Source organism: Mixophyes fleayi, chromosome 1, assembly GCF_038048845.1.
Source record: "Mixophyes fleayi isolate aMixFle1 chromosome 1, aMixFle1.hap1, whole genome shotgun sequence".
NCBI lineage: Eukaryota > Metazoa > Chordata > Amphibia > Anura > Limnodynastidae > Mixophyes > Mixophyes fleayi.
This window is the reverse complement of record NC_134402.1, coordinates 133,653,569-133,725,657: the sequence shown is the minus strand read 5'-3', so window position 1 is coordinate 133,725,657 and position 72,089 is coordinate 133,653,569. Positions and strand designations below refer to the sequence as shown.

The following is a 72,089-nucleotide window of genomic DNA, read 5'->3' as shown; positions in this document are numbered from 1 at the left end:
AGCCAGACAGGTGCAATACACATCTATACAAAACACAAGCCTGTGATGTGCGGATACCGCACCACGTGGGACTGGGATTGACATAAAAAATTTACATACACACGCCCCCCAGGTCGAGGAAGTATCGGAGGATTGTCGTGGATCGGTCAGAAGTTTATACACACTACACAGCGGAAACGAGATTGGAACGAAAATATTAAACGGTACGACCAACCAAATGAGGTGACAATCGTCCATTTGGGCAGACTTTCGACCATTGTGTCACTGCACACACTGACCCGACTTTTGAATGAGCGGTCGTATGTTGGCTGTTTGAGCCGATTATAGGACGAAAACAGTGTAGTGTGTACCCAGCTAAAGACTGATGATTTTACTGACCGTCCACATGGAGCTGAAGTGTGAGCTTCTGCTGCTGTTTAGTGCATCGCAGACCTGCTCCACTGGACACCACGGCATAGTTAACGCTGGTGGAGGAGGGGAGACTCTGTTTCAGATACCTCCCTGTCCACCCCACATACTATTTTATTCCCCTGCTGGTATGTTAGGGTTGATTTGTGGAAACGCTGCCTTATCGAGAAATAAGTACAACACCATGGGGCCTATTTATCAAACAGTGTACTCTTATTAAAGGACACTTACTGTGATTCTGGCACACTTTGGAGTACCCTTGAAAATTATGATTGCTGCATTGCAGCAGATATATCGTGGGCAGAGCCGTAACGAGGCAGGTGCGGGCAGTGCCGCCGCCCCGGGCGCAGTCCCAAGGGGGCGCAATGGCCGCCCGCACCGGCCTCTGTGTGAGGAGTGTAAAAAAAATAAATTAAACAGACCTCAGATTCAGACTGCCGGCCGCCCGGCGCATCCAAAATGGCGGCCGGCACCCGGCTCCACCCCCTTCTGAACTCTGCCCTCTGCCTCAGTGTCTGATGTTGCTAGGCAGCAGAGGAGCAGAGAAGCAGAGAGGAGCCAGGCAGCGACGGCTGGTAAGGAATAAAGAAGGTAAGCTTCAAAGCAGGAGAAGGGGGGTTTGTGTTGTTATTATGGAGGGAGGGAGGATGTAAGCTGCCATTATGGAAGGAGGGAGGTGGGGGATGTAAGTTGCCATTATGGAGGGAGGGGGGGGATGTAAGCTGCCATTATGGAAGGAGGGAGGAGGAGGGGGGGGGATGTAAGCTGCCATTATGGAAGGAGGGAGGAGGGAGGAGGGGGGGGATGTATGCTGCCATTATGGAAGGAGGGAGGAGGGGGGGGGATGTAAGCTGCCATTATGGAAGGAGGGAGGGGGGTGGGATGTAAGCTGCCATTATGGAAGGAGGGAGGGGGGGATGTAAGCTGCCATTATGGGAGTAGGGAGGGGGGGGATGTAAGCTGCCATTATGGAAGGAGGGAGGAGGGGGGGGGATGTAAGCTGCCATTATGGAAGGAGGGAGGAGGGGGGGCGGGAATGTAAGCTGCCACTATGGAAAGAGGGGGGGGGATGTAAGCTGCCATTATGGAAGGAGGGAGGGGGGTGGGATGTAAGCTGCCATTATGGAAGGAGGGAGGGGGGGATGTAAGCTGCCATTATGGAAGTAGGGAGGGGGGGATGTAAGCTGCCATTATGGAAGGAGGGAGGGAGGGATGTAAGCTGCCATTATGGAAGGAGGGAGGGAGGGGGGATGTAAGCTGCCATTATGGAAGGCGGGAGGGGATGTAAGCTGCCATTATGGAAGGAGGGAGGGAGGGGGGGGTGTAAGCTGCCATTATGGAAGGAGGGAGGGAGGGGGGTGTAAGCTGCCATTATGGAAGGAGGGAGGGAGGGGGGGGATGTAAGCTGCCATTATGGAAGGAGGGAGGGGGGGGGATGTAAGCTGCCATTATGGAGGGAGGGGGGGGGATGTAAGCTGCTATTATGGAGGGGGGGATGCTGCTATGCTTTATGAGGGAAGGGGGGGTATGCTGCCATAATGTGTGAGGGAAGGGGGGATGTATTAATATAATGTGTGATATGAGGGTAGCGAGGTTGGGTGTCTTAGTACATGGGTGGGAGGTAGGCTATTAATTTAATGGTGACGTTAAGGTGGGGGCTAATTATTTAATGGGTACTTTTTTATTTGTGGGGTGCTGGTGGGTCAATTTAATTTATTGATGGGGCTTTTTAATTTAATAGTGGGGTCTATTAATTTCAGGTGAGGTATTTATCTGTATCCAAGTCACAAGAATGCTCTCTGTATTGTGTGGCGGTCATAGGAATGCTCTCTGTATAGTCTGGAGGTCACAGGAATGCTCTCTGTATAGTATGGAGTTCACAGGAATTCTCTCTGTATAGTATGGCGGTCACAGGAATGCTCTCTGTATAGTATGGAGGTCACAGGAATGCTCTCTGTATTGTATGGCAGTCACAGGAATGCTCTCTGTATAGTATGGAGGTCACAGGAATGCTCTCTGTATAGTATGGAGGTCACAGGAATGCTCTCTGTATTGTATGGAGGTCACAGGAATGCTCTCTGTATAATATGGCGGTCACAGGAATGCTCTCTGTATAGTCTGGAGGTCACAGGAATGCTCTCTGTATAGTCTGGAGGTCACAGGAATGCTCTCTGTATAGTATGGAGTTCACAGGAATGCTCTCTGTATAGTATGGCGGTCACAGGAATGCTCTCTCTATAGTATGGAGGTCACAGGAATGCTCTCTGTATAGTATGGCGGTCACAGGAATGCTCTCTGTATAGTATGGCGGTCACAGGAATGCTCTCTGTATAGTATGGCGGTCACAGGAATGCTCTCTGTATAGTATGGCGGTCACAGGAATGCTCTCTGTATAGTATGGTGGTCACAGGAATGCTCTCTGTATAGTATAGCGGTCACAGGAATGCTCTCTGTATTGTATGGCAGACACTAGGAGGCTCTTTATATTGTGTGTGTGTGTGTGTGTGTGTGTGTGTATATATATATATATATATATATATATATTATATAACTATTAATTTTGTGTGATGGTGATAAGGGTGCACAATGTGATAAAGATGGCTCCATGGCACGGTGTGATAAAGGAGAAACTGTGATGGAGGGCACAGTGGGATGAAGGGGCAGTGTGATACAGATGGTACCGTTACATTTATGTTTTAATTTGTTTCAGTGAGTTTTATTTCAATAACCAATTCATTTTTTTTATACAGCTAGCATGTGATAGCTGCATTTAAAGTACTTTGATTCTATGGAGGCTTATTACATAAAGATCCTTACAAAGCCAGACCGAGAAGAATGGGGAGGGAGGGGGTTTCAGTGCGGTCTAGAACTTGTAAAGCGCTAGCCACGCCCCCACAGTAGGTTGACCACGCCCACTTGCCGATTGACACTCCCACTTAGATGGGGGCGCCAGTTCCCTGTCTCGCCCAGGGCACTAAAATGGCTAGTTACGGCACTGATCGTGGGTATCTGCTGCATCTGTATCATTTTTCTAAGCCGTCACCATCAAATAGTATGGTGACTACTCCCTACCGCAATCTAACAAGTTCCAAAAAACAGATTTTTTCGGAAACTGGCGCACATCATCCGAAATGAAGTCTCCACTTCACTTTTCATTTCTACTCCGAAGAGCAGAGGTGGACAGCATGTGTGATCCCTCCCTGTCACATGATATCATTTCTACTGGAGGGATCCTGTGCGCAGGCTCCAGATTTTCGTTCTGCACATGCGCACATCCATTGTGAAGAGGAACAACGAAGACATGTGGAAATCCGGAGACAAGCGCATTACGAAGAAGACGTGGTAAGTATTTTTTTTTTAGCACAGAAACAGCAATTTATTGGAACTGCTGTTCCTGTGTTGGTTTTTTAATAAATTTGAGAAATAGTTCAATCCTTATCAATGCGATAAGGACTGAAAACTATTTTTCCTTTTTAGCGGATATTAATAAATGTGCTCCCATGTATCTAACGCAGAAACACAAACACGAGTATGTAAAGTTAATGTGCCAAGAGTATTTCACAGCTTAGCTCCCTACTCAGAGAATGGAAACAATATTGAAACTTATTTAAAGTGTTTATAAAGTATTCTAAGGGGCATATTCAATTGTCGGCGGAAACACAGAAAATCTCGCGGTCCGCGCTTTATTACTGTTATTACGGTAATAATGCGCGTAAAAACCGTTATTACGGTATTTTGCTCGCTGGATTTCATCTCGCAGCTCCCTGAGCCGCGAGCTGAAATCCAGCTAACTACTACCATAATAACGGTAGTAGTTTTAACGCGCCGCGGAACCGGCACAATTGAATATGTCCCTCTAAGCATTTTCTTTTACACTGTGGCTTTTTACTAATACTTGAATACATATAATCATAAAACAAACAGATAAGTTTGAATAATTTAATAATGAGAATATGAATATTAATTCGGCAAATTTTAAATATTAACGAGCTGAAGTCTATATCTTTATAAAAAATATAGTTCTGGAGCTATTACATAAATCATTTGAATCATTACAGATTCCTAACCTGCTGTAAACATTTAAAGATTTTTAACATTTTAATTTACTATTGAAACGATTCTCAAAACGTGCAGCAATGGTCCAGGAATCATTCAGGGGATGTTTAGGTGTATTACTGTGACATTCATTTGGCACAATACACTGCAAGAAGCTAATGGAACAAAAGCTTAAGTTGTTACTTTGCATGCACTTAACATAAGCCAATCGAAGTGCATCCATTAACACTCATTTAAAGTGCATAAAAACAGACCTGAAATGGTTTAAATTACAGGAAATGTGGTTTGTTCAACATATTATTTTTACTATAACTTATAACCAACATTCCAACTCCCTAGCATGGCACTTTGTCAGGATAGGTTCCTCTGTTTGAACTCTCTACTTGCCAAATTCCTAATATGATTCATGAATTGCTTCCTCATATAGAGCAACACTGTTATCCTCCAGGTCTGAGTTCTGGTCCAGCATTTTATTTATTTCCTTCACTGGAAACAGTTTGGCAATGGCGTCACATGCATCTTTGGGTATGACAGTGGGAACCTGGGCTGGTGAACTAAACATGTCAGACTAGACGCACTTTCCTCAGAAATACATGGAGATAGTCTGTTAGAAGCAATGCTTAATGAAGAGATGTATGAGAGAGGCCATTAAGCCGAAGGATTTTAAAAGCATGTGTTGTGAGCTGAATATGTTACTTACCAACAAGGGGTTAAGCCTGGGACGGAATCAGCCAATTGGAACGAGGTGGGAGTGGTTGTTGAAAGAATATATCCAGCAGTAGAAGAGGGAGAGCTTCCTGTTTCCTGGATCCGGATACCCACTCACCCGCCCTGTATTAAGTATATCAGGTTTACTTCTTGTCACGAGGAACGAAGGTGAGCGGTGGGAGAGCATGGCAGTCAGATGGTTGTTAAACATACGGTACGTAAGTGTGGGCGATATAGCCTTGGTTCCCTCGTCGTTATCAGACTCGTTGATGCTCTAGTAAGGAGTATCAGGTTTTGCCTTGAAAGGGTTTGACCAGTTTGAGTCCAGAGGGTATTGAGTTAATTTATAGTCGATAGTACCGGCCAATAGATAAGGTGTTAAACCAGGTTGGTGGAAAAGAGACGATCTTCCACAATATTGGTTTATGTTGGTTTAGCTGGCTGCCCTGCTCTTCGCCACCTATATAAAAAAGGTCCAAATTGTTGATAGAAATTTTGATAGATTTTGATAGAAATAAAATAAATAAAAGAAAATAAAAATAAATAAAATAGTTTATAGAAAATAAAATAAAAATAAAATAAAAATAAAAATAAAAATTAATAGCAAAAATAAAAGGACCTTTTTATTTCCAAACTTAAGTCGGTGTCCGTGTCTTTATTTCATGGTTTCTAAGTATGGTGTAAGGTTAACACAAAGGTGGTTTTACATATGGGGGGGGAATCAACACTATGCATTTTAAACTAACTGCAACTTGGAATTGTACAATTTAACACTGGGGCTATACAAGAAAAGAGGCTTAAGAATTAGGAACAAAAGGTGTGCAATATGTTTTTGATACAAAACATTTTTTAATTTTTGTTTCCATGGAGACTAGAAAACTCTTTCTCCCTGGGCAAATTGATTGAAGAGGAACTAAAGCTAAACTTATGGTAGAGTTGGATGTACATCTGTTCTATTTGAGTACAATGTGCATTTCTATATTGTGCATGTGCACCAAAAATGTGTATACAAACGTCCATATGCAGATTTTGTTGCACCTTACTCTTGTGACTTTTTACAATTGGAGAGGCAGAAGGTGGGAGGGAAGGGGCAGGTGAGTGTAGGCTGACGTCAGTAAGGGGCGCATTCATGAAATTGCAACTGAGCTAGACTTGGAAGCAGCTGCATATACACCTGTGAGGAGCTGTATGTCTTGCTGACTGCTGATTGACATCTCCAGCTCATAGTACTCATTAGTGTGGCTGCCATGTTATATGAAGGTGTGGACACCTATTTGCATTGCTTAATTGATATTTTAATTTGAACTGCGGGAGGAAAGAAAATTTCCACTGGATTTTTAAAGGGGAAAGTAACAGATGTTTGATTTTAATTTCATTGTATTTGTATTAGTATACTGCCTTCATATTCTCATGACCGAGGAAGAGAAGGTAATATATTGGGTTTAGATACTGCTTCCAGAGGTGCTAGTGGTAATATAAATGCTCAGTGGGCTATGGGATGTGACCATGTACAATTAGCATTAGTCCTGTGCCAAAGGCATCTTATCTAGAGTGGCATTGTGGGTTCTCGATCACTCACTTTGTCAGTTCTGATTCCTTCCACTTTGGACATATCTGAATGCAGAAGGTTTATCTGGCCATTAACAAAGTTTATGACATATTCTACATTGGAGTGTTGGTGAGTTTGGTGAGAATGACTGTAAAACACGTTTCAACCATTAGTTAATGGCTTAGGAGTTACTTAGTATGTAGATTAAGAAATGATCCATTGCCCAAATGATAGATCACCATTATATAACAGTGGACACACAAGTAGTCCTGCTGACATTCAGGTACTATCCAAGTATTCAGAATTTGTGTCTTGTTGCAGCCTTTTTCTATGACCATTTTTCCGTGCCCAGCCCCAGATGTGGATTTCCAACCTGGACTGTATTAGTGCTTCACCTGAGTGTCCTCACTGTATATGATCTGGTCTGTTGTGACACCATTGACCTCCTGAAATGCACATGCTATGTGGCTGCACTACAAGTAGTTCACAGGCTTGTTGCATGCAAGCAGTTTTGTTCTATGTGCATGTAACTGTAGACACACCAAAATGACATGTAATGGTTCCTCCTGTGTTTTATAAATATTAATTAAGTTTATTCCATCCCAGGAGCAAACGTAGGATTTTTAAGGTGGGGTTTCCTCCCCCCCCAAAAAAATACATAGAGAGAGAGCGGCTGCGCATGCGCAGCAGCTCCATTTAGGCGATGATGTACTGTACAGCAGCCGTGGCGATGTCAAAGAAGCGTTTGCGGCAGTGCTGTATCAATACAGCACTGCTGTGGACGCTTCTATGACACCGCCGCGGCTGCTGTACAGTACAGGGCAATTTTTAGTGCCTGTTCGTTCGCGGAGGGGAGGGGTTTCTGGAGAACCAGAACCCCCCCCCCCCCTGCGTGCGCCCCTGCATCCCTAGGCAACTTCTGCTTCCCTCCCCTTACTTGTCTTCTTCATACAAATTCATGTTCCTAACCTGCCCATAGTTTGTTCTGTATAATAATAAATAAGTGTCATTATACCAGTAATATTAAATTGCAGGCATACATAAGAGCAAACGTGGTTAGATGATGACACAAGGGGGCCAAGTGCCACCCCTGCAATTCTGCAACTTCAATGAAATTATGTGTCATTTATAGATAAAATATTTAAACTAGTCTTTTATTTATTAAATCTATGTTTGGTATAACATAATATATAATATCTGGTGATAATGCACAGTTGTGTATAATGCAGAGTCACCAAACTGATAAATTTCTACAAATAAGGGCACTATCAATATTTGATAGAGTATAAAATACAGGTGAGACAATAATATTTTGTGTTTCAAATTTGTACATTTGTACATACATAATTAATTGTGTGCACAAAAAATTTCAAAGTCATATCATCACCCCCATTGTTTATCCATAAGGCGCTACACAATATGCAGCACATTGAATATTACCACAAAATACACATAATACGTGGGAGCAATACATACAGTATAACAGATCACAGTAAAAACAAGACAAGTAAAGATGGGGTGAACGATAATGTATGAACATGAGGAGGATTGTAGAGAGAGCACTTCTAGTAAGAGCTTACACTCTATGGAGAGGTGGCTGCAGAGACACGAGGAGCAGGTGGACATGTAGTGTTATGGAGAGGTGGCTGCAGAGACATGAGGAGCAGGTAGGACATGTAGTGTTATGGAGAGGTGACTACAGAGACATGAGGAGCAGGAAGGACATGTAGTGTTATGGAGAGGTGACTACAGAGACATGAGGAGCAGGTAGGACATGTAGTGTTATGGAGAGGTGACTACAGAGACATGAGGAGCAGGAAGGACATGTAGTGTTATGAAGAGGTGACTACAGAGACATGAGGAGCAGGTAGGACATGTAGTGTTATGGAGAGGTGACTACAGAGACATGAGGAGCAGGTAGGACATGTAGTGTTATGGAGAGGTGACTGCAGAGACATGAGGAGTAGGTAGGACATGTAGTGTTATGGAGAGGTGACTACAGAGACATGAGGAGCAGGTAGGACATGTAGTGTTATGGAGAGGTGACTGCAGAGACATGAGGAGCAGGTAGGACATGTAGTGTTATGGAGAGGGGGCTGCAGAGACACGAGGAGCAGGTGGACATGTAGTGTTATGAAGAGGTGACTACAGAGAAACGAGGAGCATGTGGACATGTAGTGTTATGGAGAGGTGACTACAGAGACATGAGGAGCAGGTGGACATGTAGTGTTATGGAGAGGTGACTACAGAGACATGAGGAGCAGGTAGGACATGAAGTGTTATGGAGAGGTGACTACAGAGACATGAGGAGCAGGTGGACATGTAGTGTTATGGAGAGGTGACTGCAGAGACACGAGGAGCAGGTGGACATGTAGTGTTATGGAGAGGTGGCTGCAGAGACATGAGGAGCAGGAAGGACATGTAGTGTTATAGAGAGGTGACTACAGAGACATGAGGAGCAGATAGGACATGTAGTGTTATGGAGAGGTGACTGCAGAGACATGAGGAGCAGGTAGGACATGTAGTGTTATGGAGAGGTGACTACAGAGACATGAGGAGCAGGAAGGACATGTAGTGTTATGGAGAGGTGACTGCAGAGACATGAGGAGCAGGTAGGACATGTAGTGTTATGGAGAGGTGACTGCAGAGACATGAGGAGCAGGTGGACATGTAGTGTTATGGAGAGGTGACTACAGAGACATGAGGAGCAGGAAGGACATGTAGTGTTATGAAGAGGTGACTACAGAGACATGAGGAGCAGGAAGGACATGTAGTGTTATGGAGAGGTGACTGCAGAGACATGAGGAGCAGGTAGGACATGTAGTGTTATGGAGAGGTGACTACAGAGACATGAGGAGCAGGAAGGACATGTAGTGTTATGGAGAGGTGACTGCAGAGACATGAGGAGCAGGTAGGACATGTAGTGTTATGGAGAGGTGACTGCAGAGACATGAGGAGCAGGTGGACATGTAGTGTTATGGAGAGGTGACTACAGAGACATGAGGAGCAGGAAGGACATGTAGTGTTATGAAGAGGTGACTACAGAGACATGAGGAGCAGGAAGGACATGTAGTGGTATGAAGAGGTGACTACAGAGACATGAGGAACAGGAAGGACATGATGTAGTGTTATGGAGAGGTGACTACAGAGACATGAGGAGCAGGTAGGACATGTAGTGTTATGGAGAGGTGACTGCAGAGACATGAGGAGCAGGTGGACATGTAGTGTTATGGAGAGGTGACTACAGAGACATGAGGAGCAGGTGGACATGTAGTGTTATGGAGAGGTGACTACAGAGACATGAGGAGCAGGTAGGACATGTAGTGTTATGGAGAGGTGACTACAGAGACATGAGGAGCAGGTGGACATGTAGTGTTATGGAGAGGTGGCTGCAGAGACATGAGGAGCAGGTAGGACATGTAGTGTTATGGAGAGGTGACTGCAGAGACATGAGGAGCAGGTAGGACATGTAGTGTTATGGAAAGGTGACTGCAGAGACATGAGGAGCATGTGGACATGTAGTGTTATGGAGAGGTGACTACAGAGACATGAGGAGCAGGTGGACATGTAGTGTTATGGAGAGGTGACTACAGAGACATGAGGAGCAGGAAGGACATGATGTAGTGTTATGGAGAGGTGACTACAGAGACATGAGGAGCAGGAAGGACATGTAGTGTTATGGAGAGGTGACTACAGAGACATGAGGAGCAGGTGGACATGTAGTGTTATGGAGAGGTGACTACAGAGACATGAGGAGCAGGTGGACATGTAGTGTTATGGAGAGGTGACTACAGAGACATGAGGAGCAGGTAGGACATGTAGTGTTATGGAGAGGTGACTACAGAGACATGAGGAGCAGGTGGACATGTAGTGTTATGGAGAGGTGGCTGCAGAGACATGAGGAGCAGGTGGACATGTAGTGTTATGGAGAGGTGACTGCAGAGACATGAGGAGCAGGTAGGACATGTAGTGTTATGGAGAGGTGACTGCAGAGACATGAGGAGCAGGTAGGGCATGTAGTGTTATGGAGAGGTGACTACAGAGACATGAGGAGCAGGTAGGACATGTAGTGTTATGGAGAGGTGACTACAGAGACATGAAGAGCAGGTGGACATGTAGTGTTATGGAGAGGTGGCTGCAGAGACATGAGGAGCAGGTGGACATGTAGTGTTATGGAGAGGTGACTGCAGAGACATGAGGAGCAGGTAGGACATGTAGTGTTATGGAGAGGTGACTGCAGAGACATGAGGAGCAGGTAGGGCATGTAGTGTTATGGAGAGGTGACTGCAGAGACATGAGGAGCAGGTGGACATGTAGTGTTATGGAGAGGTGGGAAGCTGGAAGGTTCTGGACAGAGTAGAGAAGTAGGACATTTGATTGTAGCGCTGGTAATGTAATGAAGATATAACGTTGGAAGGCACGGGAGCTGAGATGAACCAGAGTTGATGGCATCACTGACCAGTGTGATCTAGGACAGTACAGGTCAGGAGTAACAGGAAAATGATTTTCCTTTTATTCATATATTATCAATGTTCACATTCTTTGCCCATATCTATTTCTCATTTATTGGGACAAATATACACAGGTGTGGATTCTGGAATTGTAGATTGTACATGCCAGGGGCAAATCCTACACCCAGTGTGGCAGAAAAAAGGGTAGTGGGAGAACTGGGGGTCCAGCTGTGACTCCCTTATGCTGCATGATATCAGGGCTGTTTCTATCCCTCTGCTTGTGGCCATTAAAGCTCCAATATAATCTATTTAGTAGTTATACATCACTTTCTAATTCCAGCAGCGCCTGTGAAACATCTGTGTGTGGTGGCTGTTATTAGGGGTGTGGACATTTAAAGGGAACCTTGGCTCAAGTTTTTTTTACTAAGTTTAAAGACCAGGGGCCTTTAGCCAGATCACTGCACTGTTTCCAGACATTTAAATAATTCAATATCAATAAAATATCAATGAATGGAAACGCAAAAGAGATCACATTCAATGGCATATTATAATATTGTTTATTATTGATTGCGAGAGGTTGAATGAGAGAGCACTGTGGGTTGGATAATGATAAATGATTATGAGGTCATCATAAACAATCATATCCTTTCTGTAATAACTCGAGTACTTACTTGGCTGCAAAATGTTGACACAATAAAGTTGATTTATGGAGCTCCACAAATTACATTTTTGGCGTGATTGAGCCTATTTATATTGATTCTTGAAAGCAGGTACTGTAGGGGTGCAAAATGTATTTCCTTTTGATGGGAGGTTCATGGTTGAATGGGACTAGGTGCAGGAAAGCACCTCACTCTGCGCCCAGATAAAAAGCAAAACTTCATGCTATGAGACAAGATATTTAAATGAGCGTCAAGGGCTGGAGAATGAGCATTTAAGGGACATTCCTGCCTTGGCAGTGATGGAGATCAAGTGCTGGCCTATACCTTCAATAGAATACTTTTAGCAACAATCAACTGCACTTTGTACATAGAGAGTGCATTTTTATCATCATCATCATCATCATCATCAGTTATTTATGCACAAAAATAGCAATGTAATACAAATATTAGCCTATATCTATGGCACAGTTAGTGAGTATTCTCCAGGACATAACACCCTGGATATCCTTGAATTAATAAAACACTTAGTGCAAATGTATTAATAACTATGACTGACTAAGATCCTTGACACTATGATGCCTGTAGTTCTGTCTGATGGAAGAGCACTGTTCTGTAAAATCATCCTTAAGTTCCATACAGTAGCGTACTCTAAGATCTTCACTACTTTATAGTAAATAAATGGATCAACTGCAAAATGAACAAAGGGAAAACATTTAAATAAGTGCATACAGGATTTTTATAAACCTTTGTTATATAAGTAAGAAGTGAAAAGAATTTGCATAAACCACAGTTTATTATAAGCAGCTGTAAACACAGAACAATAATACAGTGTGTAGATAGATAATAGAGCAAATATGTAAAGAAAGACCTAATGGGGATTTGTGCTTAATGGAGGATGTTTTTCTACAAAAGAAAGTCAAGAATTGTGTATGCAACAAACATGAATTTCTATCTTCAGTACAAAATAAAAGATTGAATATAAGTTTCACATAACATTATTGTATTAATCTGAAAGAATGGTAACTACAAGAGCCCTATTTCATCACACAAGGATTATGCTTATTTAGCTTAAGGTGACACTTTTATATTCAGACTATATATTTATGCTCATATGTCTACTAACCACACTACAATGTGTGCTAAACAACTCTAAGGCCAGTCACCCTCAATGAATATATCAATTAGACAGAGGCTGTTTGGCAAGACGCTCTTCTTTACTTAGCGCCAAAGTCTGGATGAATAATGTTGTAACAGATACAAATACTTTAGCCTTGCACACAAATGGTATTTAAATTATCGTGAGCAAATCATACATTATAAAAAGGCTCTGTTTTAATTGGTATTTATTGTGTATCAAGCCGTACCATTCAGTGCAACAGTGATCTAAGTGATATAATCTAATTCACATATGAAATCTATTTTTTTTGCTGGAATGTAGATAGAGAATTAATGGTGATTCAAGCCGTAGAACTATTGTTGTATCACATTTTATAGTCATAAGACAAAACAAGGTATGCTAGTTTTAAAAGATTTTGACCAATCACATGCTCTACAATATAAGAGAAAAACATATGTTAAGAGGATTACATTTGAAGATGGACCTATGAAATTCCCACCTTTGGGAGTTGCATCATTTAGGAGATGCGTCTGTTTCCAGATGGTCCTATAGTTAGTATTAAATGTCAAATACAGTTTCATTGACCAGCATGTCTGAGCTTACTAGCTGAGGTACCGATTTAGAATAGCTTTTCTATACAGCTGGTAGAGGCTTACATGACTGTAGTCAGTCGTCTACATGCAGAACATAGAGCTATAAGAGTGTCAGACCAGGTGCTTCAATGCGCTGTGTTTTTATACCATGCATTACTATCAGGGCTTGATTAAGGGTACAGGCCGCCCAAGGCTTATACACTCATAGCTCTCCCTTGCCATCTATGACAGGCTAATACGCAGTAGGTAAAAACAAACTTGTCCTTAATTTACAATCTGGCTTTCTTTACCCCTTTCCCTTTCCCCACCACTGTGTTTCTGAAACTCGGCTCCAGTTGAAATGGTCATGGCAATCTTACCTATTTCCTTTTCTTTAATATCAGAACTGTATAGCAGGGCGGAGACATGGACAAGCGCTGCTGACGGTGAAGATGTGAAGGTGGAGGGGGTTGTCGTGCCTGCGCCTGTTGCTGTCCTTGTCTCTTCTGAGCCTGAAGATGGATCATTGACTTTAAAACCTTACTACATTTTTATTTTATGTTTTCTTTCTACTTTGGAGAACAACTAATCTCTTTTATTTTAAAATGAATTTCAGTTTATACCTCTTCTTGTCACAATTTTGCCCACTCCCCCACAAAATGTTGCCCCGCCCCCCCAAAAAAAGATCCTCGCTCTCTGGGGTGCAGCCTAGTCAACCTATTGGATAATCAGGCCCTGCTTTTTATACCACATTGTGAAATTATAATTACATTTGTACCATGACACTACTGCAAGGATTTAGGAGGAGTTACATTGTTATATTGTTTTGTATGAATTATCTAAATGTTCTAGTTGCCTTAAAGGGGAGCTAAATACACAACTTTAAAGCAGCAATCCCATTATTTTTTTCTTTTGTCTCCATAAAACACTGTGGCAGGATCAGGGGCGCACGCAGGATTCCCTTCCCCCCCCCCCAAAAAAGTGAGAGAGCTGCATGCGGCTGCTATATAGTAAAGTGCCGCTATGTAGGGGCACTTCGTTAGCGGAGGGGAGGGGTTTCTGGAGACCCAGAAACCCCCCCTGCGTGCGCCCCTGAGGATATAAGAAGAATGTAAGTATTTGTCAATTTAGCTTGGTTTGTTTCTTCAGGCGGCTATTAATGATTCATGATTCTGGACTACCATGGCAACCACATAATGTGTATCTAGGAATAGATGCAGAAATTCACTTTCTCCTAATTAAATTATAATGGTAGTATTTGCATGAATCATTCCACATGAACTAAAACACCAACAAACAAACCATACACAAAGTATACACATCCAACACACATGGCATAATACACTTTACTGTACTACTAAACAATTCAGGAAAAGTAGACACAATGATATTCTGAACCTATATTGCCACATTAAGTATTTCTTTTTGAAGTAAAATGTTAGCGGAAAGTCATCTTTTTATTACCATAATAATTACATAATTTAATTTCTGTTCATTTGAGATAACCTTCAATTTGCTATGCAAATTCGTCAGGCTGTGGTTTTGCAGAATGAAAAGGAGCGCGTGGCTGAGAACTAATTGGATGTGACCCTTCATTTTGATTAAACTGGAACATCTGAATTATTTACTGTTTATTTACTGATATCCTGTTTCACGAGGCTTGATCTGTGAACACTTGTAGCAATGTGCACCCGATCACATGATTAGTATTCTGGGTTTGGGTTTTCTGGGCAACCGTGGTTTAGATGGATCTGTGCATGGTTTAGGCAGAACAAGGTAGGGGCTTTATGTGACCCAATTTCATCTTTTAAAATATTGAGTGGTATGCTGATAATTTCTGTGTTCATTAATTGTAGGAACTACAATAGACAATATATATGTGGTAAGGGACTTGGGTGATATCACACATCTCAACTATCTGGATTTAGGCAGGACAGTCCAAGTCCTGGGGGACTGTCTCTTCGTCCCGATAGCTAGGATGTTTGTTCTGACTCCTCAGGATGTGGGATGGTATGTCCCAGTCACTGCTGAACAGAGCAGCGATGATCAGGTGCTGCATGCCCCTGGTGCATGTGGCAGTGAAAGGGCTTTTTCGTGGCATGGCATGGATTTTGGGATGGCTTAGTGCTTCAGATGTGCTAGACATGTCCCGGAGGACATGTCACGCCAGAGCCGTAACTTGGAATTCTAGCGCCCTGGGCGAGAAAGACAAATGCCGCCCCCCTAGCCCTCAATTTTAACCAAATTAACCTAAAATATTCCTAAATTGCGCCCCCCTTCAGGGTTGCGCCCTGGGCGGTCGCCCCTGTCGCACAGCCCTAGTTACGGCCCTGTGTCACGCCCACAATGTGACGCAGCTACACACCCCATAGGGTTCCCCACCTCACCACCTTGAGGTGGCCGCACACTGTTCCGATTCCACAAATTGAAAGGTTGGCAGGTATGGTATAAGATTCATAAATGAAAACCAACTTGAACATGGTCAGCTTTAAATGAATAAATTAATAACCTGACATCCAGAGAAAGCATTCTCAAAAAATTGCTACCTATGATTGTTCGCTCCCCAGGAAGATTGCTCGGCAAGTATGAAAAGTAAAAGGTTCTGTCCTCTGACTGATCCCACCAGAGTGGTTTATAAGTTTAACAAGACCAACAACTCAAAGCAGGAAGAAGCAGTTATTACATTTACTGGGTGAGAGTAATTACATTATATATACTCAATGCACGACTTATATTTATATACTGATCAGTAAATTAAAAATACACACCAAACATAAGTAATAATAACAGGCATGCCATAAGGTCAGTAAAGGTTATCACTGGCTGGTAGCCGTCACCAGGGGGCGCCTGCAAGGCTTTCTCATGATTTGCGTGGGGAAGACTATTTACCAAGTACCACCTGATGTCCTTGAATTTCTAACTTCGTCTCAGGATGACATTTGTGGGGCGCCCATAGGAAAAAAATGCAATTAATTAAAATAAAGTCATTTTTTTCTGTATTTCTTTGTATTTTGATTGCTCAACTGCCCAAATGGCATTTTCTTAATAATTTGCCTGATAAAAGATTTTCTATCGCCACAATACACAGCAATAGAAAATCTTGTTATCAGAGAGGTCTTAATAAATATACGTCCTTCAAGTAAATGACAAAGTCCTTGTGTGAAGAAACGCGCTGAGTCTGGCTTCGCGAAAGTTTTAAAGCTAGATATTGTGCAGCATGGATTAAAGTTTTAAAACTATGCTTTTCATTCTATTTATCTGGTATGAGTTTTTAATGTGTTTTATAGAAGCTTGTTAACAACAAAATACATTCACAGTTACTAGCATAACAACATTTTCTAAACTCAGGAGATCATGTTGTATTTTGTTTTAATAATTGTATACTTCATTAGCATAAACAGTGATTTTTAAAATGTTTATTAAAAGAGAATTGCTTTTATTCTCAAACTTTTGTAGCTCTTAGTAAACAAAGCCGCAAGCAAATGATTGACCACTAGAGGGCCTTTTACGCTCATTTTACACTATTTTTAGCAGCTCATCATATTTTAGCAAAAGTGTAAAGAAGAACATTCATTATAAACATACTTTATTGCAAAGTGAAAGATGAGTAAAAACAAATCGCAATGGATACATGGGATTAAACCCCTTGAACAGTAGAAGCTGGCAACCTATAATGCTCCAGGATTTCGTAGAACTACAAATCTAGACATACCCAGTCAGTGGCAGTTTTCCTAACCCCCTCTAGTGTGTACAGATGGTGTCCTCTTTATAGCTTGTATCATTGTTCTAATTTTTTTGTGTATTGGTATATTATGCTCGTTTGCTTTGTACAAATACAGATTATTGGTAACAAAGAAGTGGGACTTAGTGTTTCACATAAGGCAGTCCATTAAACTATGACCTAGTTGACTTACATACCACATGGAAAGCTAGCTAATGTTATAATAAGCTGCTGGGCCTTATTCCCAACAGCTTAAAATTTGCCAGCCAACCCCTGTCAACAGGCACATTTGAATTTAGACTGTGATTGGTGGCTCTGCAGCTGTCGGGGCCCTACAAGAAGAACATGTTGGGAATTAAAGTTCCAAGACTCATGAATATATGAATGGCAGACTTGCTGCAAAAATCCAGCAGACGCAGTATAAACGAAACAAAATAGCAACAAGGACAAACAAAGTTTCAATCAGCTTTCAGAAAAATAGACGTGTTTCAGAGTGTGTCCACAAGGTGGCAGTGCAGCTTTAAATAATTAACAACTATAGAGATCGGCTGCAGATTTCATTTTTTAACGGAATATATCAAATTACTATTCAATAAGTGTCATTTCACTTTATAGGCATTTGTGCCTCACAATGTATAATGTTTGTAAAGAAAAGCACAAAAAGAGACCCACAGTTCCAGTATTACTAAAAACAGAAGTTGAAGGACAGGGACAAATGAAGGGCATAAAACTAAGAGGCCTATTTTACAAGCTCCTAATCCCCCGAAAACTGTCATATTCAGGGGACCAGCGCAGATTTAAATACCCCTCTATTTATAACTAGGGGATCAAAGCAGATATCTGAGGAATCTGCTGCGGTCCCACTGTTATCATAAGTAATACATACTTGCCAACATGGGCAAGATGATTCCCGGGAGATCCAGGATCCAGGTGTGTGTGTGGGGATGGGGCTCAAAGAATCACGCCATTCATCCCGCCCCCAGAACAGAAATCATTACTCTGGACCAATAAAAACAGGGGACGGGGCAACTATGACACCTCCATGACGTCACTAGGCCCCACCTCCTCCATTTAGTTTACACAGCCGGCCAGGATCTAGAAGAATTGCCTGCTCTCCTGGGAGTTCGAGAGGACTGACAGAAATTTGTGAGTCTCCCGGACATTCCGGGAGAGTAGGCAACTATGAAATAATTGCTATTTTTGTGATTTAACAAGTTCTGAAAAGCAAAGATTGCGATAAGGAGTAAAAATGATTGTGTCAAAAACATGGATATTGTTAAATATGCCTCTAAACGTTGACAGGCAGCACATTACTGAACGAGTGGTAAGTACATTGAGTGTTTTATTTCAGATTTGTGTTGTGTTAACTCAAGCAAAAACCAAATGAGCTGGATACAGAGTTGGAGCTATATTTTTGTTGCACTAAATAATCCTTTAACTTAAATTCATAACCACGACCCTAATATTTTACATTTTTTAAAATTCCCCAATCCCCATCACAAGCTTTCAACTCTTAGAAAATGAACATGCCCAATATTAATTTAATATCTAGGTTAAATTATGCAAGCGCCTCCAAACATCATGTGCATTTTAAGACTGGGAAGTCAAGATGAGCAAAGCTGTGCCAAAATTTCCGCAAAACAAATCTTTCAGTGTCAGGTTGTTTCACAGAGATTTGACGTTCTGACGATACAACCTTTGAATTCCATTTTTATTTGTAAATACCACATTTCATGGAACTTACAGTCTATGGGGCATATTTAACAACAACAACTGTTATTTTTGGCATGATCATTTTCATCCTTATAACAATGATAAGGAGGAAAGATCGTGACCATTTATTAAATGTGCTCTGCCGGAACAGTAGTCATGTTAAAATGCTGTCCCTGCGAACACTACAGTTTAAATATCCCCTGTCTCCTCAATGGTCACTATCGCATATTGGCCACCTTTGTGATAGTGACCTGAGGAGTATCCGAAGATCCCCCTACCGTAATGCTCTCCCCATAGATGTCAATGGCTAACGCCATTTTCAGATGGCATTAGCCATCAGGCACAAGTTCTGAAAATTTCTGATTCTCAGAACTTGTTAAATCACGAAAAATAGCAGTCCCCAGAGAAACCTATGGGGACTGCTATTGCTTATGGTAACAATAGGATCTGCTGCAGTCCCCTAGTTATAAATTAATAAGATACTTTAAAATGTTTAAGTAAAAAATAGCATAATAAATAGACCCTTAAAATTCTAGCTGATACAACAATGGTTTGAAGTCATTCTCCTCTGTTGTAATTAGGGTATAATTAAGGAATAGTCAAACTGGAAAGAAACGAATAGCGGTATTCATGGCTGAAAAATGATAGGAGGAATTCCACATGGAACACTTGTCGCCAAATTCTACCTGGAACTCACTGCTACGACTAGAGATGGGCGGGCTCGGTTCCCCGAGATCTGAATCCATCCGTATTTAGCCTATCTGAGTACCGAGGCTCGGTACTCTCCCGCCCATTTGGAATCGAAATTGAGGCAAAACGTCATTGTGGAGTATTCGTATTTCTGCGCTCGGTTCTCGCGAGATTTGAAAAGCATAAATACCAGCCTCCCCAGCAATCCATCGCCATTTGACAGAGGGAGAAAGCAGGTTTAGGTCACAGGCTATATTAGCGCAGGGACAGAGCAATTAGTGTACACATAACTGTTTCTATACTAATCTATACAATTCTAATATTAAAACCATTTGCAATTGTTAGAGCAGTAATAGAGGAGGATAGAGGAGGTTTTCTTTTCTTTTTTTGGGCACTCCAAGTGCTTTTGGGGTGTCTCATATTGTCCAGTGTTTTAAACAAATTTTTCTGGCTGTCAAAAAAAGTCATCTTTGTCAGCAATATCTATCTAATACAATATTTTTCACCACAAGTGGTTTGGGGTGTGCAATATTCCCCAGTGTTTTACACTAATTTTTCTGGCTGTCAAAAAAGTCATCTTTGTCAGCAATATCTATCTAATACAATATTTTTCACCACAAGTGTTTTGGGGTGTGGAATATTCCCCAGTGTTTTACACTAACTTTTCTGGCTGTCAAAAAAAAGTCGTCTTTGTCAGCAATATCTATCTAATACAATATTTTTCACTACAAGTGATTTGGATGTGCAATATTCCCCAGTGTTTTACACAAATTTTTCTGGCTGTCAAAAAAAGTAATCTTTGTCAGCAATATCTATCTAATACAATATTTTTCACCACAAGTGGTTTGGGGTGTGCAATATTCCCCAGTGTTTTACACAAATTTTTCTGGCTGGCAAAAAAAGTAATCTTTGTCAGCAATATCTATTTAATAAAATATTTTTCACTACAAGTGATTTGGGGTCATTAAAATGGATTCAAAGCAGTCCAGATATGAGCAGAATCAGCAACCAGGTTCTGTCACCAGTCCTGATGGTAGTGTTCCCAGTACGTCATCTGGGAAAGGTGATGTAAAAGTTCATAGTCCTTTTAAATCTGGAAAAAAAACACACACTCAAAATTTTTTTACCGTGTTGAAGTGAAAAAGAAGTGTAACTGAGGAAAAGTGGCGATAAAATTAAAATTGCCAACATGCCATTCTACACACGCAGTGGCAAAGAAAGAATGAGGCCTTCGTCTTTCTCTATTAGTGGCAGATCCAAAAATTTTACCGAGCCTTCTTCTTGTACGATCACTCGTGACCAAGCAAGACCAAGTAATTTGGAGTCTGAAAGTGGTGCACAACTACTGTTACGCGTCAAAGCCGAGCTGCAAGAAAACAGTAAGGCATTAGAGGATAATGTATGTTCTGAATCAGAAATGACAACAATCCCTGTGGAGAGTCCATCCTCCAGTGGTATGTCTAATCGTGAGCATTCTGTTAGTGTACCCATAAAGAAGGCCCTTTCAGCAGTTCTGCTGATGTGTGCCTGAACAGCCCGAGTGTAGCCGGTGATACACTAATTGAGGATGACACTTTGGAATTAGAAGAGGATGAGGGGGAGATTTGTGTATGCAACGGGGGCGCTAATGAGGATGTTGATGAGGATGAGGTTGTTTGTGTAAGTCCTGCACCAGTGGCAGCAGTTCTGGCACAGTTCTGGCACATGACACGAAAAAGGCCATTGTCATGCCTGGCCATAAAACAAAAAAATCCACTTCTTATGTGTAGAATTATTTATACCCAAATCCAGACAACAATTGTATAGCCATTTGTAGTGTATGTCAAGCCACAGTCAGTCGAGGGAGGGACCTTAACCATCTTGGAACCTCATCTATCTTACGCCATTTAACGAGAGTTCATGGCAAAGTGTTGAGAAAAGCTGAAAGTTCTTCCAAAAAAATTACAAGCACTCCATCATCAGCTAGGACCCTCCAGTCACCGACATCCCGACGGCTACAAAATACACCAACAACACCATCCTCATCAATTTTCTCAGTAGCACTCGGAGTTAGCCCTGCATCCCACTTATTAAGGCTGAATGACTCCTGCACTATAATTGACTCCTCTGAAGAAAGCGTTAGTCCCACTGCTGGTGCTGCTGCTGGGGGTGAATCGTCAGCCCAGAGGAAGGCCAAGAAAATGAGCAGTCCTACATTTCAACAATTAACTGTGAAATAATCATTTGCTAGGGGAAGCAAATATGACAGCAGTCACCCAGTCACCAAGCGAATCACAGACGCCATGGCTGCCATGTTACTGTTAGATCTGCGTCCAATATCCACAATAAACGCAGCTGGTTTTTCACAGGTAATTGAGGTTTTGTGTCCGCGTTACAGAATTCCATCGCGACACCATTTTTCCAATAAAGCTATTCCACAACTATACCAAAAAGTGTGTAAAAATGTAGAGATTGCGCTGAAAAATGCCATTCTGCCCACTGTCCAGTTAACCACAGATATGTGGACAAGTGGAAGTGGTCAAACCAAAGACTATATGACTGTGACAGCCAACTGGGTTGGTCATTCACCTTCACCAGCAGGAACAGCAGCAGCATGTACACCACTACGTAACATTTGTCACAGGCAGGCCACTCTTTGTATCACCGGCTTCACTAACAGCAGACAATTTGTTACGCAAACTAAGAGATGTGATTGATACATGGCTTATACCACTTGGACTCTTCCCAGGATATGTCATTTCTGATAACGCCAACAATATAGTGCGAGCATTACAGCTGGGTGATTTCCAGCACATTCCCTGTTTTGCTCACACCATCAACTTGGTGGTGCAGAGCTTCCTACGAAATAACTGTGAGGTGCAGGAGATGCTTTCGGTGGCCCATAAAATTTCAGGCAATTACAGACATTCTGCCACAGCATGTAGGAGATTGCAGCAGCTCCAAGAGCAGTTTAAGTTGCCCTGACACCAACTTAAGCAAGAGGTGGTAACTAGGTGGAATTCCACCCTGTACATGCTTCAGAGGATGGAGGAACAGCGCAAAGCCATCCAAGCGTATTGCACAAGCCATGACATTGGTAAAGGAGGGGGGATGTATTTCACTCTGGCACAGTGGGGAATACTTTCAGTGCTGTGCAAGGTGCTGAAACTATTCGAAGTTGTGACGTGTGAAGTGAGTGCAGACTCTGCTAGCTTGAGCCAAGTCATTCCTTTAATTAGACTATTGGAAAAGCAGCTTGAGAAACTGAAGGAGGAGATGAAAGCAAGCAATTCAGCAAAGTATGTTGGCCTTCTCGATCAAGTACTTAATTCATTCACAATGATCTTTGAGTTATTAAGATCTTAAACTCGGATCACTAGATTTTGGCCACTGTGCTTGATCCAAGGTTTAGGACCTACATTGAGTCTTTGCTTCAACATGACCAAGATGTGAACTTTTGCAAGGAGCTATTGCTCAGCAAGTTGTCCGCTGAACTGGGCCTTGGCTTGACGACGTGTCCTTCTTCAGTTTCTCAAGCAGCTGCTGCTCGTAAAAAATTACATTTTCCAAAATAAGCAGGGAAGACGCAGAGGGCAGACCAGAACAGTTTAACATCTGGGCTGGTTTGAATGATTTTTTCAAAAAATGTGTGACCTTGCCCATAACTCCATCTAATATGAGTATTAACATGCAAAGGATGGTGAAGGATTGTTTTCAAGAGGTAATTGATATGGAAACGTCTGACAGTCCCTTTCCTTACTGGGAAGAAAAGCAAGCCATTTGGAAACCCATGTACAAACTTGCTTTGCAATACCTAAGCTGCCCATCCTCCAGTGTGTACTCTGAACGAGTGTTCAGCACAGCAGGAAACTTAGTCAGTGATCGCCGTAGAATGTTACTTCCCAAAAATGTGGAGAAAATGATGTTTATAAAAATGAACTACATCTTCCACGAGGAAGGTCTTCACCATCAAAAACATCCAAGCACTGACTGTTCTCTAATGGCGGATTCAAGCGGCGATGAATTGATAGTCTGTGATGATGACATACACACTGATAAGGGTGAGGATGAAGCTCAAGATGATGACGATAACATGTTTTTAAAACTTTCTATTTAAGTGTAGGGTGCAATCTACCCCCAAAGAGGAAAGGGACTTGGGGCATTTCCATATCACGTACCGTCTTGAAAGGCTGCTGTTTTGGCATTTTCTCACTATGGGTAGGGTGTCATACACACACTGAGTTCAAACTGGCTTTGTCCATTTCAATTAATATTGTACAGTCTATAACGGCTGATTTTTTTTTTATTTTCTACAAGTGGAGGGGGGCCTATAGAGACAGAAACCAAACTGCCTTTGTCCATTTCTATTAATATTTAACTATAAGTTTAGGGTGTAATATACACCCAAAGACGTTGGCTGCATTGCCAATATGCATCAATGGAGAGGAAGACAATCTGGTTTGTGTGTAGAATTAATGAAGGCCTACCTACCAGGAATTAAACAGATTTTTGGATAATTTATAAGCTTTACAATTACATTACTTATCCAAGAAACAGGTGGAGCACTAAATTTGGTGATTTTATGCCCAAAAACATTGATTTTTCAACAAAATAGCTAAACAAAACCAAAACACGCAATGGCGGTTTTGCAAAAGCAAAAGCAAAACACGACGGTAATCCAGATCCAAAAACAAAAACAAAACACGGGGGTCAGTGAGCATCTCTAGCTACGACCCACACTTTCTGGTAGATATATAAATGAACATGTGAAAATATTGGTTAAGTATGAGAGCTGTATACACAGATATCAGAAACATGACTGAGCATTAGACAACTTGATGCTAACAAGAAAAATTGCTTGCTAAAACGCATTGTACAATACCAAGATATGTAGTAGACCAGAAGGAAAATGTTTGTGTGTGTGGAGACTGCTATTGCTTAGAAAAGTCACTATTATAACAAATATAAAAAAATATAACAATCCCCTGACCTAATCAAGACGTTTGTTCAGTCTTTCAAATAAATTCAAAGTGTTAAGAAACATAAACCATAACTGCTAATAATCTGGGTACATCAAGAGCCTGCATTCTGCAAACCTATAAACATTCTGGACTTACAGATTTCTGGGTGCGATAACTGGGACTGTTCTGGGAAAATGAGAACACATAGGTCCTACACTATTCTATAGCACATAACACTAAGTAGCATTAAAAGTATCACAGTATGAAGTAAAAGTATAAAGATACATCTATATCCAGGTCTAATTTTGTGCTGAACACACAGGAACACATTTCCAGCACTTCTGTCCCCATAGTCTAATGTTTAAAGATCATTTTTTAATGCCCTTGTCTTGGGTTTCTGACTTCCACTCTTTTAGCTGAGGTCTACATCTTTTTTCTACAAATGAAGCACTGGCCACATGCTAATCTGGAGTAAAAGATGAAGTGTTATAGATGCAGGAGGGGGATCTGATCACAGATTAGATTAATAGGATGTGAGGAAAAATGACATAAATTCCAGGGCAGACTTGCTCTGAACATTTAAATGCCAAAAATGAATGATTATGACAGCTGTAAATCGCTGGCAGCCGAAGCACATTCTGTACCTAATTCTTACCATTTTGGTGCCTGAACCACTCATCCACTGCCATCACACGTTGTAATAAGGATACCCCATGTATAAGTATTTCAGCAAATAGTTATTTTATGATTAAATGGATTATATTACACAGGCAGACATAGCCCTTTAACGTTTTCTCATTTACTCATATAGAACATACATCAATTTGTGTACACCAAAAATGTGTCCATATAGATTTTTGTATATTGCTTGTATATCGTTGCGTTCTTTAGGCCTGGGAAGGCGGACTTGATGCAAAGGCGGCCAAATGTAGGTTGAGTACAGTAAGGGTAAGTTTATGTCATTGCATCCCAGTTAGAGGTGTACTCACCTCCAGATACTCCTTTTAGGAGGCGTATTTCATGCAGGCGCTGGAGGGCTGGGGATATGGCTGATGATGGGGTTATGATGATGACCATCAGCACTATTTATCTGCTTCTGATTAGATGATTTAGTATTGACCTCTCTAGCTTAAATCACTAGCCTTACAGCTATATTATATTAAGTTCCGGTTCTCTATTTGCATTACTTTATGTGCATCCAGCCCCTTAGCTTTAAGTGAGCACTGCAACCAATCACAACATGTACCGACTGGCATGTCAAGTCTCTGTGCAAAGAAAGAGGAAATTATGCATCCTTGGGCATATTCAGATCTGAAAACAAGTCAAAACTGACTGTGTGAGACTCACATGTAGCACTCAGACATCAGCAAGCTACTTTCTGTATCACTGTGTCGCTGGCTTCAATAGAAAGCATATCAATGTCTGTCTGTTGGAAAAACTCAGGAATGTCATAGCAAAATGGCTCATCTTGCTAAGACTGTCCCCAGGATTCCCCATTGCCGATACAGAACAAACATTGTATGTGCATTACGACTAGATGAATTCCAACACTTACAATACGTTGCACACACAATTAACTAGGCTGTTCAGAATTTCTTAAAAAAACTAATTCTGTACAAGAGATTCTGTCTGTGGCCTGTAAAAAATTTTGGCCGTTTTTCGACATTCAGCGGCTGCATGTGGAACATTGCAGCAGCTTCTAAAGAAATATTATCTGCCATGCCACTAACTGAAGGAAGAGGAAGTAACAAAGTTGAATTACACACGTCAGTGACAACAAGTCATCATGACCTACACATCAAGCCATGAGAGGAAGAACATGTTACCTTACTCCAGCACACTGGAGAATCCGTAAGGTTTTTTGGGCTTTGGCTATCTTGGCATGTCTTCTTTTCTAAAATTACAATTTATTACTGTCGCTGCCGTCTCTCTTCAATGTGACACACATGTTGAGAATAACAAATACATCCATTGTCTTTCTCAAACCATTTCACTTCTGTGTTCAACCCACCTTGGTCTATCTTCTTTTCTAAAATAACCATTTATGTTGCTGTTATCCATCGAATAAGCTTTTATTATTGCCACTGCTGTCCCTTCATACTGTGTCACATGTGCTGCCTAATGTTGAGAATAGCAAATATATCCATTGTCTTTTCAAACCATTTCACTTCTGAGCTTGACCCACTTTGGTCTATCTTCTTTTCTAAATTGACCATTTATGCCAATGCTATCTGTCTAATGAGGTTTTAATATTGTTGCTGCTGATCCTCCATGCTGTGTCACATGTGCTCTCTAATGTTGAAAATAACAAATATCTATTATCCTTGCAAACGATTTCACTTCTGGGTGAGGCCCACCTTGGTCTATCTTATTTTCTAAAATGCTGTTATCCCTCTCCATGCCATACATGCTACATAACATTGAGAATAAAATAAAATTCTCCTGAGCACCCATTACTCCAATTGCCTTTGTGATGCCATTCCTAGTTCATTTTCTACCTAACAAACTGCGCATTTATTTTGTCTGTCTTGCCTGTCCCCATTTTATGAATGCCTTGAGAGTGGCACCTTACAAATCATTGATAATAATAAAATGTTTTCTTTCGGTATATTGCACAATTATTACAATTTTGCTCATAATACATCTCTCATCCAAAAATTAGATATTGTATTGCAGTAGGAGATGGTGAAATGACCTGCAAGTGGTTTGCATTTAGGGCTTATTCTAGTTTAGCAGGAGCCAGAAGTCTTTTTGATGTAAAAAACACTATTTTATATGTCTTCAGGGGTGCCAGATATTGGTAATTTACCATTACTTTCGAATGCACAATTACATGCAAGCAAATCTAGCAATGTAAGATTAAAATGTACAAATGTAACATGTTAACAACATAAGTCTAAATGGAACATATTTAAGATATCAGTGGGGTTGCAAGAAACAGAACTTTGAAGCAACACATTTTCCAGCATGAGCAGTTCTACGACCAACCATGGTACCACAAATGGTGTACATCTGAGAACACGGTCAGCAGTCAAATGGGCACATTTGAGCATAAATTACATGCAATGAGCTCACATTTTTCTTGGTTCATAAAGACCCATAATGAACCTCATTATGTAGTGTAACAGCAGGAATGCAGCAATCACAGATTGTGGTGTGGCCCAGTTTGTCCCAATTTCCCAATGATCAATGTTGGTAGTTAGACACTTGTAGCACACCATAGGGATACATTGATCCATTGCCACCAGTAATTCCATTTCAGTTTATTTCCTCTGTTGGCTCATATTCCATCGTTCCAACACAATTCTAAAAATAAGGCCAGTATAGGCAAACCCAAATATATCAACACACTGTGCACATGTTAGACATACTACATATTTACATGTACCGATACACACACACTGCTCAGTTCTCCCATCAAGCCCCCTATGTAACATTTACACTTATGTCCAGCCACACCCCAACAGCAGCTGAAATTTTCATTACAACATAACACCATAATTGAATAATGCTTTCAATTATAAATTCACATCAGGCAATGACAAGGTCACTTGTATCATTAAACATAAATGTCTCAAGAATTTGTGGTTATTGAAAAATTTTAATACAGTGTTTTTTATGATTCAAGGACATATTTGGTGAGTTAAAAAATTCTATTGGTCACAAGATGATACTAAGGTTTGTGAAAACATTTAGATAAGTGCAGATTTATGACATTTCACAAATAACATATTAAATATACAAAAAACAAGTGTTTCTGCAGCAAACTTTAAATGATATACAATTAATTTATATAATAAAATCAGTACGATGACATTGTCCTTTGATTTTACAATAAAGCATATATTGGTGAATTAACACGGATGGCTTTCAAAGAGCATAACATCACATAATTAATATCCCCTTTAGTGTAAAAGCTGCACATGTAATATATTTGTGGGCAATACACTGTTATCAGGGCGCTCTTCTTGTGTGGTGCGAACCTTGTTCCAGAAAACACTAGATGTTCTCTCCTCACATTCCAGTCTGCTTCTGCTCCCATTCTGAACCCCCAGTAGCATTTGCCCCTTTTGATTGCACGAGGGATTACAGTCTGACACTTATCTGCCTACACTTCCTCCTGCCATCATTAAATTAGCTGAGTGGATACTGACAGCGTGAGCAGAACGAGGAGATAAAGGAGGAGGGAATACTTCTACTTGCTGGTACCTTTATGCAGGCAGCCAGCTTCCACTTCTAATGTAATTATGGCAAGAGGAAAAGGTGATTGGTGTCAACAGGAGTGTTTCGGTGTGAGGGGGAGCTGGCGTGGTTACAGTTGCTAATGACGAGTGAGGCACATAAAGCCAAACGACCTTAAACTCATATGCTTGTTCATGAATCAGGCACATACCTACTAAGGGTTAAAGTTGTTATCTCTCCAGCCAATAGTGTACCTGATCCCTCTGAAGGAATTATTTTGAAGTTCTTTAGGACACATTGCAGTATGTAATATGTGTAGAGCACTGACCAGTCCCTGTTATAGACACCTCACACACTGCGTCAATAGGGCAGTGTTTCAAATGTTTCTCTCTTCTTCTATAAGCGGAAGGAGAGTCAACCAACTATCTCCTGAATGACAGTCTCAGTTATCATCTACCTGCATTTCTTGTATCTAGGTCAGAGAAGTTAACTGGTAAAGTAACTCTATGGGTGAACATCTCCGTAAAAGTGTACTAATCACTCACACATAGTGGAGGCAGCCATTTTGGATGCCGAACCAACATTCATCATATCAGTTCACAAAGAACTATGGACATCAGTTCATTAGTCAATGTAGTCAAATTAAAGTAAACAGATGTTATTAAAAAAGATTAAGATCTGATAATTAAATACTCCCACTATAATATGAAAAATACATACATCTTTACGGAACGCTAAGAGATTTCAAGCAACAGTGCTTAGATGAGATTACAATTGAAAGTGATCTTTAAGGGGAGTTATTATAGAGATTATGGTGTTTTAGCTAGGACTGGTCCTACTTATTCTGCTGCCTGAGGTAGCAACTGAAATGTTGCCTTTATCATTCCTATCACAAATTACCATTAACATTTGGTCATGAACAGTGTATACTATAAAAGACATATGTACATATAAAAATATGTTTTTTTTTCAATGAATTCCTTATTTATTATTGCCCTTCAAAATTTCCTGACTAAATCAAATATCTTTCCATTTTGTCGTATGTTTTATAGTGCAGTGTTACACATAATAAACATTTACTTTCTTCACATAATTAATGAAATACTTCTCTGTGTTTGTGAATATAACTAGCAATTCTAACACCTTGGTGGTACCTCATGGGCTACAAAACAGAAGGGGTCTATGTTATGTCTATCAGAGCCTTGTTACAGCACAACAGTGGTATGTTCCTGATATAATCTCTTCCAATGTAAGCATAGAACAAGACTGCCCATTGTTTTCTGCAATGGACTGAAAGCAACATTTCTCTGAAACTTACTGAAGGGGCCTTTGAGCTAAAATGGGTGATTTATTAAAGTTGTAACTTTCTGCCAACTAGTTGCATAAGTGCTAGCCTCCATCCTGTACATTCAGGTTTGGGGAGAAAACAAGTCACTTTTTCATTTCCCTCATACCTTATGGACAGAGAGTGAAGGCCGACACAGATCTAACAAAATGGTGGACAGTTAGGACTTTAGTAACCCACTGCCATAAACTAAGAACTGCAGCAGGTGAAATTCTTAAAAGCATGACAAAAAAAACGTAGTACTACCATCAGTCAGGTAAAAAGGGAGTGACCTGTAGGATTGCTGGGCAGCACAGTGGCCTAGTGGTTAGCACTTCTGCCTCACAGCACTGGGGTCATGAGTTCAATTCCCAACCATGACCTTATCTGTGAGGAGTTTGTATGTTCTCCCTGTGTTTGCATGGGTTTCCTCCAGGTGCTCCAGTTTCCTCCCACACTCCAAAAGCAAACTGGTAGGTTAATTGGCTCCTATCAAAATTGACCCTAGTCTCTGTCTCTCTGTGTGTGTGTGTGTTAGGGAATTTAGACTGTAAGCCCCAATGGGGCAGGGACTGATGTGAATGAGTTCTCTGTACAGTGCTGCGGAATTAGTGGCGCTATATAAATAAATGATGATGATGATGATGAGGATTGGGGCATGGGCACAGCTAAATGATGGCCTGGGCGTCTCTGTGGGTTGTCAGGGACTATATTGCTCTGATTTGTTTTCTTTTTGAAATCTTGAGAGGTAAGCATCAGGCTCACCAAAGTATTGTACTTCAAGATAATTATAACTATGCAAAATTGTAGATAGATCCCCTTAAAATGTTCATGGCGGTGGTATAAATTAGGGAACCACATTTGCTTCCAGCCAGGATTTGATGCCGTTTTTGTTAGCTGCAACCCATTCAATGTTGTTTCTGACAGTTTCAAGCGCTTGCTTTCTTGGGGTCACTCCTGCCCCAGCATCTGGATATCGCTCAAAGAAGTTATTCATCTAGGAAAAAAAAAAGGTAAGTGAGCTCTATACCCATAAATAGTTCGTTAGTCAAAGAACAAGCAACAGAAATTCAAACATTTTATAAACATTTTACAATTTTTTAGGTTATTCTTTCATCAAATCAAAAGAAAGAGCATAAAAACAATTACATTTAAATTTTGGGGCCAGACACTCCACATTTTGGGAGGCATTGCTGGTTTAGAGGTTGCTAGCAGATCCTATTCAGATGCACAAAATGAGCTAATTTACACGTTCTATGAGGTATCATTTATCAGATGCCTTTTGCTCCATTTAGGCGCACTTTATACAAAATCATGACTTCATATACTCACATACACCAATGTAACTAAAACATTATAAAAGCCCAAACATTACTGATTAAGTAAATGTTCCTCATGACTTGGAGCAGCCAAGATGTACATCTACCGCTCCAAGGAGTTCATTTAAGCTAAATAACGCACATAGCCTCTACCATTTTACCTGTCCATTTATGACCCCATTATGGCGACTGCAAAAAATATACCAGGTTATAATTCAAGAGCAGATAATGCATAATTCTTCTAAGTTCTTAACTATAATCTCAAGCTTAGACATGAGAAGTTTGAAATAGAACACTTTGAGGAGATTCAATTGGCTGCAATGTGCCACTGGACATCACTGCGATGTCCGGCTGCACATGTTGCCGACTTTACAGTAGGGAATCTCTGCTAATTGCTCCTCCTCTATGGGATGTGAGGAAAAATGAGCGGGAGCGTACATATCTGCACAAACGGTCGAGAATCATGTGATCTGCACAGTGATTGCATAGGTGTGTACCCCCCTTAAAGCCTCTTAACTTTATGTTTAACACCTTGTAGTTTCACAAGATTGACCAAGTCAGTAGCACATGTTTTTGTATCCTTCTCCCCTCAGTAATGAGTCCCTGGGAATGAATATGAAACGTTGGGAATATGGTATTATTATAAGTATGTTGCACATAGCAAACTTTGCCTCCTGGTTTACTTCAGTACTTGATGTTGCAGCTTGATACATTTACCACTTGGGGGTAAATGTATTAACCTCCGGTTTCTTCAACTCCCGCGAGTTCGGCGTCCTCGGCGCTTAAATTTAAAGCGGCGCTGCCTTGTAAAGGGAAACTTCCCTTTACAAGGCAGCGCCGCTTTAAATTTAAGCGTCGAAGACGCCGAACTCGTGGGAGTTGAAGAAACTGGAGGTTAATACATTTACCCCTTGGTCTCCTTTGCCACTGGCACTGTACAGGAGTAGACAAATTCAGCAGGCAAGCAAGGCGTTTTAGCTTTGGGCTGACGAATCAAATGAAACTGTGTTTAAAATGTACTTAACTAAAAAAAGTCCCAGCATGCCTGAAACAATTGAAAAGCCACATAATGTTTAAACCAGTTTTTAACACACCATCATCTTATGATTTATTCTTACAAGAATAATAGAACATGATAATTGGTTTACTTACTGGAAGGAGGTCAGCACTGTGCCTACATAATTCCAATGCAGTAGACATGATTTCTTGCAGTAATCCACTAGTCTTTGCTGGTACAAGTGTTTTATGTTGGTCACAAACTCATTTTGCTTGCCAAAGATATTGAAAACTGTACCCGACATTGGAGCGTGCTATTGACATCTGCCTCTATGCATGATCATCCACCAAACGCTTACTGGCCAAATTTGTCACTTAGCACCTGGTTCAGTCCAAGTGGGGCAACATTATATAATAATTATTGCCTCAGTACATGACCTACCTGCCACAGTTGGGAGTCTGTATTGAATGTTCCTGATATTCTTAAAAGTAAACGGCCAAGGTTTCTGTCATTGATAGTATATCTATGAGAAAATATAATGTTGTTTTTCAATGAAACAAGAAGAATATCTGATGACACAAAAACTCACAGACAAACTACAACAGTACAATACCTGTCCACTAGATAGTTCCAGTTAATCCGTGACCAGTCCCAAGCCATCTGTTTTCCAGTCTTGCTGTACACAGATATGTAATATATTACATTCAGGGCGTCCTGGCTCTTAATAAGACTGGTGTTGTAAATGTATTTAAGATACCTAAGAAAAAAAAGAAAGTTAAATTGTATCTATTTTATAATCATATATGCAGGCTGAGAATAAAAGGAATGACAGGTAGATAAACAGCACAGTACTACATACAGGGCCGGATTAACCCGAGGTCTAACTGGGCTACAGCCCAGGCGCCTCGGGCATCCAGGGGGCCCTTAACAGAGCTCAGCAGAATTATTGATCGGGACAGGGGCGGGGGCGCCCCCGGCCCGATCAATGCTGAGCTCTGTCACTGCAGTCCTCCTTCTCCGGCGCTCAGTAATCTCCTTACTGAGGAGATCTCGCGAGAGTGTCACGAGATCTCCTCAGTAAGCAGCTTACAGCGCGCCGCGGAAGGAGGACTGCAGTGTCAGGAGAAGGTAAGCGCTTGGGGGGGGGCGGTCAGCTAACAGGGGGGCCAGTCTGCTAACGGGGGGGGGGGGGTCCTCACGGGGGAATGGGGGCCCCCTTAGCCCAGGGGCCTCCATTCCGTTAATCCGGCCCTGACTACATATAGAATCAGTAATAGTTGATGGATAAATGCAATTTAAAAAAATTCAAGGCAGGAGTAAAATTTCTCAACTGACCTGTCCAGAAGTGGGATGCTGTTTGCCGATGCTAGTCCCTGAAGTAGTTTTTCTTTTTCTTGAGCTAATGAGGTTTCCATATACTTCTGAAACATGAAATCCCAAGAGGCTTCATCATTGGACTGCTTCATCCCATAGCGGTACACCAGCTGCCTGAGATTGACTGGAATGCTAGGAAATGAAATGTACAAACAATGCATTTGTGAGGATTCTGTTTAGAGACACGCTGATACCGTTTTCCTTTTATTTAGCCAATGTAAATATTAAATGAATGTAGAAAAAGTTCCTTTGGCAGCAATTTCCATAGCTTCTATAAATGTATAATTATGCATTTTATGGCTTACCTCAAGTCATTGTTTATATTTCTGTCCTGAGATCCCTTCCCAAAGTTATCCTGTAATCCTATTCATGAATGGCAATAATCTCACATAATGCCTGTGAACCTGACCTACTACTACCAGGCCTAGGGCAGCATGGTGGCTAAGTGGTTAGCACTTCTGCCTTACAGCACTGGGGTCATGAGTTCAATTCCCGACCATGGCCTTACCTGTGTGGAGTTTGTATGTTCTCCCTATGTACACTCCAAAAACATACTGGTAGGTTAATTGGCCGCTATCACATTTACATTGCCATGGGAGGAAGTCAAAAACCCTTTTTATGCCAACATCATCTTATCCACTGTTCCTTGCAACTCATCAGCAAGCTGAGCAGTCTATCTACATCCTGACAAACATGCCCTAACAATCACGTCTCACCGAAGTACCCAACTTGTTGGCCTGACCAAAATATTTATATATACATCTTAGCATCATGTCAATTTCCTTATTAAGTCAGGAACCACAACAGTTTGGAACCCTGTTTAGTGAATTCCATTGACTCAAGTGTTTATTTTATTATTCCAGTTAAATGCACTGATATGTGCTGGGTATAAGTGCTACTGGTGAGGTGTTGGGAGGAAGAAGGGGGGATAAATGTGTTATGGGTGAGGGGTCATAGTCCATCTCCACTACATGACATAGCACTCCCTTTATATGACATGTTCATGTTCCCCCAGGGGGCATCTTCACACTGTTGACAGGTATGACAAAACTGCATAGACATTCCTATTTTCCTATAGTTAATTCTATCTATTTTACATTTTTAAGTTTAATTGTGGGCCAAACGAGTACTCTCTCCCAATGTGGCCCTCAGGCCAGAAACAAGTATTCATTCCTGACACATTGATGCCCTGGTGCACAGAGTTGGGATAAGTCAATACTTTATTTTCTGGCAAAATGTACCTAAGGATTGTACTCTTTATCTGTGCACGATTACCTGTTCCCTTGTTTCCATTCATTGAAACGAAGTAATGCATTGCTTAGTGCATCGGGGTCTTCCATCTTGCAAGCAAGTGCCAATACAAGAGATCGGAGGAGCCTGAAAATGGACATTTTTTCAAATGAGTGACATGTGTCATCCTTAAGTACAGCAATTTACAAGCTGCATTTTTACTATTTTAGCATATACATACTTCTCCACATCAGAGCCATCATCGTCCCATCCAAGTTTATTGGTGATTTGTTTAACTTGTTTGCGTAAATACTCCTGAAATATAACACATACATGATCATGGATATTTCAGTCTATAACTTGTCTCGTGAAATATGGCAATTGTCACTGTAAAACATGAAATTCCATGGCAATTTGGTATTCTATTATGGCAGCCCTATACACATTCCTTCAAAAGTATATCAGCTCTGTGTATTAGCACTCTCTTAAACACAAACTCTAAGATGTGGTAGGCAACCTGTGACTTTCCAGTTGTTGCGCAAATAAATGTCCTAATGTGTCCTGCCAACAGTATCAGCTCACGCCACTGTCTGACTAATCGGCCTCCAGGGGGTGCAGCAAGCTGGGACTACCACCGCGTTCAGTTCACAATTTTATTTAATTATGTAAAAATGTAAATGCTTAGGTGGCTATTCTTGTTGGGAGGTCAGGGAGGGGATTGCCAACAGCTCAATCTCCACGCTAATCAAGGAAATGGCCTATAAACTGTACTACTAGTGGACTATACCTCTGACAAGCTATCCAGAACATTTCCTATGTCCACTCTGAGCTGTTGGTGGGAGTGTAGTCAAAGGGGAACAATGCTCCATGCTTGGTGGAATTGCTCCTGCATAGGTCCCTTCTGGATCATGGTCCTCTTGCTCATTAACTCCATCTCAGAACAACAGGTGACTAAAGACTCCTGCTCATTCCTTCTCGTTCGCCACCTACCTGATGAAAGCGACTCCTCCAACAAACTTATCTCCCATATACTAGCGGCTGCTAAATCCCTGATAGCCATTCATTGGAAGAGCACTAATCTTCCTTCCATGCAGGATCTGCAAAGCTATGTTTGGCATATCACAAGCATATAGAGTATTATGTACTATCGCCACAATAAATCTGATAAATTTGCCAAAATATGGGCTGGCTCCATGGTATCTTCGAGAGTGTCATAGCTGCCTATCTACCTCAGCTCAACCCCCTGTTCCAAGGACTTAGACCGTGGGTCATCTCTGGATCTTCCAGGCTTGGTGCAGTGCACCTTGGGTAAGCGCCATGCTTATGTTGAAGTTTGATTCCAATAGTAGAAGACGTTTTTACATAGACTTACTGCCTAATTTCCAGTAATACGATACTTGTGTCTGCCACCCCCCCTCCTTCCCCTTCTACCCCTTCCTATCCCTGACCTTTCTTTCCCTCCCTGCCTCCCACCCTCTTTTATAAATCATAAAAGTGAAGGAAACACCCTCTATATAAATATTTCATTATTTACTTGTGTTGTACTTTTCATGTTGTTTCCTCTTTAAATAAAGAATTTGAAAAATAAATAAATTAGGTGCCGGACGGGTATGTCCAGCGCTGGCAACACATTTCTGGCTCAGGCCTTGGGAGGGAGGTCAGGGGTCAGTTCTTCAATGCAATAATGATGCATTGCAAACACAATGGATCATTGATGCATTGAAATAACCTCTGACCCCCCCCCCCCCACCACAGCAATATATTAACTTTTCATAACACACTGCATCTTAAGCTAATTAACATACATAGGGATACATGTTCCTAGTAGAAGTTCTTTTTGGGCTTTTTCGAGGTTGGAGTACAAATGGCACGTTTCGCTTTGGGCTCCAATTGGACTAGAACCAGCCCTGCCTGCCAATGAGAGGCTTGCAAAGCATGGTGGGAGATTGGTGACACAGTCTATCTAAACCTATGGTAGCAGAACATTTTCTTTGATAATAATAGACTCATGAATGATCAGAGAGTTGGGACCCATATTTGGATTCTTCTTCAGCCAACAAAACAAATATATCTGCAGCCCCTTGAAAATATTATGTATGCCCATGTAACAGGCTTTTATACATGGCTAACGCATGTGCAGCTTACACACGCTGTTATTAGAACTTAATGTAATGACTGAGTAGAGAACCTTTCATCCACTGGAGGATCATATATTTGTCACCTGGAAGGATTCCCATTCAGCATTTATATCTATGACAATGATACATCTCTGTATTTGTACAAGTTGTTTATGAAAACCACAGCAACAATTATTTATTGATTTCGTATTTTGGAACCTATTTAGCTATTGTTTCAGTCAAACTTTTGCACTGTCTGCATTCTATTCAGATCATATACATATGGACAGTCACTTACCCCTTACATGTTACTATGATGGCTACTAGATGGCAAATAATAGTTGTCAAATAAGAAGAAAAATAAACATATCCCATCTATCTATCTATCTATCTATCTATCTATCTATCTATCTATCTATCTATCTATCTATCTATCTATCTATCCAACACATACATCCCATGTAAATTCATGATCAGTTCAGTCCACATATGTAGGAAGTACCAAGATGTGTGATGTTATGTATATATATTGCAGGAGACTTAAAATCTGTACAGATATATGATTTTCCAAAATAATATTAATCCCACCTTTGTGGATTTCATCTAACGCTTTGTTCCTTTGCTGCATCTAGCTATATTTAACAGTAGCCACCATATTTCTGCTTGGTGTATTTCTATACGTACCTGAAAGTCAGGATAGATGGTAATGTCATCTTCCAGCATATCATTTAGGTAGGCTAGGGCGGAGTTCACTCTCTGCCAGGGAAGATATTCTGTCTCATTCTGAAGATATTTAGTTACATCAAGAGATATGTTGTAGTCCAACCTTTCAGCGCTGAGGAAACGACAACCAGTTAAATAGAAGGGATTGATCAAGATTGTCATACACAATATGGCTGCTTTATTAGCTCCCCGGATGTTCCCTTTCCCCCATTATGTAAGTGCATCCTGCAGATGCCAGGATGTAGCTCAACACTAGGGAGTGTGGCGATAGCATTTTAGAGTAGGCGGGCACAGGAAGGCCAGCTCTGTGCAACAGGAATAAACAGTAAATAAAAAGTGAGGCAGAAGCAGGGGGAAAATAAAAGTCACAAGAAGGCAATAAGCTAAAAAGAACAGAGGAAGGATCATAACAGGAACAAAACAGAACTATAGCATCTAATATTTTTTTATGATATTTTGATATATTTTTTGACAATATTTATATAGCGGCAGCATATTCCGTAGCACTTTATAGCACAGGACTATAATTTGACACAGGGTAAAGCCATGGAATTATTTTGTATTAATATATCTTCATTTATATTGTGCCCAATTACTGCTGTACAAACACAAATACACCAGGGCAAATTCAATCAGAAGCTGAACAACCTAACAGTATGGTTTTGGCTCTTGGGAGGAAACAAGAGTAGCTGGAGAAAACCCATGTCAACACGGGGAAACATGCACATTCTACACATACAGTACACTGGGTCCCAGTAATGACATAGAAGAAAGGGTATAAACATACTCCTGATTGTATCATGACAAGCTCATAGGCACGTGTACATAGAAAACACAATATGCCAGCAACAATCAAATGCAGGATAACTTCGGAGTAGATGCCAACTGCTATGTATTTACTATATAGTTAGATACTTTTGGTTAAAACTCTTTATGTCACTAAACAAGGACACACACACTCCATTTTTTTGAGATTCTCAACAAATAAAATATACACATATTTTAAAATAAATAAATAAAATTAATTAACAGACCATAGTAGAAAACCCAATATGTAATACTAATATAATTATTGTCTACTATTAAAATAGAATATTAACATTTCAGTTATATTAATAATAAATTGCATTAAGGGGTTGTAAAAAAAAATCTGTGTTATCCAACACAGATTAAAAAAAAGCCTTAAAATGTTACCTGGAAGTTATGATTATGTTTCAAGTATCTGTATAATACATTACTGGTTCTACAGAAGCTTTTTATTTGCCTTGTGTGCTATGTAATTAGCAATACTCTATGACACTATTTGCCTAGGAGAGAGCATTTAACACAACGTGTTCTCAATAAGCTTTGCTCTCTCTCTCTCTGGATCGTCAGGAGAGCTCTGAGGTATTGAGGAAGAGGAAGTTGTAGATGGCCTGGAGCATAGCATAGGGTATGTTTAGACTCCACCTGGCAGGGGCGGTACTACCATTGGTGCAGCATGTGCGGTGCACTTGGGCCCATAGAGATAATGGGGCACGTTGCACGGCAGATGCAGAGGGTCAGAACTAGTAAGCTGTAGGCCCCGGTTCCCTCCTCTCAGCTCGCTTCTCTACGCCAGGGCCTACAGCTCTCTAGTTCTACCTCTGCCATCCAGATAGGGGGCGATCTCAGCTGGGTGGCACAGTGACACAGTTAGGCAATGAAATGATTAGTAGTTGTAAGTTACTACATATATGCACTTTGTTAGTAATTAAAACACTGTTAAAGTGATGTTGGCAACTAATGTTGCTGTTCTGTCATGTCTGAATGCCAAACCACTGTTATAATGACTGTAATGATAATCCTATACAATAGGATTCTAAATATAAGCTGTTACAAGCAGTCTGTTGTCTTATTTGTGGCAATAATTATCAAAACTCTAGTAAGAAATGCCAGGCCCCACTCTGCACTTTGTAACTTCTGACAAGTCATTGTGAGAGTAATCTGTCATTCTGACTCCCAGGGGCCCTTATCCAAATGTTGTATTTGGCAGTTAGAGAATTGGTTTGCATCAGCCTGTGGTTTGAGACATCACAGAAATGCCTTATTGCCTTATTATGGACAAATTGCTAAATGCATGCAAAATCTGCCCTGCATCTTAAACATTTATCAAGGTGCGTAATAAATAATGTACTCGAGAAGCCTGTACAACAGCTTCCAGCTGCTTTTTTAAATTCTTCATTATAACATAAAATAGTGTTTTTGAAGAAAATTTGAGTAAACATGTGAACATTAATAATTGTGCCCTGGAATCAAACATTTCATCCCGACAGAATGACTCTTTATATATGCAAAAATAACTCAAAAAAACTTGGAAAGCAAAATTAAACTAATCGAAACAAATATAACAATACAACATGATACTCACCTTGCTAAGGCAAAAGCATCATCAATTAATCCAGCTCGATCTCCTGCAGTAAAAGTCTAAAATAAACATTTAATGAAAGGTAAAAAATGTACAGGTATAATAAACATTCTCCCTTGGGTTATTATTTCCAAAAAAATTATAACTTTTGTATCATAAAACATTTAGGGCTCGTTTACACCTATCAACTTTTAGGGGAAAATTCAATTACTAGTCCCGTCGGAGCCTCACGTCATGTGCTCCTGTGCACACTTCTGGGGAAGAGATGTGTTACTGCACGCGAGGCTCCGACGGCACATTGCTAGTGATTCAAACACCCCCTTAATGTGCTTTTCATCTGCTAATTCATTAACATTGATTCATGATTGCATTCTAAATTTTTAAAAAGTTAAACAACTATTTCTCATGTGCTGCCTATAGCAACCAATCAGATTCTAGTTATCATTTATTTAGTACATTCTACAAAATGACAGCTAGAATCTGATTGCTATAGGCAACATCTCCACTTTTTCAAACTCACAGTTTAGTAAATATACCCCTTAGTCACTAATGTTAAATCAAGTATTTAGTTTATTTATCATTGGCTGTCTGACTAGTTAAACAATACTAAATGTGTGATATTCCTAAAAAATGTTCCCAAACTTTATGGGGAAGTTAAAGTAAGAGGAAACATGAATACTTTATCTTTAATATGTATTTAGCATCCTTAATATAAATATTTTTAGCAGAATCATTTTGGTGACATGTTTTTAGAGTTATACATAGTGATGTCAATTGCTATCCCCCCTTATAAATCATGGCATAGGATTACACTGGTATACAATCAAATTACCATGTAGTTTAATGGTAGTTTGATGATTTACCATGGTAATCCTACAAGTTTTTATTGCAAGCAGGGGCAGGCTAGGCTGGGGGGCAACTGCCCCCGGTTCGGTCCCATAGTGGGCTACCTTGGTCTGGGTCACTGGGCCACCTGCATTTTTTTCCCATTAAAATAGGCTGCTGATTCAAGTATTGCCCCCTGGATTAAATTTTGCCAGCTATCCCCTGATTGTAAGGGACCTTTCCCCAAACTACATAAAATGATTCAAGGAGAAGCATTGTACATGATGCAGGGCTAACAAAGGATTTCATACAGTTAGTTCCACCCTCTTGTCAAAATACTGCACACAACATTTTTACACATACTTAGCATATATAAAAGATACACATAGGTGTGGGGGCAGCACGGTGGCCTAGTGGTTAGCACCTCTGCCTTACAGCACTGGGGCCATGAGTTCAACTCCCGACCATGGCCTTATCTGTGTGGAGTTTGTATGTTCTCCCCGTGTTTGTGTGGGTTTTCTCCGGGTGCTCCGGTTTCCTCCCACACTCCAAAAATATACTAGTAGGTTAATTGGCTGCTATAAAATTGACCTAAGTCTCTGTCTGTCTGTATGTTAGGGAATTTAGACTGTAAGCTCCAATGGGGCAGGGACTGATGTGAATGAGTTCTCTGTACAGCACTGCGGAATTAGTGGCACTATATAAATAAATGGTGATGATGATGATAGGTGTATAAAAAATGTACAGCCTAAACATGCCCATGTAATTTGTTGTGCATTCTCCCACCCCCAGGGCATATTTGATTTGAAGTACTTAAATAAGCAGAATTGGACCTTGTCATGATATTTCACTTGCTGATAAGACTTATTTATACTGAAGCCTTCTTGAAAATATAATATAAGTTAATAAATTTGGCCAAGAAAGTTATATATATATATCTTTATATTTCTGTATTTTTTTATATAGATTGCCAGTATCCTTATTTTTCTTTCAATATAAATAGAAGAATCAAGTCATAATAGTATAATAAATGCAATAGAATATAATAATATGGTGAATACACTAGTGTGTATGCGTCCAGCTATAGTTTGCATTAGTACATACCTCATGGTTCCTCTGTAACAATGTGGCTAGCTGTTCCCAAGTTTCAACTTCATAATTTACTCGAAAATATCCAAAGTGTTTGTTATTGATTTTAAAGAATTCCACATTAGCACTATCATATGGGAGCAAGGCCAGTGATGTATCTAAAGTAGAGAAACACGTCATTATTATACATACACAATATAAAAAAACTTTATGTAATGGACTTATCTTTTAAAACATAGAAAGCTGTTTAAATTTAAATATACTTCCCTCTGTACTGTACAGAGGAATACATTTAAAGGGAAGTATAATTTAATTTAAACAATAAAGGCTGACTTATTTTCTTCAGGTAACAAACAGGACAATGACTATGTGTGCAAGACTCTATGTTCAGTTCTGCTACATATGCCGACTGACCTCTCCTCCTGAATCCCCCGCTGCTGTTCCTGTACTCCTGCCTTACTCATACAGTCACATGCCTCATGTGGCCACTTATGAGAAGCACAGTGAAAGGAGTTGTGGTACAGAGGAGGGACAATATTTCCTCTCCTTACCTGTACCTCATCTGCTACCATTGTTAGTTACTGGCGAGCGCCTTATACAGTTACTGCAGGAGAAAATGCGCTGTGATTGGCCTATGTGTCACATTACGCTTCTTCACGTGACTGCATGAGCAGCGTGACGACCAGGGGTAGAGGCTCAGTAAAGAGAAGGTGGGAGAGAGATAAGTACTCACTTCATCATAGTATCATAGTGCATACTTGCCAACATTGGCAAGTGTTCTCCTGGGAGTTCTGGGGGGCAGGTGGGTGTGTGGGGGCGGGGCTCGAGGAATTAGTCCTGCCCCCCAAACGAGCACCACTAATTTGGCCCAATAAAATAAGGGGGCGCGGCCACAATGACACATACGGCATCAATAAGCCCCACCCCCTCCATTTAATTGACAGCGGTGCCCAGGATTCTGGAGAATTGTCTGCTCTCCCGGGAGGACTCCCAAAAATTCGGGACTCTCCCGGACAATCCGGGAGAGTACTCATCTATGTCATAGTGTGATTCTTTTTCAGCCTTTGTTATCTCCTATTCTATGTGGGTCATTTTATTTTGTCCCTCATTCCCGCAACATTGTAGAGTTTGTCAGTTTTGTCATCAGATAGGATTCATAGACCCATATAATAGGAAGGAGCACATATACTAAAGCCACTTTATCAAGCTGAGAAAGAATATAATATTTGACATTTTCCATTTCACACAAAATAATTTACAAGAGAGCTTATTTCTTTCCACCCCCCACTTTATATGGTACACTGAAATACTTTGAAGCTGCTAGTTGCTTATTTAACATGTCTTAAGGACCAGCCACCTTGTTTTGGGGCTCCAGCTACCATTGGGGGATGAACTAGAAAATACACACACATTTTGAGATAGCTTTCTTCTTAACTGGACTTAGAAGCAGGCACACATACAGGATTTCTCTCACCATTTGGACTTCGAAAAACAGTAAAGTATAGATGAGCCCTTTAATAAGGCTCTGGTAACCTCCTGAACATGAGTAAATCGATTTAAATATGAGTAAAATGTACACTGCATACTGTTAGTAGTTTAATGGTAAACTTATAAATGATAGGAGATACATTGGGACAGCAGCATGGAGTGTTTGTATCTGGTTGGTTGATCAGATTACATATTGCCAAGGTAATGATGTGATTTTGTTAGAAATGTTTGTAGCTATGTTATTGTAAATACATTGGTAGATTTTGTTATTTAGGACATTGGCTGGTTACACTGTTTATGAGAAATATAAGTGTGCTTAGGAAGTAATGCAATTTAAGGTTTTGCAATTAGCAATATCTTAGGAGTTAGATTGTACCATACAATAGAGCTCATGTCCCTGCTGTATATGGCAGCAAGGTGATATTAAGAATACAGAAAGTTCTATGTTATAAATAGCTGAAAGAGCCACAGGCCATGTGGTGTAGCTTTTAAGAAGTGTTCGTTTGTAAGTGTGTTATTTAGAAAGATATAAGTTATATAAGATGTTAGTTTAAGGATAAGGTAGTTTAAGTAAAATTTGAGCGTGCCTATAAATGTGTAATCTGCCTTGCTTGGTCTCATCCTCTCCCCCCTACACGTGTAATGGCTTCTACTTAAACAGATGTGTGATAAGATAGAAAGACTTACTTGGTTACACATAGTTTGAATTCAAAGTAGGGAAAGTATAAATGTGTATGGTAATGTAACGAGCATATCCAGAAATAGAATAAGAAGATAACATGCGCAATTATGGCGTAAACACGGGTTCTTTTACACGTGCCCATTCTTCCATTTACCTGATCTATTGTAGATAGAAATATACTTGTCATTAGAATTAGAAGATGCATAGTATGTGACCGGGATGTTCCAATTGTAGCTGAAATTATACAAACAGAAATATTACATTTCATCTTTATAATTAGGTGCATGTAAAAGCCAAATAGATCAGACAACATGAGAAGATATGTCCCATTTGAATCCACAGAGGCCCCAGGGATGACATGAGTGGTCCTTACAATGTTTAAATAGGTGTCAGGTAGGTGATACTTCTGTTGGGCGTTGGCCAGATCATCTCTTTCTAAAGAACCTAGGGGCCCATATAGCATTGCATTTGGATTGTTTGTCATAAAAATAGTACAGTCATGGCCAAAAGTGTTGAGAATTACACAAATATTATATTTCACAAAGTCTGTTGCCTCAGCTTTTATGATGGCCATTTGCATATACTCCAGAATGTCATGAAGAGTAATCAGATGAATTGCCCTTAATTTCAAAGTCCCCCTTTGCCATGACAATGATCTTTATCCCAAAACAACATTTCCACTACATTTCAGCCCTGCCACAATAGGACCAGCTGACATCAGGTCAGTGATTCTCTCTTTAACACAAGTGAGAGTGTTGACGAGGACAAGGCTGAAGATCACTCTGTCATTCTTATTGAGTTAAAATAAGAGACTGGAAGCTTTAAAAGAAGGGTGGTGCTTATAATCATTGTTCTTCCTCTGTTAACCATGAAACACGTGCGGCCATCATTGCTTTGCACAAAAAAGGGCTTCACAGGCATGGATATTGCTGCTAGTAAGATTGCACCTAAACCTACCATTTATGGGATCACCAAGAAGTTCAAGGAGAGAGGTTCAATAGTTGTGAAGAAGACTTCAGGGCGCCTAAGAACGCCCAGCAAGTGCCAGGACCGTATCCTACAGTTGATTCAGCTGCAGGATTGGGGCATCACCAGTGCAGAGCTTGCTCAGGAGTGGCAGCATGCAGATGAGTGCATTTGCACGCACAGTGAGGCGGAAACTTTTGGAGGATGGCCTAGTGTCAAGAGGGCCAGCAAAGAAGCAACTTCTCTCAGGGAAAAACATCAGGGACAGATTGATATTCTGCAAAAGGTACAGGGATTGTGGTAAAGTCATTTTCTCTGATGAATCCCCTTTCAGATTGTTTGGGACGTCTGGATGAAAGCTTGTCCGGAGAAGGAAAGGTGAACGCTACCATCAGTCCTGTGTCTTGCCGACAGTAAAACATCCTGAGACCATTCATGTGTGGAGTTGCTTCTCAGCCAAGGGAGTGGGCTCACTCACAAATTTGCCTAAGAACACAGCCATGAATAAAGAATGGTACCAAAACATCCTCCAACTGCAACTTCTCCCAACCACCCAAGAACAGTTTGGTGATGAACAATGCCTTTTCCAGCATGATAGAGCACCTTGCCATAAAGCAAAAGTGCTAACTAAGTCCCTCAGGGATCAAAACATCGAAATTTTGGGTCCATGTCCAGGAAACTCCCCAGACCTTAATCCCATTGAGAACTTGTAGACAATCCTCAAGAGGCGGGTGGACAAACAAAAACCCACAAATTTTGACAAACTCCAAGCATTAATTAGGTAAGAATAGGTGGCCATCAGTCAGTATGTGGCCCAGAAGTTGATTGACAGCATGCCAGGGCGAATTGCAGAGGTCTTCAAAAAGAAGGGTCAACACTGCAAATATTGACTCTTTGCATAAACTTAATGTATTTGTCAATAAAAGTATTTGACACTTTTGAAATGCTTGTAATTTTACTTCAGTATACCATAGCAACATCTGACAAAAAGGTCTAAATACACTGAAACAGCAAACTTTATAAAAACCAATATTTGTGTTATTCTCATAACTTTTGGCCATGACTGTATATAATGCTTTCCATGCATGCTAAGTGCCAAATATAATTCTTCTCTGCATCCATTTCATTTTATATAAACTAAATGTTAAGGTGATCAGGCAAACTTCGAGGTGTTCCATTTCACTTCCATTAGCCTAATCTGCTTCCCTTCCTGTATGTCATTGTTTTCTCTTCTGTTTCTCCACAGTCTACCAAGTATGACATAGAGCCAGATCGAGGGATGGCGGGCACAGGGGACCTTTCTCACAGGGACTCCAGGACCAGGTACTCCCGTCAGAACCAGCTCAAGGCACGCTGGGGGTGTCACTGGGACTGCTTGCATGCCTCCTAGAGGCAGTTAAAAATGTTCTTCTGGTTCGAAAAGATTGCGTACAAAAGAAAGTAACATGATAGCAAGAGCTTGAAAACAAAACCCTCCCTCCCACCAGTACAGAATTGTTGAACAGGATATGGCTTATATCCTCTATGAAATATGTTATTGGTCTCCTCAACAACACTAAATTTCATGTGGCATGATCATCATCATCATCAGTTATTTATATAGCGCCACTAGTTCCGCAGCACTGATAACCTTTGTTCTAATTTCACAGTCTACTCCTGGCTTTTTTAATAATTTGGACTCCCCCAGTTTTTCACTACCCATCACTCTCTCTCATCACCCACATTCCCCCTTCTTTACCCGCCACTCCTTCCTTCCTGTCGCTTTGGTTACTGTTCCTTATATTACCAGTTAGAATTTCACTGTTGCTTTCTGTTGCCTACATACTGGGATGTATTATCAGTTAATTTTGGTTTATGAGTTACTCGTTATATCTTTATATCGCCATTTGTTTCCTGTTTGCATACTATGTATTTGATGCAGACTGAAAATCAAAAGATTACATTTTTTTTTTTTAATAAAAGACACAAATATGAGTGCATGATAGCGCTACTTTAAATTCACTTTCAGCTTTTCTTTCCTGCTCCCCAAGTAATAAGAAGCAGGGTGGGGAGCCGCTCACTCCATTAGCGGATGCAGTTACCCGGAAGTGTTTGCTCTGAGCTACACATATAACAGGGACATGTAATAGTGATCCTCCAGGATAAACCTTTTACCCAAGAGCTTCAAGGTGGTCTCCTCCAGCGAGTACAGTGTGAGCAGGCCTTTGATTGGTATGGAGGTCACTTGGATCTGTGCAGAGTGCTGCACAAACACATTAAACCCAAAGACAAGGTGAGTACTGCATCCTGCAGTATCCCTCCCATTGGTCATTCTCCCGGCCTATGCAGTGCCCCCTCCCCCAATTCAATTAGCCGCAATGTTCCTCAGAACACCGGGCTGAGCACTTTTACCGTTTCTATGGTAAGAATCTTCACTTAGTTTACCTCACACCTCTATGAGGCACGAGGAAAAATGTGTGGAGATTTCTGTTAAAATCTCTGCTGCAAAGTGTCTCTGGAATGCCCTCGAACACTTTGTGACAAATATAATTCCGTCCTCTATCTCCAATTTTGTATGTGTACCTCTTTCTCCCTCTGCCACCCGATGTTCACCCCCTTTGAGTGCATGTCCCCCTTTGCATGTGTATTTTACTTTCTTTCCCGCTTTTTGTGTGTCTGTCTGTAAACTTTCCCATGCTAATTTAAGTATTACAGCGTAACTTGTACTGCGGCAATACGTGTTCTGTTATCAAAATATCAGGTCGGTTTGGGAGCAGGATCAAAGTGTTGTTTTAGATTTCTCTGTTTGTGCTTTGAAGGCGACTTTTTTTGTTGGATTATACATCACTATTCTACCTTCTCCAATCTTTCGATCATAGCTTCGTCCCTCATTATTCTACCTTCTCCAAACCTTGACTTCAGCTTGTATCTCACTACCAGTTCTCTGAGGACTAAGCAGCATGGCAGGATGGTGCGTCTCTGATAGCTACCCCAGCTAGCTACTCCCTCTTGTGAGTGATGACATTATGCTTTTAAAATCAGACCACAGGGTTCCCGCCTTATTACGTGCCCCCAAAGCATTAATCCAGTTTTGGTATGACCAAGTATAATTTAATTTACTAAATATCGGCTTTATGACCGGGGTAAAGTTCAATACAGTTTTCTCACAGTCATTTTTTTAATTGATTGTGTTGACATATGAATTCAGAGTTTTTTTCTTATAAACAAAACAGTAACCTAGAAAACTTACTTAAACTGAGAAGGTGGTTCTGTTACATCTGCTTTTGGATCCAAAAGAAACCGTTCTTGTTTAACAGTATTTTCTGACTCCACATTAAGTACTGGGTAACCCATCTGTCTAGTCCAGGTATCCATAACTTCTTTGACTGGTTTACCGCTTGCCTAAAGATAGCATTATTATATATTGTTTCATAGTTTATTTACATAGCAAAATAATAAAGCATTATTATATCTCAGTGTTCTCCAGAAAGAAAATGTTTCATATAGTTCTCACCTGTCCCAGGGAATTCCAGAAGTCATCTGTTTTAGCATTATCAAAGTGGTATGTCCGTAGGTAATTCTAATGCATAGAATGAAAACTATTATGTTTCTATATCATATTAAAAGCAGGGAGATATCATGCAATATTTCAATAGCAAACAACTTTGGTTTGAAAAACTATTTTTAAGATTTTAGCACAAAGAAAATATAAGGTTCACAGTCAGTTATTAACTAAATTAAACTAAATCTTGAACATTAATTTTGCCCAAAGATTTTTTTTTTTTTCTACTAACCAACTGCTACCAACTGGAAAACACTCGAGCCCTTTTCAGGGACACTGACAGTTTGTGAGAATGCACCCTGCCAGCACGGCTTTCCCTGGCATTGGCAATCCACAATTCAAATCCAAACAAAGAAGTGTCTAACATAGGCACTAACTGTACAGTACTGCAGTTCTCTGTAGTCAGTGTCTGTTTTAGATCCTAACAGATTAAGGGTTGTTTATTAAAATTACATGTAATTTCAAGGTTTCACTAAACGTGCACTAAACCATAACAACCAATCAGACAATTGTTTCCATTGTATAACTCTCACAAGACAAATAAAGGCGAATTTCTTATTGGCTGCCAATATTATATAACTATTTCTCGTTCTCTCCCATTCTCACGGATGTGAAACATCGGTTACAATGCCCCCCCTCCAGCTTGCAGAACTCTCTGTTAAGTACAATTATTTCCTCACCAGAGCTCTCCTGTCAAACTTATTGAACGGTGATAATATTCCCACAGCCAAACAGAGTGTGGGTGTGGCCTAGTGGCAAGCGAGCAACAATGGGCAGCCCCTCCCCCACAAGCGTGCTAACAGTCTGCAGTATACATTCCACAACTAAACAAAGAAATAAATTGATGATTTGTCCCATTAAGCATACCTCCCTGCATTTAGACATGCAAAATTGGGACAAAATAAGCCCCGTCCCAGATCCTCCCAAGTCTCGCCCAATCCACTCATTTTGGGGAAAAGCTCTGCCCACTTTCATGAAAGCGCCACCGATTTACGAGGTCCACGAATCACGACTGTCCTGCCAAATCGGGACATTTAGGGGATAAGTTTTAAGGGAACATTTCAGCAGGGTAGGTAGTGTGGCACAGGTTTCTGCACCTTGTATTCACACAGCTGTCTTTTCGGGTAACAGCAGCAAAGTGTTGTCTATCACAGCCTCCTCTAGTCCCTTTGTCCTGTCTCTTCATTTAGTGGATATAATTTATTTAATATCCGTTAATGTTTGCTGAAATGTACTATTTCAAAGGCATTACATTGTAATCAAGTCTATCTAGACACAAACTGTAACTGCTCGGAGTCTAATGCTTTTCCCATATTGAAACCTGCCTTACTGTGGAACAGGCAGTAACAATTAGTTTGTTTGCCCTCAAACATCTACAATTTCACCCTAATACGCTTATTTGTTTAATTAATTAATTTAATTCATATGTTAAAAAATATTGCAGTGCAGTTTTGCTATACGTTTCATACGCACTAGACCATACTTGCCAACTCTCCCGGAATGTCCGGGAGACTCCTGCATTTTGCGAGAGTGAGTGTGACAATCTCCCGAATTCTGCCCACTTCACTAGGAAGTGCCCCACTTCCTAGTGAAGTGGGCAGAATTCGATCCCAAACGCCGCGATTCCCGGTGAATCGCGGCGTTTAGCCCCGTCCCCCGCTGTCAAATGACGCGATTTGCGTCATTACGTCGCGGGGGCGGAACAAAAATGACGCGATTTCGGAGCCCCGCCCCCCGCATGCCCACCTGCTACAGAGAGTCTCCCGGACACCAACTTAAAAAAGTTGGTAAGTATGCACTAGACATGTCCAGAATTCAGACTATTTCTGGGTGCAACCACAGTTGTAGCTATCAAAGACACAATATAACCTATCCTAAGATCAGAATAGTTTCTTATTGATACAACTCCTTTATGCTTAGAAACTTAGCTACAAGACAAATCTTTCTCCAACTACTTCAATTGTGCTGTATCTAACTATTATATTCTGTATATTTGCAATTGTATAGTCTGTATAATTGATGCAGAATGCCATGTAAGATGGAAAACATTTCCTTTACATATAAGAATGTCACAGCACGCACCAAATTCAGACTTTTAAAGTAATGAACTTATACCGTACCTGCAATCCTTCTTGGAATTTCTCAGGTGTAATCCATTCTTCAAGCATTCTCAAAATGGATGCTCCCTGGGAAACATAACTTATATTTACAAGGTGTTCTTGGAACTTTAATTTTGCTTACATGTCTTCACCCACAATTCCTTAAATAATGATTAAATCCTGTTTTACAGCAGATATCTATTTCAAGAAAGCTACTGCTATAATAAGTAGATATAAATGTATTGCAAAATCAAAATGTTTGTTTTTAAAGAGGAGAGATAATAAACATCTATTTGAGAACTAGGGGCCTGATTCATTAAGGATCTTAAATGAAGAGGTATCTTATTTCAGTCTCCTGGACAAAACCATGTTACAATGCAAGGGGTGCAAACTAGTTTTCTATTTTGCACATAAGTTAAATACTGTCTGTTTTTTCATGTAGCACATAAATACTTGATAGCTTATTTGTACACTGAAATTTAAAGTTGATATTTGTGTGCTACATGAAAAAACAGTCAGTATTTAACTTATGTGCAAAACAGAATACTAATTTACACCCCTTGCATTGTAACATGGTTTTGTCCAGGAGACTGAAATAAGAAGTTTCTCAAGTTAAGATCCTTAATGAATCAGGTCCCTAAACGTTATTTATTTGAGAACTAGTACACTATGTTTTAATTAGTCAGGAAAGAAATGCACCTTTCATGCCCCAGGGAATGTAGCAGGTACCTACAATGTGATGGACTTGCCCATGTGGGTACTACACGGACACTACACAAACTTTGTCGTAATATTTTACTATGCTTAGCCTATATTACTTGAGTGAAGCATTTAACCAGCCTAGTCCCCTTATTTGCACAAGATATTTAATATTAAATGGAATCTGCCCAAACAGGCAATAGTCTTCACTAGAAATGTGATCATGTATATAAATATCTCTATGTATGTGTTTAGGGCCAGTGCACACCCTGGGGGTACCCTAGGCTACGCCTATCCCCCGCACTCCTCTGCTACTGAGGTGCCGAAGTGGGAGTGGCATCCTGGGCTCCTCAGATTGGGAGTGTGATGCTCTACCGAGCGCCACACTCGCAGTGTAACCATGACATGGAGGAGCTGCACCCAGAATGTTCACATGTAACCAGATGCTGGCTGCTTCTCCCTGATGTCATCAGTCAGAGCTCTGTGTGGGGCTGCTGCCATGGGCATTAAAATCACTGGACTACTGACATTACGTCATCCATTCAGTGTTTTAGGCACTCCCATAAGCACTGGCACACTCGGCAACCGCCTAGGTTAATCCAATGCTAGCGCCCATCCTACGTGTGTAAAAGATGCAACATGACCCAAAAAAGGAATAAGGGAAAGAAAGATATGATGATTGGTAACTTGGGAACAATTGTATCTCTGTTTCTGTGCAGTATGAATGATCCTAATTAACTGATCTATTTTCTTAGCAACATCTCAATTATTCATCCAAATTAATTAAAAATATGAAATCTATGCGCCAGTGACAAAATAGAGTTTTTTGCATTAGATCATTTGAATAAAATGTCTAAAATTGCAGCATGTGTGGGCAAACTTTTTTTTTTGATCCATTTTAAAAGCGGCGCAGTCAGGGTGTGCGGATCTGCTGCGTGTAAAGCTCACAGCCATTTGGTGCTTGGACTGACAGGCAGATCTTATGTAGTAAAATAAGTATGATACTATAATGACCAGACAAGCAGCCATTGTCCGAACGTATATTCCGCATATTCCGATTCAATCGACACCTGATAGATCTGGATCAGAAGTTAATCAGAATCAGAGTGAATATTTACTAAACTTCAGGAGTGAAAATGTTGAGATGTTGCCTATAGCAACCAATCAGATTCTAGCTGTCATTTATTTAGTACATTCTACAAAATGACATCTAGGGGTAAATGTATCAAGCTGAGAGTTTTCCGGTGGGTTTGAAAAACCAATCACATTCTAGCTATCATTTATTTAGTACATTCTACAAAATTATATCTAGAATCTGATTGGTTGCTATAGGCAACGTCTCCACTTTTCAAACCCGCCGGAAAACTCTCAGCTTGATACATTTACCCCCTAGAATCTGATTGGTTGCTATAGGCAACATCTCCACTTTTTCATACCCGCAGTTTAGTAAATATATCCCCCAGAAGTTGTTTGGGGACCGTACATCTTATAATTTGCAGCCATAATCACAGCGTGTATATGCTCCTGTAGTCACAGGTATAACATTACCCCATACTTTCCAACTCTACTGGAATGTCAGGGAGACTCCCGCATTTCGCGTGAGTCTCACGGACTCCCGGGAGAGTGTGGCAATCTCCTGGATCTGCCCACTTCCCAGAATTAGGTCCAAAATGCGCGATTCACCGGGAATAGCGGCGTTTGGCCTCGCCCCTGCTGTAAAAAGACGCGTTTTTTTGCATCATTACGTCACGGTGAGGGGCCAAAATGACGCGATTTTCGGAGCCCCGTCCCCTGCACGCCCACCTTCCCCGGCAGGCTCCCGGATCATACTTGCCATAAGTTGGCAAGTATGCATTACCCCACTATAACAACATATAATGATAACAGATCTTATAAGAAGGCTCCAATATCTTCCAGAATAGTCTGTGCAAGATGACCAATGATCTCAGTCCAACAAACATGTAATAAACCAGTTCCCTGTTTCTGTGCTATCCACTGTAAAACAGATAGGAATGTATCTTTTATTTGTTACATTTCTTTATAAGTTGAATAAAACCCCATTGAGATGAGTGCCAACCTTATTGTACGAAATGGCATCAAAGACTGACGTGATCTCTGCTGGGGTTGAGACGGTGACAATAATTGGGTGGGAGGACAATAACGCATCATCTCTCATTACAGGTAACAGGTCATCAATTATAATCTGATCAATCTGAAAAACAAAATGCTCTCATGATGAGAATATTTTTGTCTGGGTAAATGAGACAAATACAATAAATTATTATCATAGCTTATTATAGTCTAAAGCAAGAAACTGTTGCAGCCATGAGCAGAATGGAAAACACTTCCATAAGTAAAAATAAAAGTGAATTAAATGTGAATAACAGCTTATGAATGAATGTCTACATTTAAGTATGTTCTACAAATGTGAGTGAAATGATCAATGTTTATTTTCAGATGAGAAATCCTGTTTGATTATTTTAGAAAAGGTTGATAAATATATCTGAAAACTATTGAATTTTGTGTAGCGTTATTTGAATACAGCTGGATCTGTTTTTTCTGTAAAGTAAGAAAAATAAACAACTGAGGTGAGAAATAAATTTATTGTTCATAAAATTGTGTTTGAGGACTGTCTACTTCACTCCTAAACTCAACTTACCATTTCCCATGTGGGTTCTGAAGAATTCACTCCTAAATATTCAAAGAAGCTGGCAAAGCCTTCATTAAGCCACAAGTCGTCCCACCAGTCCATCGTCACTATGTTTCCAAACCACTGAAATAAACAAGCACAACAGAAATCTTTATCCATACTGCTTAGAGGAGGGTGTCATTTACGAACGACAAAATGCCCGCTCTGCAGTGCAACAACAGCTTTGGACCCACTGTGCAGATCTGAATAGAATTTTGATGGCAGACAGAGCAAAAAAGCCACATTGGTAGAGGGGCAGTCTGCAGAGGGAGAGAGTTGGCATATGGGTGGAGCGGAGTTGGAAGAGGTGCACATCTTTTTGTGGGGCAGTTTACAAAAAAGACAATTGCCTGTCGTCGATACCCCCTAAAGTGTAAGCCACTCTGCTTGATAGTTGTGGACCTTGCCTCCTAGTTATCATTCGCATTGCATCCCTTAGAGAAGGAAGTCCCTCAGCGTCAACTGTTGCAGGTACCCGCAGCAATGCAGGCCCCCCAGCTACTTCCAACACTTTTGGATGGTGGGTGCTGGGGTCATAAATGTAAAATGTTAAAAAAGAAAAATAGTAATTTTATATCTTGCACTACAAGTCCCAGCATACACTGAAAGCTAAATAACTGGTAACGGGCATATGGTCTACCCAGAATAGGCTGCATCTCTGTTGGACGTGCCAAACATATGCGGCACGCCTCTACTGTACTTCAGGGGCACCTGCCTTTCCAAATGTACTGGTTGGTAAGTGCAGCGTGAAAATCTAAATTCCATATTACTTTACTTTAGACAAAGCAGAATTTTGCACAGGGGAGTTGGTCTTATGTATAAGTCCCTCTGCGTGTAATTATGAAGGTAGTCACAGAGATCAAAGCTAAAATGATGTAAGGGAGCTGCATGTGACAGAGGCAGTGCCATGAGGTGAACGGATGTGAGGAGAGGAATAAAAGCAATCAGGGTGATACAGACTGAGTTAGATATAGCTAAAATTGCTGTGAAACTTATTCTGGAGGTGATGTGAAACAAAAGGGGCATATTCAATTGTTGAATATGCCCGCGGCGTTAAAAGTATTACCGTTATTATGGTAATACTAAGCCGGATTTCAGCTCGCAGCTCCCTGAGTCGCGAGCTGAAATCCAGCGAGAAAAGTACCGTAATAACGGTATTTACACGCACTATTACCGTAATGGCAGTAATAGTGCGCACGCACCGCATTACTTTAGGCAGTAATGCCAACAATTGAATATGCCCCATGTGGAATAAAATCCACACATCGAACTTGTTTTAACATATATGCAGTTTTACAGAGCGCGATTTAATACCTGATGTACGAGTTCATGTGCAATTACAGCTGCCACTCTCTGCTTATTGACCGTTGCCGATTCATCCTCGTCGTACAGGAGATTAGTCTCTCTGTATGTGACTAGTCCCCAGTTCTCCATAGCTCCAGTGCCAAAATCAGGTATTGCTATTTGATCTAAACCAGGAAAGTAACACAAAATCAGTCCAGAGCAAAGAGCATATCAAGCCCAGCAGAAAACCAGAACACCATTAAATACATTAAATTTCATTAGTCACTTAAGGTTTCCTTACTTGAATTGTATTAACTGCTTTATTCCAGATTTGTAAGTAATCTAAATAAGAATCTAAAGTAATTTTATAAGTATTTTCACTGGCAAAAAACAAGAATAAGGGGTCTATCTATGTGTCAGCGCATTCTGGCTGTAAAGAAGTAACTCTAATCGCAGCTGATTGCAGCTATGGGAGATGCATTTTCAGATCAATTTATGGTCCTAGTCATGCCGGGACAGATCCTACGATAAGAGGTGTGTCGGCAAAGACAATTCCAATACAAAAGCAAAAGCTTCCTCATTCGGTCCCCCAGCTGGCATAACTGCACTGTTGTGGTATGGTGCCCACAGACTTCAGCTGCTAATGGTATCTTCAGATGGCGTCAGCAAGCGACTACAAGCTCCAAAAAAAAACTTTTCGGAGCTTTGTAAATTGACTCCTTTTCATAGTCCCCATATACAATAATGGGGATGGCACTACCGAGCTTTAGTTTGGTTAGAGCAGGAGATAACTTAAAAAGGCTTGATAAATAGGCTATTATGACATGGGACAAATTGTAACATGAAGGTACAAAGAATGACACACATGAAACTTGTATATACAGTGCCAAGAGGCCTAAAGTGACTATTTATCCAAAAAGTATTTCTCAAGCTGTGATGATTATTTTTATTCAATAAAACTGTGAATGCACCATGGTTTCACCTGATATTCTAACCACTGCACAATAAAAGGGAGGATGCTGTCTTTTTATTTCTTTTATAGCTTAAGGTAGAACATGACAACAATTAGACAGGTTCTCTATTTAGATTTTAGAAAAACTTTGGGACTCTCCACCCTGCAAGGGATTTTCCCAGTGATGATGTCACTACATCTTTCCCAGATATGGAAGTGACGCCACCATTTAGTTACAGTACAGCATTCTATGAACAACGAAGTGATCTAAATGGTTCCAAGCCAATGCGCAACCATACTCCAGAAAAACATGGCTGAGCATCGGCCCGGAGAGGAATGTTGAGACGCAAAGCCCCACATGCCCCAGTCAGGATCATCAATACACAAGTTTGATGATTGGTATCTATTATAGCTAAACATCTTTCCTCCAGGATATTTTATTGGTGAATGTTACAAGAAGCTGCTTACTTTAGATCATATTAGAACTATAGCTTTGAGAAGAGCCTTTATGGGCAAAATCGTTTGGCCTGTTAGTGGCACAGCCCATTTGTGCAAATTTAATGCGCAGAAAAAACAGAAAGAGATCAATGAAAACAGATGAACAGATGAGTCCTAGGTGCAAGGAATTGTTGCTCCTGCTCAATGCTGACCCTTTTACGAACTACCACAACTACAGACCTGGCTTTCCCAAGGAGGGAGAACTATTTTTCAGGACTATATTTACCTTATAGGCCATCTAGACACATGCCCAGTGCAGCACTGTTCAGTGCTTTTATGGGTCCCCCCCCCTTTTTTTGTTCGTTAGAAGGGCATAGTGATGTGGGTTGCTTAGCTACTAATTTAGGGCATAAAGGCAGCACAGTGGTTAGCATTGCCCTATCTTTGTGAAATTGTGTGCGCACGTTTTCCCTGTGTTTGCGTGGGTTTTCTTCGGGTACTACAGTTTTCTCCCACACTCCAAAAACATACTGATAGGTTAGCTGGCTGCTGACTAAAACATTTGTATGTTAGGGAATATAACTGTAAGCTCCAATGGGGTAAGGACTGATGAGGTGGTAATATTCTCTGTACATCACAGCTTAATATGATGGCGCTATATAAATAGACAATAATATCATATAATATTATCAAGTCATAAAATATTAACAAAAACACAATCTTAAACCATTGTCATTTTATTGCTAAACAATACAAATCCGATTGGACTAGATTTAACACAGCAGAATGGGAATCCAGGTTGGCCAATTATCCTGATCAGCAATAACAATAAGATTGTCAATGCAGTCAATTTCTATTGCAATCTGATTGCATTGGGTCATTTCAATCTAATTTGATTTGTGGAATTTGGCCCGTTACATTTCCCGTCAGATAGCAATGGCCAGAAGAACATATACAGCTAATAGTATACTGTTTACTATGTATAAAGGGAAAATGTATAATGATCTTCTCTGTAACCAACGCCCGCAAAAATGCCAGATTTAGCATAATGCATAGTAGGTCCATGTTTACTGGTGGTGGAGGTGAGAACGCAGCTCTTTGTGTGCACAGAATATATGTGAAATAATGTATATTGTTTTTCAATAACAAAGAAAATTAACTTAAGGAGTGAGAAACACAGTAACTGAAATTGGGAACTGTTATATTTGAGGGCAAAATTATCTATACAGGGCATTGTAGTCAAGACAAAGAGGTGTACCTGGTGGAAGGTATGGGGCTTAAAGCGTCAACACATGAGTGCTTACAGACCAGGGGTTGAACCTCCTCTCAAGTGGTGCTATCCTGTAGACACTAGCGAAGAATGTCTCAGTTGGCAAAACGGGTCAGAACACACCTGCTACAGACTCCAATTACATAGATCTGGTGGTAGATCCCAAATATATGTATGTAGGTTATGATCTAATTGTAATGATTTTGAAAGTGTACTATGTGACACATATAGGAAAATGCAGTGTAGCACTCAATTCTAACACGTTTACTGTAACGAAAAAAAATCACATGAAACGTTTATTTAAAAAACTTACTGAATTAAAAAGTTATCTCTGATGCAGAGCTGAAACAAAATGATACATTATATAGTGGAACACAGCTTGACATTCCTCTATAATATACATACCAAGCTTTGGAAGAGAATAGTTCATATTAAAATACTCTTCAAAAAAGTCAAAGATAACTTTGGTGGTATTCGCAGCATACAATGCTGTTTTGCTTTGCAATGGTTGCACATAAATTCTCAGCTGCAATCAGAAAAAAACAATTAGTTTGAAAGGAAAGTATCTTGTTTGAGAATATTTTATTTACCCGTTGTGACATAATTTAAATATTGTTGCAGACATGATTTTGCTTGATGAATCAGTGTTCAGTCCTACAGTTAATTATGACTCATGTTAATGAAATCAAGGAGGAAACAACAACAGCTTTAGTGGAGAAAGGATAGACTGAAGGGGTCAGAGCATTTTATTGGTGAGTCAACATCTCTACAATCAGAAATGAAACAGAAATCTAACTGTATTGTATTCTGTATGAATGGGGAATGTCAACATATATAGAGCATATACATGTGAATGGATCCAAGGAATGGTATGAAAATAGGGTATGCGGTTGACGGCTAGACATTCATGGTCGTCATTCAGAAGGTCAACAACATTAGGTCATTAATTCAAATGTCGACAGTATTATTATTAGGCCGACAATAGAAACGCACACTGTATTATTAGGTTGACAAATGAAATGTAGACTATATTATTAAGTTGACAATTTGGGGTTATGGATGGGGTTAGGGTTAGGCATATTATTGTTGACCTATTAATACTTTCTACATTTAAGTTGTCAACCTAATAATACTGTCTACATTCTAATTGTCGACCTAACAATACTGTCGATGTCATTATTGTCGACTTTCGAACCCTTTTTATATTATGGTGTCAAACATATACGTTGATCATGTTACTGTCAAACATATGAATTACAAGCAAAAATAGTTATGTGTGCTTCTATGCAGTGTATTCCATGCATTCTACCATTATTATTATTATTATTATTATTATTATTATTATTATTATTATTTAAAATATATAATATACAAATATGTAAATATTTCTGAAAAATGTACAGCATGAACATTTTTATTTTTAAATTTAGGTCAGCAAACAAAACATAGCGATGTGAACACAGGAGGGAGCATGCAACAGATCATACAGCCTATTAAATTCCTGAAAAAGCAACCGTTAATATTACTCCCCACAAAATAGTTGAATGCCCGGGGTTCCAACCTCTGTGATTATATCATTTGAGATCATCAGTAAACTCCATTTGCTGTAAAAAAAAAAAAAATCCGCCCCTCTCACCCGTACCACTTTATTATTATTTTAAAAAAAAATTGTTTCTTTAAAGTTAGCTATCTCTTGGGGTTCCTATTTCATAACAAAATATCTTGTCAAATTGCAAATTACGACTAAAATCCAAATAAACAATATTAGCCTTTTACAACCATTTCCAACCACACATAAGCTTTCCTTTATAACTAATCATTACAGAAGCTCCTTGAATAGGAGCCTTAGAGGTCTCTGATTATGATATTCCTTGTAACAGATACATATTAATTATATGCATAACTTAGGTAATACAGCATAGTACTTACAGGAATCCCCCGATTTGATATTCTTTCTTCATATGTGAATTGGTGGACAGCAAAGGCAACCAAATACGTGCTCATGGGAACTGACTTCTGGAATACAGTTCTGGTCCACCCATTTCCTAAGTCACTAATATGCTAGGAATAAAGCAAACAATAATATTATTAGTATAAGAGAGCTGTAACTAAAATAAGTGTGCTGCACCACAAAAAGAAAAGAGAGAAATAATAAAAAGAGATGGGGCTTAAATGGAGATTTTATTCTCACAGAATATTTGGACATTTCCAGCAGTCCCATGCAGTTAGCTTAATCTCCTGTATGCCTGCTTTGTCTCCCATACTACAAGAAAATGACCACCACTCTTCACAAACCAGGACATGTGTTGTTACAGTTATAGAAACATATTTTTATTGGTGCATTAAGAGACACCATGCCATTGTTTATTTTTTTCCCTAAATTTATTTATTTATTTCAATTAGTTATTAGAAGTAAAAAATATATTTGTTAGTAGCAATATCAACGCGATAAACCGTTTATCAGAGCAATACAGCTTTTTTTTGCTTTGCTGTATTTATTCACCCAGTTATCCAAAGCGATTGGGTCCATGTACTTCTGTATGGGAGACTTTATTATTTGCTTGGTTCTTCACCAACATTGTCATAACTTTTACACTGAAATAAAAATAATCTTCCTTTCAGTCCTTCTACACTTACAGCCCATGGTGGCATGGCACCTGTAGAGAAACCCCTTCTGGAAGCATACTGCGCACAGTACACCATAGTTGCTGACTATGTGACTCTGTCCAGGAGGACAGGTCAAGTGACAGGGCAGGAAGGGGCGCGGTGACATGTTTGCATCACAATAGCAATGTTCCCACTATAAAATGCCTAAGTTCACTGCATTGAATAGCGTGGGCACAGGGGGTGGTGGTGGGGGGTGGGGTTTAATGACTCAATTAAGCCCCACTTCTTATATTCAATGCAGTGAATTTATTTTTATAGTTTTTAGGATCTAGGTGGATTGCCTACTCTTCCGGGAGTTCAGGAGGACTCCTCGTAATCCGGGAGCCTTCCAGAAATTCAGAGACAGTACTCAAGTATGCAGTACACTTAGATACACTTCTCGGAGGCCCCAGCCCCTGCAATACACTAAAGGGCAGGGCCCAGACTGTACACTAGTTGAAGTTGCTCTCCAGCTTTGTGACCTCCAGTTGATGCACAGCAGAGAATAAGACTGAATGGGACCAGCTGCATTCTGGGCCATGTGATTTTCTCTACACATTACAGGGAGGTCATGCAGCACAACCAAGGAGGGGAAGGACAGTGTGCAGAGTATTCTACAACACATGCTCTTTTTCTTTCCTTTGCGTCTCTCACGCTGCAGGCAAGTGTTTTTAGATATGTGTGGGAGGTGTGAGTGGCATGTGGGGCAGGTGTAGGTGGCATGTGGGGGACGTATGAGTTTCATGTGTGGAAAGTCTGAGTGGTATGGGGGGAAGCCTGAGTTGCATTAGCGGAGTAATGACTTGCATGGGAGGGGTATTTTGTGGCAAGTGGCAGGTCCAAGTGCATGTGGGGCTATTTTATATTTTGAAGTTAATGGCACATGTGGCCCCTGACATACCCATCAAGCAGGACCTCAGTTTGCAAGTACATATTGTTTTAAAGTTCTCATTTACTCTGAATGTGGCTGTTGCTTTATCTCTGAATCTACACAGAGCTGTCCTGTGAACACCAGGTTTCTAATTTGCTCTATTAAGGATTTATTTATCTGTTTGTGACTGTTGTTCTGTATGGATTGCGAAGATACTTTATAATCTCTGTGCACCCAGTTCATAAATATGCACCAAATGCACTGAAAGAGATCTGGGGGTATATTTACTAAACTGCTGTTTTGAAAAAGTGGAGATGTTTCCTATAGCAACCATCGGATTCTAGTTATCATTTGTTTAATACATTCTACAAAATTACATCTGGAATCTGATTAGTTGCTATAGGCAACATCTCCACTTTTTCAAGCCCGCAGTTTAGTAAATATACCCCTCATAGTTATTGTTCTCTAAGTGCTTTCAGAGACTTTATTTAACCAATTAGACACATCCTTCATGTTGTGTGCTGGATCCAGATTATTGAATTAGATATAGAAAAATTGTAACATTTATACCACATCTACGCCTTGTATAGGAATATGTATATTTTGGGTCTTTTTTGCTTCCGTATTGATTTTAGGATTATGGTAGCATTGCTTTCTACATACTGCAGTGTTGTATGGAGTTGAAGCTGATACATATATGTTCTTATTTGTGATAGTTGTAATATCTTTTTATTAGTATTTTTATGGTGAATATTAAATGCAATGTTGTAAGAGTAGTTTGGTCCACATTCACAGTTATTTGGAGTTTATACCTTTTTCTGAGATTCAGCTCTGTCCCTTTCCTTGTATTTGGGGAATTGCTAGTACCAGCCTAAAGACTGTCTGCCCTTCACCTAAATAACGCCTCTAGTGACTAACCCGTCCTCTCCAGCATCAGCGATACCCCTTCAGCAATGCAGCGACGCTTCACTCTGGTGCGCACACTAATTCCTGGGCCATCTTTGTTGTATTTATTGGTCCTTTATGCCTCAGTCGACCAGTGTTTACTTGTCTCATACTGTCTTCAAATTTCTCTACTTTACCTAATTGCCGTGCTCACACAAGTATGAAAAATGTAATGACAGCAGACAGTTCTAACAATGATCACTGCAACATGTCTGTACTATTATATGCAGTAGCAACTCAACTGTTTAACTGGTGTGTAACATGTAGGATTAGTCTTAAAATACATACCTCCACCGGCATGTTTGACAGTGCACTATAAGTAGTCAAGTGGTTAAGGGCGATTGTATAAGTGGCCTTTTTGTTAGGTTCATCAAAACATGGGAATGATTTCCGTGCATCTGTTGGCTCATGATCTGTGGCAGCAATACTCCTGGTGGAGAGACAGAAAAACACACAGTTCAGTGGTGTTTGTTCTGCACAGTTTTACCATAGTCAACATTTCCACAAGGATCTTTAAGTATTCCCCTAAAATTACAAGATAATGCCGGTTGATGTATTTTTCTATACATTTTTAAATCATTATCTAGAAACATCACCAATAAAAAAATAATGATATTAGTAAATCACTGACATCCAAATCTATCTTACAACAAGTTAACACGTGCTGTTGCAATAAAATACATTAAAAAAAATATCTGGCTAGACAATTTTGTATCTCTAAACACATTAGACTGGTTAACGTAAGGGTTGTATTTGTGGAGTTGATCTAACTGTGTGAGAATGACAAAGACCAGCACAACGGCTAAGTGCAATGTCTATGCTTTTTTTGCCCTGTATATTCCAAAATAAATTGAACAATAAACAACACGTTTTATGCTTATGGTTTTATTTTTTATGGTACTACTCAGTCTAATTCCAGTTTTCATATCGTTTACATGGCCATTCGCAGCTCGCTTATGTGAGTACACAAAGAGTGACTGTATTCCCTTATGCAGATTGCTTCATCAAAGGAAGGCAGTCAAAGACCAAGGAAAGATGGAAAAAGTTGTGCAACTTAATAATGTCAGGATGGGATTTTTGTTTACATGAGATCATTTTAAGCTTACAGGCTATGGCTCAAGCTGCAGTCAGACTATCCACGGAGATGTTTCTACACACAAAAAAAAGTAAAAAAAAGTAGCCTTCATTTGTTAGGCACATGACACGATTAGTGTTTGATTGAACCTCAATAGGAAATTTCCATGACACAGCAAACTATAATAATAAAAGAATATTGTAGAGAACCTTTGCCTTGTGTCTCACGCTGTTTTTTAACCCCCTGTAGACTGTAAACTGTAACAAAGTCTACCCTTTTAATTGGTCTCTGCATACCATTCCAAGTGCAATAGTGTTTGTATAAGACTACAGAATATGCTGGGGTTATACAAGTTATCAATAATATTAAGCATGGAAATAGTTTTGAAAATGTATGGAACCAAATAATTGTTGTTTTTTTTTAACATAGCAGTAAAATATAGTATCTGAAGCTAAATGTGACTTTAGTGTTTCTCCATAGGCTTCTTGTAAATAAAACTCACTATTCATAGGTTTAATTATTGTGGAATCTAAACTATGTGGCTGATGGCTTACTTGTGCTGACAATGGCAAGGCCTGATTGATTTTCTAATTTAAGATGTTATTAATGAAAACACAATAAATCAGGTCACTTGTCTAGTCAAGAAGATGAGACATCTGGCTTCTTCCATGTTTACAACACTTCCATGTAATAGTGATAAACCCTTAATGACTTCTCACTGCGTGTATATAATACATTTCTATATATCTATGTTTCTCTGCATCTACATCAGTACATTTTGGATTAGAAGCAGACTGCTTTGGAAAGCCTGATTACTAAGGCTAGCCACAATTTCATCAAAAGAGATCAAATTGACCTGACATTCCCACATGTCTGGGCTCCCACAGTCTATCAGCCATCATATTGAATCATAAAAAGCCAATCAGAAAATTATCATTCAGGTTATAAAATTTGCACAACATGTGCAGCAATCAGAGCTCTATTGAACAGGATGTTCTTCAAGATTTACCGTTCATGTGTGTGGCCAAAATAATGATGGTGCCCATACAGTAGCTCACCTGGGGGTAAATGTATCAAGCTGCGAGTTTCCTGTGGGTTTGAAAAATGGAGATGTTGCCTATAGCAACCAATCAGATTCTAGTAATCATTTTGTAGAATGTACTAAATAAATGATAACTACAATCTGATTGGTTGCTGTAGGCAACATCTCCACTTTTCAAACCCACCGTGAACTTGCAGCTTGTTAAATTTACCCCACCCAGTGCCAAGTGCCAATCCAAGTGCCAAGTGCCCAGTTCTGTGTACAATTTGCCCACATAAAAATGTTAACAATACAGATAGAATCAGCCTTTGGAACTTGGTCTGATTCAGGGGCAAACGCAGTATTTAGAAGGGGGGGTTTCCGCCCCCTCGGAAAAAAAATAAAATATTGCGCAGCAGCTCCATTTCGGTGAGTCTGAATTCTACAGAGCAGCCGCGGCGCTGTCAAGCAGCATTCGCGGCAGTGTTGTATTATACTACAATACAGCACTGCCGCGGACGCTTCTTTGACAGCGCCGCGGCTGCTGTACAGTACCGTTGGTTCGCGGAGGGGAGGGGTTTCTGGAGAACCAGAAACCCCCCCTGCGTGCGCCACTGTGATTGGCCAGATCTCATGGGATACAACACGCATTTTCCTCCAGTTCTGATTGACATGTAAAGATTTTTTTCGACAAAACCATGTTGCAATGCAAGGGGTGCAAAATAGTTTATTATTTTGCATATAAGGAAAATACTGTATGTTTTTTCATGTAGCACACAAATACTTGATAGCTTATTTGTACACTGAAATTTAAAGTTGATCTAGGACATGCCCATACCTCCTCCTCTAATGCAACATGGTTTTACCTTACTTACCTACTTTTGCTTAACTTTCCTTAATGAATCAGGCCCAGTGTGTCTGGGCACCTTTAGATAGGCTTGTCAGGTACTTAGAAGCGATTGCTTTCTAAACATTGTTTTGTAGTTTTAACCAATTCACATTTTTGTTGAGTTGACTGTTTATATGCTAAATTATTGTCATACCGTCTTAACAATAAATGGTGCTAGACAAATTTGTATCATCTGTTATTTCACATAATCACCTTTTCCCAATAACCTAGTTAACTATATAGTAGCAAATTGTTACAGTGTAATTGGAAACTATTTATTAAGACCCCTACATTAAGCAGATTTTCAATCAACCAACCACAGAGGGACAACATTTGCACATAAATCCTCTAGCCACAACTTGTCTTGCTTACACAGAGCATGGTCTTTCTGGCCATGTATAAAATAAGCATCTTCATACAGTTGAATTCTATCTGCCCTGAGTTGCATCTTAAGATATGTGCTCCTCAAAAACCAGTTTAGAGCACAATTATGTGGCCCACATTTTAAGTGTACATTTGAACTCAACTCTAAATGGGGCCTTAAGTGTCCAAATCCAAATCTGTTTTTACTAAGGCCAGGTGCACCCCAGGGCCGTCTTAACAGCATTTAATGTCCCCCAGGCAAATCAGTGCACTGGGGATCTACCTACACAAACACTTACCCACTTATGTACAATTAGTTCATGTACATTGTTTTCAGCAAGGTCAAGATATGTATTTGCAACAGCAAGATCACATGTACAAATAACAGCTGATACTAATTTGATTAGTCCACCTAAATATTTTAATAAAGAGGGTTTGAAGGTTCTGAATAAATCTCTCAGAACAATATACTGAAAACTTGGCAAGCCTATGGGGCTCCTATGCTTGCGGGGCCACGGGGCAACTGTCCAGCATAGCCATGTGTTAAGACGGCCCTGGTACACACTACAGAAATTTTCTCCCGATCTGCTATCTATAGCAATTTTACCAACAACTGTTAAAAAAAAAAAGTCCCGATCAGCATTCCGATTCATGCGTACACACTATACCAGTGGTTCCCAAACTTTTGCAGTTCGTGGCACCCTTAGAGTCTCCAAATTTTTTCAAGGCACCCCTCCAAAATAAATACTGAGCAGTCCTGTTTTAGAAGTAGTTGGGTCAAAAAATTGTAATAAGTATTTAGGTTAGGACAGAAATACTTATTTAGTTCTATGCAAAAATGCCCCCTCTGCATCCAGGCACTCTGCCCCCTCTGCAGCCCTCTGTCACGCTGCCCCCCTCTGCTGCCCTCTGTCACGCTGCCCCCCTCTGCTGCCCTCTGTGCCCCCCTGCTGCCCTCTGTCCCCCTCTGCTGCCCCCTGTCCCCCTCTACTGTCACGCTGCCCCCCTCTGCTGTCACGCTGCCCCCCTTTGCTTCCCTCTGTCCCCCTCTGTTGCCCTCTGTCCCCCTCTGCTGCCCGCTGTCCCCCTCTACTGTCACGCTGTCCCCCTCTGCTGCTACGCTGTCCCCCTCTGCTGCCCGCTGTCCCCCTCTGCTGTCACGCTGTCCCTCTCTGCTGCCCCGCTGTCTCCCTCTGCTGCCCCGCTGTCTCCCTCCGCTGTCACGATCCTTCTCACTCTGCCCCCCTCTGCTGCCCTGCTGACCCCTCCGCTGTCACGATCCTTCTCACTCTGCCCCCCTCTGCTGCCCCGCTGTCCCCCTCCGCTGTCACGATCCTTTTCACTCTGCCCCCCTCTGCTGCCCCGCTGTCCCCCTCCGCTGTCACCATCCTTCTCACTCTGCCCCCCTCTGCTGCCCTGCTGTCCCCCTCCGCTGTCACGATCCTTCTCACTCTGCCCCCCTCTGCTGCCCCGCTGTCCCCCTCCGCTGTCACGATCCTTCTCACTCTGCCCCGCGCCAGCCATAAAAAAAGAAAGAACACAAGAACTTACCAATCCGCGCGGCGCCGGGACCCAGCATCCTACTCTCTCCCGCAGCTGTCACTGATGTCGATATTCAGTGACAGCTGCGGCAGAGAGGTGGATGATGGGTCCCGGCGCCGTGCGGATGGGTACGTTTTTGTGTTCTTTCTTTTTTCTATGGCTGGCCCGCGGCACTCCAGTGACAGCGCCACGGCACCCCTGGGAGCCGCGGCGCACACTTTGGGAACCACCGCACTATGCACATTTGTCAAGATTTACCCTCAGAACTGTGTTCTTCATCTATCATAACCAACGGCTGAAAAGATCGTGACTCTGTAAACTCTATGCAGATCCTGATTGTGAGTGCAAACACACTGCAGGATTGGAGCAACATTGTTCCATTGCTGAACAAGATTTGCAGTTCAGTTTGATAATCTCGATCAATGATTTCATGTGCTTTGAAAGGATAATCGTTTATTGTTTCAGGGTACACACTACTCTGATATCGGGCCAATCAATCATTTATTGATAATCTGCTGAAAGCACTGAAGTGTGTACCTAGCCTTATAAATACTAAATAGTCCAACAGGACTTCTCAGGTAAAATCACTCCCTCCTTCTCAGCTGCCTCCTATATAAATTTGATGTTTTCCAGGTGTTGGATGGTGAAAAAAGTACAGAGTAGAAGCAGGTTGAAGGCTGTTTAGAAGCTTTCTACTATGCACTTTTTTCATTTTTAGAACTATATTTAACTATGAATACATTTCATTATCTTACATTATGTTCATTATGTTACATGGCTACCATGGTTAGAGCAGTATCCAAGAAACAAATATATGCATCTTTAAGAAATAAAATACCCACTGCCCATGTAACATGTAAACTTCTAAAACACTAGTTATGTCATCAATATGATTTCATGTATGGCCAAGTATGAAAAACACCTAACCAAAACTGGCCAAAGAAACCATAATAACAAAAAAGTACTAATCTATTTAGCAGATTTACTAGCTATTACCTGCTTGTTTGCTGACATACTGTATATGATGATACATTAAAGCAAAATTAAGCATGCAAAGGCCGATTTAAAACAAGAGGGGGACCAGGGACCAATGCTGATGGCAAGTATATAATGCAGACCCCAATTTTCATTACTTGTATACAAATATATTCAGATCTCACTTATGGTATCTTATATACAGTGCTGACCACCAATTATTGTGGTTAATATATCATCCAGAGATAAATAACCTGTCATGGAAATACAAATCTGAGCACTCTCTGACCCTTATGGGTGGCAGGGCATGCTGGGAATAGTAGTTCCACAAAAGATGGAAAGTGTTGATCTACTATGAAACTAAACATCTCAGCCTACCAACCAATTATGAACAGGAAGTGCTGGGAGTAATGCAATAACATGTTCCAAGATATTTTCGCAAACTAGCCCTTTAACAACTATTGTACAGCTCCCAGCTGATGCTTTATTTTTTAGCGGCAGACAGGAAGCTTTTGACCTGTGGACTTCTGTTTGCTGCAGGAATCCACTATCCATGCAGTCATGTACAAGTGCACTAGGAGCTATCTACTAGTTTGATGACAGCTCTCAGGAGGGCATGATTCAATAGACTGACAAGGCTGCTGCCTAGGGCGCAAGGCTTTGGGTGAGCGCAACATATTTGGTGGGGGGGGCAAAATTGTGACAGGGAGAGGTATAAACTGAAATGCATTTAAAATATAAGAGAAGAGATGTTCTCCAAAGTGAAAAGAAAACATTAAAGAAAAATGTAGCAAGGTTTTAATCTTGACGTATTCCCAAGGCTGAAGACAATGAGTCATCCTTGTGTGGACGCTTGAGGACAAGCGAGCAGGAGAGACAAGGATAGCGACAGGTGCAGATATGACACCTTCACCCTCAGTAGCGCTCCTTCATGCCTTTGCTCTGCTATACAGTTCTGATATTAATGAAAACTAAACGAGTGACAAACGATTGCTTTGACCCTTTTCAAAAGCCAAGTGGAGCTAACATGTGAAAACACTGGAATATAAACATTGGTGGGAGGAGATGAAGGAAGCCGGACTTTAAATTAAGGAGTTTGTTAACAAAAGTGTTGAAAATTCCTCCAGACAAATAACAGAATATAATAGACAATAAAAACATAATTCCTAGCTATGCCACAGTCTAGTGTGCATTAATCCATAACTGGACACTAGGGGGCCTATTGATCAATCACTTTTTACTTAAAAATCCTCCGGAAACGGCTGCATCTTTGAGTATAGCTCTAATATACTAATAAGGCATTGCAGCAGATATCGTAGTTATGTACTTCTGCCCCCGTCTCTTCAAACGCAAAAGCAATCCCCATAGGTTTTCTTGGGGACTGCTATCATGCATGATTTAACAAGTTCTGAAAAAATTATGCCCGATGACTAACGCCATATAAAGATGGCGTTAGCCATTGAATCCTATGGGGAGAGTATTGCGGTAGAGGGATCTTTGGATCCCTCACCGCATCTTACTGCTGTCCCCTCCAGTCCCTATAGCAAATTCCCCACTTTGCGACCAAAGAAATAGATAGGACATAGCTAAAATAGGTGTTTATCAAGATCGTCGTTTATCATTATCATTGCAAAATGGCAGAGGGAAAGTTCATAATCCTATTTGGTGGTGGTGGTGGCATGTGCCTCAATTTGTGCAAGTGCACCTACATTTCTTAAGGTGCGTTTGATAGACCATCTAGGTGAACTGATGCAAAACCTAGACATTTTGCCCTGCACATAAATTGTGAGTTGTACTTTAGTTTTTCTTTTATAAACAAGACACTGTAACCCCTTACACATTTCTCAAAATGTATATATTCTTTGCAAAAAAAAAAAAGTTCAATGCCTAATTCATCATTCTGATTAATATGCAATGGGCTTAATTCTAAAGGCCTAAAGAAGTGCATTAATCTTTTGCTAATGTGCTGTTGGCACACTTTGGCTGGGCAATATGGAACTTGTTGTTCCACAAAAGCAGGAGAGCCGCAGGTTACCTATGTCTTTGACACCGTTCCTTGCATTAAACAATCTGGAAACCAGAGATAAACATTTATAGAGAAAAAGAACTTGGATGAGATGGGTAATACATTACTTGGTTATTCCATTTTCCTGGTACGTGGTCCGGTAGAACCCCACCAGAGAGCCGCTGAGTTTTCCAGCAAACTGCAGTGTCAGGCGGTAAGTATCGGTTAGTTCATTATCGTTCGCATTGATTGGCAACACCTGTGTGGATTCCACTACAACATATTCATGTGTTCTGTACTCGAAGCACTGCTTGATGGGGATATCAACGCCATTTTTATCCACCAACCGGGGCTGCCCTGTGATCTTCGTTTCCCTGATGTGCAGCCACAAGTGCTTAGTCTCTGCACGGGTCAGTTTCAGCCAGATTGTCACATTGCCGCTATACGTATCTTCCTCCAACTCAGGCTTGATCTCCAGGTCATAGTGCAGGGGGTTGATGTAATCTGGGAGTCGGAACTCTTTCCATTCTCCGCTGCTGTCATCTAAAACAGGGCAAGCTTCAATCTGCGATGGTGAAGAGGTAGTGCTGGAGCCAGATGAGCTGGTAGTAGTTGTAGTAGATGAAGATGCACCAGAGGATGCGCTAGATGTAGATGTACTGGAGGACGTGCTAGATGAAGTCGGTTTGGTGACATCGTCTCCATTGGTATTTTTACACGGCTCCGGATATGTAAGTCCTACCCCCAGCCCTACAGCTAATCCCACAACCACTACTGCCCCTACAATCATAGCCACATGTTTTCCTCTGATACAGGGTGTCTTGGATCCCCCATTCTCGAACATGCCCATGTCTTCCATTTCCTTTCCCATGATGTATAGTTAGTAGTAGATGTGCAGCAAAAATTCCTCCACTCCTCCCCGCTGCTGAGCCCAGACTTGTGAGAAGCACTCCTCAGTGAAAACTACTTCTAACTTGCTTCTATTTTTATTCCTTTCCTCCTCCTCCTCCTCCTCCTCCTCCTCCTCCTCCTCTTCCACAGCAGAGTGTAGTTGAAAATAAACCAGTGTTAATCAGCAATAGATTTATCAGTGGACCCTGCTCAAAAAACTGCAATGACACTTTTATTAACTTTGAGTAATCTAACTATGCAGTTTAGATTATAACTGTTATGAATGGTTTTATGGAGCTATAGCTGGAGTATGTCTAAGGGACAAAAGATTAAGATATGAGGACTGCGTTAGTGGAATCTCTATTGGCAGATAGCATTATATATAAAAAAAAATGAATTACTTTACAAAATAGATGGTTCTGAATTATATGGCAAATATTATCTGTCATATAATTGTCACAACTCCTTTGTATATAAAAACATCAATTTATTATAAACAATTCTTATGTATTATACAACAAGTAACAAAATAAATAGCATGTTAAAAATAGCAACTCAGTTGATCAAAATGAAAGCCTCTATATGACTGCTCTCTGCTGATCTGATAG

The 72,089-nt window shown here is 40.5% G+C and overlaps 1 protein-coding gene across 1 annotated transcript; it reads right to left on the bottom strand.

Moving 5' to 3' along the window:
- Positions 1 to 28,227: 28,227 nt before the first annotated feature.
- Positions 28,228 to 71,534, bottom strand: ENPEP (glutamyl aminopeptidase). The gene is made up of 20 exons (XM_075200640.1): positions 70,719 to 71,534; positions 63,009 to 63,150; positions 60,188 to 60,319; positions 58,664 to 58,784; positions 55,629 to 55,783; positions 54,285 to 54,398; positions 53,703 to 53,837; positions 50,948 to 51,013; positions 48,780 to 48,845; positions 48,516 to 48,667; positions 44,475 to 44,554; positions 42,166 to 42,308; positions 40,240 to 40,295; positions 37,812 to 37,962; positions 35,252 to 35,325; positions 35,056 to 35,157; positions 33,742 to 33,912; positions 33,020 to 33,163; positions 32,848 to 32,929; positions 28,228 to 31,087 (listed from the first exon to the last, which is right to left on the bottom strand). Exons 1-20 carry the CDS (start codon positions 71,459 to 71,461, stop codon positions 30,938 to 30,940), a joined length of 2,979 nt encoding a protein of 992 aa, XP_075056741.1. The 5' UTR covers positions 71,462 to 71,534; the 3' UTR covers positions 28,228 to 30,937.
- Between the last annotated feature and the right edge of the window lie 555 nt (positions 71,535 to 72,089).

Excerpts from the sequence above, each read along its gene's own strand:
- ENPEP (XM_075200640.1), bottom strand. The coding sequence starts at position 71,461 with ATGGGAAAGGAAATGGAAGACATGGGCATGTTCGAGAATGGGGGATCC. Across the intron at positions 42,309-44,474 it reads TTCTATCTACAATAGATCAG|ATACATCACTGGCCTTGCTC; the intron begins GTAAATGGAAGA and ends TCTCTACTTTAG. Across the intron at positions 35,158-35,251 it reads GATGGCTCTGATGTGGAGAA|GCTCCTCCGATCTCTTGTAT; the intron begins GTATGTATATGC and ends GTCCATTTTCAG.